Source organism: Callithrix jacchus, chromosome 20 (genome assembly GCF_049354715.1).
Source record: "Callithrix jacchus isolate 240 chromosome 20, calJac240_pri, whole genome shotgun sequence".
Classification (NCBI taxonomy): domain Eukaryota; kingdom Metazoa; phylum Chordata; class Mammalia; order Primates; family Cebidae; genus Callithrix; species Callithrix jacchus.
This window is the reverse complement of record NC_133521.1, coordinates 7,141,105-7,212,845: the sequence shown is the minus strand read 5'-3', so window position 1 is coordinate 7,212,845 and position 71,741 is coordinate 7,141,105. Positions and strand designations below refer to the sequence as shown.

Below are 71,741 nucleotides of genomic sequence, written 5' to 3'. Positions count from 1 at the left end.
ATTATAACTACTTTGGAATAGGAGCTGCCTGTTACTTCTGTTTCTTCAGCACCTGACCTGGAGTGTGGCCTGTAGTAGGTGCTCAGTCAGTGTCTTCTGTTGAAAGAATGAGTGTTTCAATTCCATTTACAAAACACCACCAGACTATGGGCTTTGGGGGATGATGTGTCAGTGCAGGTCAATCCATTGTAAGAAAGGTACCACTGTGGTGCAGGTGTCAACAGTGGGAGGCTGTGTGCAGGCAGGGCAGGAGGCACATGGGCACTCTTGTTGTATTTCTGGTCAGTTCTGCTGTGAATCTACAATTACTCTGACAGATAAAGTTTATTAATAAAAAAAGAAGACAATAAAACCACCAGCAGAGTTTTCAGCTGAGTTTTGGGAGCTGGGTGGGGGAAGTGATTGTCAGAGGCTCTGCCATGCTTATGGGGAACAATAGGCCCAGACCTCATCTTCTGTCCCAGTGTAGAGCCCTTGTCACCCTCCAAAGTCTCCACCCCACACTTAACTTCCACCCAAGGGCACAAAGGTGGCCTGCAGTCACATTAAAGAGATGATAGATATGAATATTTAATCTTCTCTCCCTTCTTGTCAAAACCTACAATATTGCTTTCCATAAATCAATTTCACTTGCAGACTCTGTTCGGGATGCAGCATGCCTTTATGTATTTAGTCTTTGATTCGGTCTCTGGCCTGCCTTTATGAATAGCCTGACTCTCAGAGACTCTTCAGAGCAGGGACATTCTGATGGTGAGCAGGCGGCCCCCTAACTTGAGCGACTTCTCATCAACTTCATTGCTTTTACATTAAAATAATCATTTCAGCTGGGTAAGCGGGGACTGAACGTTAGCTGCCTAATTGCACCCATCTTTTAGCTCTCCTCTCAGAGGCTGATTCCAGGGCTCTCTTTGCATAATACACGTTGGGGTCTGTAAATGCAGAAAGTGGCGGCCTCTTAACCAGCGTAGCAAAGCCAATTGATGCATTTCTCCTGTTAAATTTACTAGCTTTATTGAAAGGTCTTTTGGGAGTTGCTTGCTCATTAAATACACCAAATACAAGATCTCTCTTAATACAGTATTGTCTTGGTAATATAGAAGACTTTCCCAAAGTGAGCTCAGAGAAATGGAACTGTCAAAGCTTTTAGGAGGCTACACTCTCAAAGATTGTGCTTCCTCTTGTAAGCGGCTACTCTTCAGCTTTGTAACTTGGGTGCCCTTCTGTCTAATCTAGTCCAAAGCATCACCCTTCTGTTGCCTCACTCTGTCCCCACCCACCTTCCAGGTCAATGTGTGGCCAAAGATACACCAGCTCCCAGAATCACAGAAAATTTAACATCAGGTTTCTCCACTGACTTTTATTTTTATTTATTTACTCATTTATTTATTTATTAGTGGCAAGGTGTGTCACTCTGTCACCCAGGCTGGAGTGCAGTGGCAGAATCATCGCTCACTGCAGTCTCAAACTCCTGGCTCAAGTGATCTTCCTACCTCAACCTCCCGAGTAGCTGGCACATGTCATTATGCCCACCTAATGTTTTAAATTTCTATTGTAAAGATGGGAGTCTTGCTAAGCAACCCAGGCTTGTCTTGAACTCCTGGCCTGAAGTGATCCATCCACCTCAGCCTCTCAAAGTGTTCGAATTACAGTTGTGAGCCACCATGCCTGTCCTCCACTGACTGTTACAATTGAGGAGTGGAAGGTAATTTAGAAACATGCAATCCTTCAGCCAGGTATCAGTTCTGCTTTTGTGTGGTGGCAGGAGGATTAATCTGTTGGTGGAAGTGGGGAAGGGGACAGTGGCTGGTTCTTCCCACTCCCAGATACTTTGGGACCCCAAAGTAGTGGTGAGAACTTGGGACATGTGACCCTGAGTCAGACCCTGGCCATACCCGCTGAATTCTGCTTCCAGTGAGACATGCAGGGGTGAAGCTAGGGTGTGTCCCCCTGACCAGGGCAGAGCTGCTGAAGGAGCACTGAGCTCTGAGCACTCCTGCTTGATGTGACAGGTTGACCAAGTCACTTCGGTAGCTCTGTCACTTTCTCTCTAAGTAAAATCAGGTTAGAAATTCCATTCCCTCTGTTATAAGTTTGGTTGAAAAAAAAAAGATTCCATTACATTCCTAAAAGGATATGGGTCAGCCAACAACGCAGGAAGTCTTGGATAATTTTAACAGAACAGAAATAGAAGGGAAAGCCCAGAGTGAAGGGGAGGAAAGGGAGCTTGCACACATTTAGTCAAACAAGAGATAACGAGCATTATGGGATGCTCTGAGCAAAAACCTTGGGGCGTGCTGGTGCAATAGTGCCTACCCCGTCTCCTCACTGCCAAGGGAGAAATCTTTGCCTGCCCAGTCCCAACACCCTTTTCTTTGCCCTCTTCCTTCCAGAATCCCAGTTCTCTTCAGGTCTATATGGCAGCTGGCAGGAGATCATCAATGAGTGTAGCTGTCCCCGTGTGATTTCTTTTCTCACTCCTGACGACCTGAGCTGGGCCCGTGTCCTCAGTGGATACAAGACTTGGGATCCATCCTCCACGATTCTCTTTCCTTTGCCTGCCACCCATTCGCACATCCTGTAGGATTCAGTGATGAGGAAACCCAGCCTCGATCTTGCCCTAAGGAGAGCAGTTGTTGAGCGAGATGTGCCAGGCTGTCCTCTGTCCCCGATTATTGGCTGCCTCCTGGAAGATCAGAAGACCTTTGCCCACTGGGACTTTGCTTGGAATTTGCAGTGCCCCACACTGCAGGAGGTGGGGCTTCCATACCACCCTCTGGCTAGCCCAGGGATCTTGCTTTACCAATGGAAGTTGTGGCCACCGTGAACAGAAGGACCGTTGCATGGTCCTGCCATTGCTATATTCTCTCTGCCGTGGGAAAGGCATGTCCCAAACGGGGATGCTCCTTCAGCCTTGATCCTGGAAGGAAGGTGACATGCAGAACAAAGTCAGCGATGATGCATGGCCGGAGCAGGAAGTAAATTCTTATTGTAGGTTGGTGAGGTTTGGGGTTGGTTTGTTTTCTTAGCATTTCTCAACTAAAACTGACTAATACACATTGACACCAGAATTACATATTATAAATATTTCTAAATAAAATGTGTGAAATGCAGCTGCAGCAAGTTCTCTGATAGAAGTCCCTGAACCCATGACAGCACGTGTCAGAAGGAGCTGGCCCAGTGAGGCATCAGCAGGGCTTAGAGGTGAGGAGAAGGAGGAACAGCATTCTAGACAGAGGGAACAGCACCTGCGAGGTCCTGAGTTCAGAGGGCCTGGGGGTACATTTGAGGAACAGGAAGTGGAGGGAGTGGGAGTGAGAGGGGAATGGGTGTGGGATGAGGCAGGGGCTTATGGAGCAGGCTGAGGATTTTATCCCAAGAGCAAGGACAGCGATGGAGCATTGGAAGTGGAGTGGGGACATATGAGATGGGACTTTTTCTTTCTTTCTTTCTTTCTTTTTTTTTTGAGATGGAGTCTCCTTTCGCCCAGGCTGGAGTACAGTGGCGTGATCTTGGCTTACTGTAATCTCCTCCTCCTAAGTTCAAGCAATTCTCCTGACTCAGCCTCCCAAGTAGCTGGGATCATAGGCACCTGCCACCACACCCGGCTAATTTTGTATTCTTAGTAGAGATGAGGTTTTGCCATGTGGGCCAGGCTGGTCTTGAACTTCTGACCTTAAGTGACCTGCCCACCTCGGCCTCCCAGAGTGCTGAGATGTTTTTAAAAGCTCACTAGGCTGTAAAATGGTAGGTGGTTTTGGAGGTGGGCTGGGGCTAGGAGAGGCAGAACAGAAGCAGGGAGACCAGGTCAGGGGTGAAGGGAGGTCTGGGGGGCTGCTTCAGGGCTTGGACTCTGCTGAAAGTTCAGCACGAAGTGGTGGTCTGCACTGAGCTGGGAGGTGGGGCTGTGGTGTGCGCAGACCCCAGGCAGAGCCCTGAGTGGCAAGGGAGTGCTAGTGGAGGGAGCAGAGGCCCAGGCTGATATGCAAGGCTAGGTGTGTCCTCCGGGGCTCTCCAGGGGCCTCCAGAAAAGGAGCAGGCAGGTTATTCTTGCACTGAGCCACCATCTGTCTCTCACCTTGTGAAGGAAGATGGGTGAACCATTCCTGGGTCCCTACTTTGCACTGGGCGCTGCATTCACCCATCATGGGGGATGGAGGTCTTGACCTTTATCGTGCCATAGAACACTTAGCAGTCTCAGAACAATGCTTTTAAACGCATAAAATGGAAGATATGGCACTGTAAAGGAAGCCAATTATATGGAAGCACAACTATTAAAATATTTTTTAAATCAGGAAGTAGGAACATGCTTCCTTTTTAGCACCTTACCTTGTGTCAAGTCTAACAATGACTGTCATTTTGCATCGGTGATAAGCGTAAGTGCTGTCTAAAGGTATCTGCAACACCATAATGTGATGAGGAAAATATCTGTGCTTTCTCGTGGTGATGATGTGGAAGGCACTGATCAGACTATTGTAATTTGTTACTAAATTTGTAATTGAAGGGAATCGCACATTTTATTTTTGTTAGAGGTAGGTGAAAATGAAGATGTCACTTTTTTCTGTCATAGTTCACAGACTCCATGAAGCTGGGCCTCAGTTTCCTCATATAGAAGTGTGGGTCATAGTATTGTGTTAAGGGCTATTAGGAGATTGGGGAACACCTTCATCTTGAAGGTCTGATATCAACTGTCCAAGACCCAGCGAGGGCCCAAGGTGAGTTGCTCTGACTCGGAGTAAAACCCAGATTTGAATTCCACTTCTCATGGCAAACCTCAAGTCCCTCCTGAAGAACGTTGCCTCTCCAGCTGGCCCTCCCTGTCAGGGCCTCCCAGGCTGCCCCTCCCATCCTTAGCATGTGACCTAGGCCACTGCCATGGACATCCTCCTGAACAGCAGCCACCGCTCCTAAGAGTCCAGGCCTTCTGAAGCACTCTCCTTGCCTTTGGCAAATCCATCTGGAATGAGAAGCAGCTTCCTGAAATCTAAGGATCTATAGGAACAAACCCAGGTGAACACCCACTGTTGTCGCCATGTTGGCTTTCCAGAAAATGGAATTGATGCCTGTACCGTGGGTGCCTCTCAGTGTAAATGCACTCAATGGGCAACCTCAGCCACTCCAAATGGTGATGATGGGGGCGTCAGGCATGGCATCCAGTCTGGTCTCTGTTGCTGCTGGCCCATGTGGCTTTTATCCAAACCCTCTGAGCCTCCATTTTTCCATCTATGGGCTGCGCTTCTCGTCTGTTCTGCCACCTTCCCCTCAGACCATCAGCAGCCTGCAGAGCACCACGAGGAGGATGAGGGCTTGTACCCACCAAGCGCTTGCTGAGCGACCATAGCCTTCACCACTGGAGCCCATGTTTTCTCATCTGTGGAATGGGTTCATGATCCATATTTGTCAAGGGCTGTTGTGTGAATTAGAATTGCGCTTGCTAGCTCATCCTGAATGCTAATATGCATCAAAAATGTCATCCGTCCCACACAGGACTCTTGACAGACTCCCCTGCCTCTGTCCATTCACACCGCGTCTCTGTTGTGAATCTTGTCGAGATTCCTGTCTTGTTTGGCTCCTCGAAGCAGCTTATAGAGTCCTCAATGATCTGGCCTCTTCTCCCCTCTTATCCCTTCCCCACCTGCATTCACAGTCCCTCACACTATGTTTTCCAAGTGCTCACGAAGCCTGTGTCTGAGCAGGGCCGTGGTGCTCATTCTGCCTGGGGCACCTTCCCTGCCTGTGCCTCATGCCTCGCTCCTTCTCATCAATTAGTTCTGGGCCAACATTGTCTCCCAGAGAGGCCTCCTGGATGGATCTGCTTGGAACGGCCCCTCGCATCTCTCTCCACCCTCCACCTTGCTTTAGTTTTCTTCCTGGTCCTAATTGCTCTCTGAAATGACAGTGTTTATTTATGTTCTTGTGTGTGATTTTCCTCCCTGACTGCCAGGGTTACCCCACAAGTGCAGGGACCCTGTCTTTTGTTTGCTGCTCCTATAGGTGCCTGCCAGTGAGCCTTGCACATAGTTGGTACCCCAAAATATTTGCTAACTGTAAGAAGACGTTTTGGAGAGAATTGAGAAGAATCAAATAAGCACTGGGTGTTAGAGAATATTAAGACATTAATATTTTGGTTCAGTGTGAGAATGACATTAGGGTTAGGATGAAAAAAGAAGCGTTCCCTGTTAGTTACACGCTGCAGTATTTACAGATAAAATGGATGTCTGGGATTTTCTTTCCTTTTTGAATTTTGTTACTGTTGTTCTTGTTGAGATAGTCTCTCTATGTTGCCCAAGCTGGTCTCAAACTCCTGGGCTCAAGTGATCCTCCTGCCTCAGCCTCCCAAAATGCTGGGATTACAGGCATGAGCTACTGTGTCCAGCCAATGGAATTTTCCTTAAACAATTCAGTTTAAGAAAAAAGTAGGATGGGGGTGAGAGGAGACAACAGAGCAATGGCCAAATGTTGATAACGATGGAAGTTATGAGTATACTTGGGTTAATTTTATTATTCTCTTTCTTTCAGTAGGTGTAAATATTTCCATATTAAAGAGTTGAAATGCGTATTTGTGAAACTCATTGAAGAGTGAGTGACTAGTGTATAAAATGCACTTAGCACAGAATCGGGTGCACACAACAGACACGCTGGCGCTGGGCTGAGCACTGTACATGCATAACGTCACTGAATTCTCCTGACCATGCTATCAATTGGGTATTCTTATTATCCCCATTTTGAGCATGGAGAAACTAAGCTCGCTGGAGGTGAAATAACTTTTCTTGGTAGAATGAAGACTTGACTCTAGAGCCTGAGCTATCAGTCGCTGGCTGTCTATCATCTGGGCTAAGTTACAGAGGAGACAGCCCGTGGAGGCCAACCCTATAGGGGCTTAGAAGGCTGACAGCATAAAAGCAGCCAGTTTCATGCCTTGGACACGAAGCAGCCAGTCCATGCGTTTCCCATGGGGGCTGGAAAGAGGCTGTTGAGGACAAATAAAAGAACTGCCTGACCCGGTGGAAAATAATGTTTTCCTAAGCATACACTGGTTTATGATTGCACATCAGGCTGAGCTGCTCACTGGTGTCCTAGTGAGAGCAGTTTGGCATGGCTAGGGCTGGGTGGCGTCCCAGGAGGAGGGCCAAATTAGCAGTTCCCAGATCATCTCCCTGTTCTGATTCTTAGATGCCTTCTACGACTCTGGCCAGAGTGATCAATGTGGAGGAGGCCTTGTTATCCAAGCCTAGCCAGTCAGCCCGTCAGCCAGTCAGGGGGCACTTGTGTGACCAGGAAGCAGCATCTGGCTCCCTCCTGCTGGGTTTGAAGCCAGAAAGGGGTAAATTCAGGGCGGCACAGCCTTCTATTTGAGGGGAGAACTTGTCTGAGAAGAAAGCCTGCAAAGGAAGGAGAGCTGAGCTGATCCATCCAGCTCCTGGATCAAGCTGTATATGATGTCAGGTTGGCCACAGACTTGTCAGTTAACAGGAGCTAACATAGTTCCCTCTTTGCTTAGCCACTTGGGGTTGTGGTTTTTGTCACTTGCAAACAAAGCAGTTCTAACGGCTATACTATATTGGCTGCTTGGGAATTTGAAAACCTATTGGTGGATGGGGAGCTGCTGCAAGTTTTTGAGCTGAGTGGCCAGCCCTGAGCCTCACTCCAGACAACGTCTATGGTGCCTCTTGGAGGAAGAGGGAGCAGGCTGCCCACAGTCTGGCCCAGTGCTGCCGCCTTGTCTCTGCCTGTTGCCTCTGGCTACCATGGAAGGCGAGGATCTGAGCTTCTACCCACCCTGGTGCTGGCTTCATTCACCAGTATCTTATCTGTGAGAGAATGAAACTCACATCAAAGTGGCGTGGCAGCTTTCCTTAAACAAAACAGTTCTTTCCCTCCCCGCTGCCTTGCAAAGGCAAGAAACCCCATTTAACCACCTGCAAGTTTCCTTTCATGGTCTCTTGTCATTATGGGAATGCTTTGATGGTGCTCCGGGATGTGGGAGAGGAGAGGGGGAGGTGCACTCCACCATCACAATTAACTTGTTAGAGACAATGACTCCCAGCCAAGACTCCTGCCTGTGTAGGGTGTTGGGCGGTGGGAGGGCATGATGAGAGCTGGGCTGTGGTGGGGGCCCTGGGCCTCTGGGGCGGAGGCCATGTGAGAGGGGCCCCAGCTCCTCACTGGCTCTGTGAAGGTGCCAGTTGGTGGTCTTAGTGCACAGGGCGGCCACAGGGGCTCTGTGTATTCCCTGACACCAAATGCCATCTTGGCACTGTGCCATGCCAAGGAGGCCAAGATCCCAGCCCCTGGCACCAGACAGCTTCACTCTCTGAGGGTACCGTCAGCTCCCATCAATGCTCTAAGCCTGTCTCTTTTCCGTAAAATGGGGTGAGGAAGAGGATGCCCATAAGGGGTAGCGGCGTGTCTGGTCTCTCTGTATTGATCATTTCTGTTCTTATCAACAATGAGTAGGCCTCCCCCCCAGGAGTCCTAGAAGAACGGATGGCAAATACTCCCACCATGGTGATCTTGGGAGTGAGAAAAGCTCTGCCAGGAGGGTTTGGGGTTGTGTCAGCCACTGGCTTGGGCTCCTTCCCTTCTCAGGGCTGACCCTGGCATCTGGAATTGGGGAGAGCATGGAGCCCCTCCCCAGCAGTGAGAGTGGCTGTCCTAATCCATTCTCCCAGACCCTTTCATTCCCAGACTTAAAGGAATCCTGGGACTTTAGGACTGGAAGGTCCCTTGGCGTCTCCAAATTCCCCCCACCTCACTGCCAGCCACGGCTGACTCCCTTGCTTCAAAACTCACAAGATTGAGAACACAGAAAGCCCAGCCCCTGGGATTCCTGGGACTTGGGATGGTGGTTGTGGTCTTCTGGGAGTGTTGCCTGTCTCCCCTTCACTGCCATTTCCTCCAGGCAGGCATCTGAGAGGATCAGTGAGGCCTCATTGGCCCCACCGGTTCTGCTCTCTGCCTCTCTCCCCATGCTCAAGAGGGGGTGGGTTTTGAGGCACCCTGGTCTTCGCCCATGTATGCAGTTCTCCTGGCAGAGTGGAGAGTTGGTGGTAGTTGGTAAGGAAGCGATTGTGTATTCTTGTCTCTGGCCTTAGTAACACCAGCATAGCCCTCAGTGCCTACTTCTCTCCCTCCCCTGCCACTCCGATGGAGGGTCTCTCCTGATAGAGGCTCTGGTGAGCCCACATTTCTCTCCTGCAAGTCTTTCTGGTCCCTGCCTTGTTTCTCTCCACGTGGTAGCCCTGATGAGCAGTAAGAAATGTCAAGCTGAACCTGCCACTCTTCTGTTTTGTTTTATTTTCTTTTTAGAGACAGGGTATTGCTCTGTTGCCCAGGCTGGAGTGCAGTGGTGAAATCATAGCTCCCTGCAGCCTCAATCTCCTGGGCTCAAACCATCCTACTACCTTAGCCTCCCAAGCAGCTGAGACTACAGGTGTATGCCACCGCACCCAGCTAATTTTTAAATTTTTTTTTAGAAATGTGGTCTCTCTGTGTTGCCTTGCCTGGTCTCAAACTCCTGGGTCCCAGTGATCCTCCTGCCTCAGCCTTCCAAAGAGCTGAGATTACGGGCATGTGCTACTGTACTTGGTCACTTGTCTGTTTTAAACCACAAAAGTCCTGACTAGTCTGGTTTCCGCCTGGGTCTCCACTCACACTCATACCCCAAACCCATTCTTCATACCTCTCAATGGGGCCTTTGCACCTGCTGCTCCCTCTGCCGGGAGCCTCTCCTCCCCTGCTTCAACTCCCCAAGGTGTAAATGCCTCTTTCTGGCCTGGCTCTCCCTGTGGGGGTCATCCACAGGCCACCCTGCACTCTCCCCCACCAGCACCTTTTCTCTTCTTATCTGTGTGGCCATATCTCCCCCACATTCCTCCCTGATGTAGGCAGAGAGGGTGTGTGCTGCTCCCCACTGTACCCCTGGCTTCCAGGGTAAGACTTGGTCTAGAGAGGCCCTTCCCCACCTGACATGGGTCCTGCCCTGCCAGGTAACCTGGGAGACCCCCGAGCGGAGGCCTGGTATCTGGGTGAACCATCCTGGCTTCTTTGCAGCACACAATGGCAGCCGAATAATTAACTCTCCAATTATAGGCCCATAATAGAGGCTTAATCTGGGGCTCATTGTTAATGAGTCTGTTCACAGAAGGCCTTTCATCCAGGACCCAGCTCTGCACTGCTCAGAGAGCCCCACCTTGGCTGTGTATCAGAGCCCATCCTCTGTCCACCCAGGCCTCAGCCCTGCATCCCTAGCCCGGCTGCAGCCCACCCTCTGGCCTGTAAGATGCCCTGGGCTATCTGCTGTCCCAGATAAACCTGGGGAGAAACAAGCCCCCTCTGACCTCTCCGCCCAGAGCTAGGTGGCCAGCAGAGCTCAGAGCCTGCAGCGGACGCCTCTCTGCTGGGCCAGGATGAGCCTGGAAGCTACCGGGAAAATGTGCCCCCGAGCAGAAGGCCCCCTCATTACGGAGACACACCAATTGGCTCGGCCCATGAAAGCCTTCAGGTTTGAGAACGTGAAGACTTAATTGCCTTATGGACATGGAAAGAATGGAGGGGCTTCTCCAGGGAGCAGTTCCTCGCCTCATGCTTTCTTTCTCCCCCACTGGATAATGCCAGGACTTGTGACTGATTAAAGGGGGAAGACAACTCCCCTCTGGGGGGCCAGTGACAGGTTCCACCTACATTTAAAGCATGCCCCTCCCCAACTCCTCTCCTCCTCTCACCGACTTTTCAGAGGTGATTTTTAATTGCTTTTTCCCAGGTGGAGAGAGGGAGTGGAGATGAGGGGTGCGTGGGGAATTTCGCGTTCGGCAGCGGCCCCTGCGTCTTGGTTCTTACTGGGGCATGCGGTTCCTGTGGAGCTTGGATTTGCAGTAAATTTGTGGTCCAGGGCAGTGTGGAGAGCAAACAGGCACACAGAAACTGCCCTCTCTAGTCCCTGGGCTCAAGGCTCTCGGTTCTGCCCCCGTGCCCTTTGCCTGCCCTCCCTCTGCACCCAACCCGCTCTCTCTGCTCCGGCCACACAGGTCTCTCATGCTCCTTTGGGCTACGCAGCTCCTCTGGCCTCTGGGCCTCTGCCCTGAGCGGTGCCCTCTAGTTGGAAAACACAACTTCCTCCATCTTTGCAGGGCATGGTCCTTTTTGTTATTTGGGTGTGGCTGCAAAAGGCCCTGCCCATTCACCCTGCAGAATGTCAAGTGCATCCCTTGGAGGCCTCTCATGTCATTTTGCCCTTGCGCTCTCAGTATGTTTATTTGCATTTTTATCAAGGGTTGGTCTCCCCTAACTGAAATGAAAGCTCTGTGAGAGCGGCCTTGTCTGCTCGGTGGTTACTCATGGTCTAGGGCAGAGCCTGGTAGGCAAATATTTGTAGAAAAATAGAATGGAGCTTCCTCATATGGACCCGCAAGTGCTCTTTGGGCCCCGCGGGCCTGGCAGAAAGCCTTGCCTTGCTGGGAATGGGCCCCTCCTAGGACCTTGCCATTGACAGTGGTGCCTTCTGGAAGTCACCTCCATTTCCAAGCTGGCCCTGTGGGGCCCGGATAACGAAGCTGCTTTAACATAAATAATTTGCTTCTGAGGTGTAAGAAGTGGGGAATATTTTTAGAAGGCCTGCCCTCCTAGGGGAAGTAAATGACTTATGAAAACGGGATTTTTCAAAGTGGCCTTCAAGAGAAAAGGGAGCCGTGTGTGATGGCCAAAATGGAATTCTATGAATTAGTGTGACTCATTATTCTGGCCGTACGCACACAGACACACGCACACACACACGCACGCACTCACTTTTCCTCCTGCCTTCCATTTCATGGTCTTAGCTCGAATCTGAAATAAAACCCCGGCAGCCCTCCTCCCCTGGCCCTCAGCGGCCGCCTGTCTGATTGGATGCCTCCCACAGCCCTGAAGACCAGAGCTTCAAGGAGGAAGCCGCCGGGGACACGCTGAGTCCTCGCTTCTTAAAGTGCGCCCGTAAGTTACCTTGAAATGTTATTTTTTTTTAAAAAAAAAAAAAGTATTTTAGGTTCAACAGACACTTGGGTTCCTGTTAACAACTCATTTAAGGAGAAAGTGGGGGGAAGGCATTCAGATCAAGGCTTCTTTGACAACGTGAACCTCCTTACTTTGAATCCTTACATTGTCGATGGGATGAAAGATTTCGTGGAGACGCAGATGGGTAAATGCGCAGGTGAGAAAGGACAGATGTTCACTACAACGGAGTCGCAGGAATCTTGGGATGAGCTTTGTCTGGCCAATAATGGAGAATAGATATTGGAGGGAGGGGGGAGTGGGAGACCCAGAAAACCAAGACACAAAAACCACTTTTGTGGCCATTGTGTTTCCACTGGAGTCTTGATCTAGGGAAGATGTGCTGTTTGAGAACTAATAAGACGATCCACTGCTTTGACGGGCACGTTCTAAAAACCAAGGTCTACAGAAGTCATCCATGGCTGGCTCCCTGGGCCTTTCTCTCCTTTTCTTCAAAATCTGGCTGCCAAGGAGGCACAGATATGCTTTCTGCCCATCACCCCCAAAACCCCAGACAACCAGATCAGACCGTCTTTCCTTGAAGGTTTATGGTTGCCTTTTGGTGACCACAGGCTCAACTTTGAACTCCTCAGCCAGCAGCCAAGGGCTGCCATGAGCTGGTGCCACCTTGCCTTCTCTTCCCAGTCCCCACACCTCCAAAGACCTTACTCCAGCCAGACCAATCTTCTCCCTGATTTCAGATTATTCTTTCCTCCTCCCTGAAGGTCCCCTTCTCCAAAGATTCTCCTCTCTACTTGTCTGAGGAGGACGACCTGACTCCAAGGAGCCTTCTGTGCCCATCTTCAATGAGCTCTTGAGAGTTCTGATTCTTTGTGCCTTTGATCCATCTCAGTGACTGTCTGTCTAGTCTGCTCTCCCAAGAGGACTTTTAACTTGGTCGAAACAAGGGTTCTGCCTGGGAGGTGCCAGCACATGGCACAAGACCAACAGAGTGAGCACAATAAGAAAGGAATGGCTTCTTCTAAACAGTGTGAAGTGGCCAGGCAGTGGAGCAGAGGGCACACATGATATGGGTTCACCACCTTCTCCTGGAGATCTTCCATCCCTGACGCTGGGGGGCAGAACTCAAGAGAAACTGCCACCACAGTGCTGTCACACTCTGCCAACCACCCTAAAACCTGGAGGGCCCCTTATCTCCTGGGGCAAGGCCCAAACTATCAGCCTGTTGATATTGTCCTCACTCTTTTTTTTTTTTTTAGAATAGTTCATTCATTCAATAAGTAGTTGTTGAGTGCCAGGCACTGGGCATCTGGGGTTGTGTGACTCTAGCCTTGACCATTTAGGATGCAGCATGGCACCAGTGCCCTCATGGGTGAGGAGGGAGGGGGCACTGTGTGCTGTACCCCATTGTTGTTTCTACAGCTGGGGCTAAACAGCCCCATCCCTTTGGAGATTTGAACCCCTGGAGCTTGTTTCCCTACAGGCTGGCCCTATTCTGGCCAGTGAAGCCTGCCTAATGCACCCTGGGGAGGCTGATGCCTTAAGCAAAGCGGCTCCAGCCAGCCCTGCTGAAGCTGATCCCAGCTGGCCTGGAGCAGGTGGGAATTTGTGTGTGTGTTGTAGCATGGGGTGGGGGAAGCTTGGGAATGGCCAAGTGCAATGGTAGAACTCTGACTGGCTGTTACCAGTCCCAGAAAGGGGCATGGAACTGTAGGGCTGGCCAGGCCCAGTGGCTCTGGGAAACACAGAGCTTCACTCCAGTCCCCTGACTCTCAGCTGGGGTGGGTGGCAGGGCCAAGCAGAAATCAGGCCTTTCTCCCAGAAGGGCAAGGCTTCCTATAGGGCCAGTTTACTGGGGAAAGTGGGTCCTGGCTGCAGAGAAACCAGGCCCATCCTCCCTTGGCAGCCAGAGATCTTGAGTTCTGGAGGCAGGAAGCAGAGAAGGGTCTGGGAGCAGGTCCCCCACAGGTAGGTGGGGCCTGCTACACTTGGAAGTCTTTCTCTGCCCACTCTCCTGTGCCAATCCCATTCAACCACTCAGCAAAACCAGACTTCACCCACTTTCCATCTCCTGCCTTTGCCTGGAGTGTCCTCATCCCATCTTCTATTTCCCTACAAGGTCCAGTGCAAACGTCACCACCTCTGTGAGGACCCGTGTGACTCCTCCCAACAAGGTCAGTTGCTGCCCCTTCTTCGATCCTAACCCCTCTGTCCTTTTCTCCATTACTAGGTGTTCTCAACTGAGTAATTATGAGTTAACGATGGCATTCTTATCTTCTGTCTTCCTCTAGACTGTGAGCTCCAAGGACATCAGCATTGTGGTCAGTAGCTGTCATTCCTGCCTACCTCACCTCCAGGTCTGTTTCCTCCTGTAATGACACCTGTGGTCTCCAGTCCCCACCATGGCCCCCAGTGATGCTTGGCTCTGGTCTCCACACCCTTGTGTTGTTCTCTTCCACACTGACTGGGGCTTAGTTGTGTGACCAACAGGACATTACAGAAGAGATGAAATGCAGCAGGGTGTATGACTTCCCAGGGGACAGCATCAAGGGCCCTCTAGCTTCTGCCCTGTTCCCTTTTGGGCTGGTTGCTCGGAAAAATCCGGCTGCCATGCTGTCAGGACACTCGAGCAGCCCCATGAAGAGGCCCATGTGGACAGATGCTGAAACCTCCAGCCAAGAGCCAGCAGCAGCTGGCCGGCTGTGAGACTGAGCCACCTTGGAAACGGAGCCTGCAGCCCAGCCAGGCCTTCATGTGACTGCAGCTCTGCTGACAGCTTGACACCAACCTCATCACAGACCCAGCTATACAACTGTGTTCCTGACCCACAGGAACCACGTGGGATGATAAGTGTTTGTTATTGTTTGGGGAGAAATTATTACCCAGCAAGAGAACCAGTAAGTCTCTCAGTTCCCTTAGGAACTATCCTTCTTCCACTGTGTGTGGCCTTGGTGGAACTAGCACTTTAGGTGCTCCACCTTCCCTGGGCCAAGGGATGGGGGCCTTGACCCTAGAGAGGACAATGAGACCCTCTCCCTGGAACTTGTATCTGGAGAAGAGACACTAGACCAGGAAACAACTTGACATCACATACACACACACACGTAGAAACATATATGGTATACACACATACACATATATGCATATAAACACATACGAATATGTATGTACATGCACCCATACAGATAGAAATATACATACATATACACATGTAGATATATTTTCCTTTTTTTGCCAAAGTTAGGTGCTGCCATCGCTACCATCATCTCCACAGTGCCATCAACAACCACACCACTCGTAGAAGGCCCCAGAACACACGTCATTCAGTAAGTGCTCAACTAGTGCATGTTGGATAAATTAAAATCCTAGAAACACGAATGACGTCAGCGCTGTTTATTGTGATTTTAACCTGTGTTTTGTTCACTGTCCTGGGAAAGATTTTGAAAGCCTGAGAATTCATGATCTTGGTTCTCTGTCTCCCTCCTTTGCCTACCTTCTCAGAGGAGAGTAGCGTTGTGCTCAGTTACTTGCCACAGAAAGGTTCTGCTGCCAGACAGGGAGCTGAAGGGGTCTGCAGACAGCCTGCTGGAGCTGGTCTGGAAACCCACGCTCTTTGAGGGAAGAACTAGGGTGAGAGGAAGGCGTACGCCTCAGAAGAAAGCGTGGCAGTGGCGGAGGTAGGGGATAGAGGAGTGGTGGTTGTAAGCGGTGCCCTGGAGAAGCCGAGTCTCCCTGTGGGAGAGCTGTCTGCGTGACCCCTCTTAGGAGGCAGGATCACAGCCATGGGGACTCCCAGGAAAGGTCCTTGAGCCTTCTGGGTGCAAATGCAATTGAGCTGCCCATCAGGAGACTTTCTGAGCTTTTGTGGGATGTGACCTCTTGCAATTCAGTGGTGACCAGTGCAGGTTGGTGCCAGATGCCAGGAATCCTACACACCCCAAGATATTGCTCTGTCTGGGACCTTGGGAGTGTAAGAGAGGAAACCCCACTAAGCAACAGAAAAATTTCCACCAGTCGCAAGGGCACAAAACCAGATTTATAATGGTTTGATTTAGGGGTGTGTGCCATTTCTCCTGTACTCAAGTTTGTGGAGTAAGTCTCAAAGCTACTATCACGGCAGGAATTTTCAGTTTTTGGTCTTTGTTCATTATTGTGTTACAAAACTTGGTACATTGCCTAAAACGCAGTAGGCACTCAATAAATATTAGTGCTTAAAGGCACAAGTAGAGAATGAAAATTTCCTGGGTGCCTGCAAAATGCTAGAGACTCTTGAAACTTCACTTGGAGTCTTCTTTTCATATCAACACTTGAAACTTGGTATTTTCTTTCTCCTCCTTTATTAAGGGAAGAAGGAAGGAAAGGAGGAGAAATAAATAAGATATATAAATAAGATATTATTTATTTCTCCTCCTTTCCTTCCTTCATTTCTTCCTTCTTTTCTTCCCAATCCTTTTCTAGCTTTCCAAATGTATTTGCATGTGTTTTGTAAGCAGTGTATTGTTGTATGTGTGTATTTTTCATTTGTGTGAGGACTAGAGTGTCACTTCTCATCCTGTTTCCCATCTTTTTCACCCACCTCGTTTTGCCATCCACCAGCACCCAGACACTCCTGCCAATGCTGAGGGCCTTAAATAGATCTCCTGGGATAGAGCTTTGGAATATGCCTCCAGGAGTGGGGCTGCTTGCAAGGTCCCTGCAGTGTCCACTTAACCCAGAGCGGCTGCAATGGCCCACACTGCCTACCAGCAAGGCATGAAGCTTCCTTCGTTTCCACATCTGTGCCAACAGTGGCCTTCCCCAGCTTTCTAACGTTCTTCAGTCTCACCGAGTGATACCTCATGGTTATTTTAACTTGCATTTCTTGCCCTCATTTGGAGGAAAAGAATTGAAGTCTCAGAAAAGTGATGTTAGTGAGTAGCTGGGTTTGTGTCCACCTACCTGAGGCTTAGGCTTGAGGGCCTGGCTGCCCTTAGATGGGCTGATGGCTCTGCCCGCAGTCATGCCAGACTGTGTGGGCACGGTCATAAGAGCAGCCTTTTGCTGTGATTGAGCCCCACCTGGTGGCGCAGGAAGGGAAGGGGAAGGGGAAGAGGAGGGAAAGGAACGCCAGGGGAGACATTTACCCCTGCAGCTGCACAAGGCCATCCCCTGCCACAGACACTACACACGTGGAGGACATGCGCCAGGCCTTAAGAGACTAAGGTTTAGCCTATGCTTCTGGGACGTGGAAGGAACTCGAATAGCTCCACCATCGAGGAGCCTATTGTTTTTAGCAAATAAAACCAGAACTTTTTTTTTTTTATTGCATTTTAGGTTTTGGGGTACATGTGAATAACATGCAGGATAGTTGCATAGGTACACACGTGGCAGTGTGATTTGCTGCCTTCCTCCCCTTCACCTATATTTGGCATTTCTCCCCATGCTATCTCTCCCCAACTCCCCACCACCCGCTGTCCCTCCCCTATTCCCCCCAACAGACCCCAGTGTGTAGTGCTCCCCTCCCTGTGTCCAAACCAGAACTTTTTTTTAAAACAAAAACACTAGTATATTTCTTTTTAACTAAAGTACAATATACTTTTAACTAAGGTACAATATACTTTTAAAGGGCATAAATCCTAAGTGCACAGCTCAGTGAATTTTCTAAGCTAATTGCCCTCCAGTCAGTCACATACCCCCTCCTCCAAGGGTAGCTGCCATCCTGATTCCAACACTATAGATTAAGTTTAGGGTTTTTTTTTTTTTTTTTTTTGCCTGATTGAAGGTTGTAAAAATGGAACTCTAACAGGTGTTCTTTTTTGTATTTTGCCACTTTCGCACAATATGGTGTGTATAATTCATCCATATTGTATGCTCTTTCTTGTTTTTATGAAGTATTCCATCGTATGATTATACTGCAAGATATGCTTTCTACGGCTGACTGATGGATATTTGGGTTGATTCCAGTTCTTGGCTATATTGAATAAAGTTGCTGCAAAAGTTAGCACATGCCTATTGGTGCACACGTCCGTTGGTGCACATGTCCATTGGTGCACACATCCATTGGCGCATATGTCTATTGGTGTGCACATCCATTGGTGCATATGTCTATTGGTGCACACATCCATTGGCACTTATGTCTATTGGTGCACACATTCAATGGTGCATATATCTATTGGTGCACACGTCCATTGGTGCACACGTCCATTGGTGCACACGTCTATTGGTGCCCATGCCCACCGGCGCATATGTCTATTGGTGCACACATCCATTGGCACACACGTTCAATGTTGCAGATTTCTATTGGTGCACAATCCATTGGTGCACACGCCCACTGGTGCACACGTGCATGCAGCTCTGTTCAGTGTGTATGCATAAGAAATACCAGACCATCGAGGAGTGTATATTCGACTTAAGTGGATGGGCCCAGTGTTCCTAAGTGGTGCCAACCTGCAGCTGCAATGGCAGAGTATGAGTTCTAAGTCTCACTAAAGGTAAAGTGGATTACTACTGCCAGTCTTTAGCCATTCTGGCGTGTGCATAGCGGTTCTGCATCGTCTTTTATAACTTGCATATCCTGATGATTAATGACTTTTTTATTCTTAGGTCACTTGGTTATCCTCTTTTGTGAATTTTCTATACTATACAAGACTTTTGCCTATTTTTTCCACTGAGCAACCTGCTTTTTTTTCTTACCGATATATAGGAGTTAAAAATATATCACCTGGATAGGAGTCCTTTGTCAGATATGTTGTCAGAAGAAATATCTCCTCTTGCTTGGGTCGCTGGCCTTTTTACTCTCCTGGTGATGTCTTGGAAAAGCAGGAATTATTTTCTTTGCTTGAGACAGGGTCTTGGTCTATTGCTTGGCTGAAGTGCAGAGCCATGACCATGGCTCACTGCAGCCTTAACCTCCTGGGCTCAAGAAATCCTCCCACCTCAACCTCCTGAGTAGCTGGGACTACAGGTATCCACCACCATGCCTGGCTAATTAAAAAAAAGTTTTCTTTTGTATAGGTAGGGCCTCACTATGTTGCCTAGGCTCTTGAACTCCTGGCCTCAAGCGATCCTTACACTTCAACCTCCTAAAGTGCAGGGATTCCAAGTGTGAGTCACTGCACCTGGCCAGAAATTCTGAATTCTAATATAGTACAATTTATTAAATTTTTCTTTTATTATTGGAGCTTGTTGAGTTGTGTTAAAAATCCCTTTGCCTACCTCAAGGTCATGGAGATTGTCATGTACCATTCTTCTAAAAAGTTTCACAGTCTGCATCCATCTGGAATTGATTTTTGCATATGATGAGAAGCAGAGGGTCAATATTTTTTTCTATATGGATATTTAATTGACCTGCCTCATTTATTGGAAAGACCATCATTTCCCCACTGCACTGCAGTGTCACCTTTGCCACAAACCAGGGGATGGTATGCGTGTGAATCTCTTCCTGGTATATGTGTTTATCTGTTTCTTTACCTGGGAGTAAGTGTTTTAGGGAGTGCAGTAGAATAGTACTGCTCATGAGGTAATTTCAGAGTCTGTAAAACACCCGTTTAGAGTGTGCTGTAGGTGGTGCTGTCTGCTGATGGACGCTGGCTTGGGGTTGTCTGATAAAAATTCCTTTCTTAATGAGACTTGTGAATCTTGGGGCTTGCTGTGGACTTGCCTGGCCAGGATTTCAGGAACATGAATCTGAGGCTCCTTATGCTTGTGAGGTCCAAGCCTCAGCTGTTTTGAGTGCGGCAAGGTCTCTTCTCTGCTTTTATTTCTTTTCCCTTTTCCGGTTCACGCTGAACCCCAGAAAAGCCTGTAGCCTGGCGCTACAGGTGCATCTGGGGTCTGAGAGGTGGGCTTCTCACAGCAGTTCCTCCCTGGAGGTTCTGGAGGCATCAGGCAGTCTCTTGGAGACGTGGCATTCAACTCAGCAGGGGCTGGGCAAGACCTCCTACTAACATTAATTCTTGAACAGGGTTTTTGTGTTGATGTACAGGTCCCCGAACAGGGGCCCTGGGGTTGCAGGAGAAGATCCCCAGGCCCTGGTTCTGAATGTACCACTGGAGGGGCAGTGGGATGGACCTGCCTCCCACAGCCATCAGCCTAGGGCTCAAGCTCTGGCACTTTCACTAGGCAGAGACGGGCAGCCGAGTGTGACTGTGGGGGCAGGTTGAGGAGATCATTAAGCACGTGGGTTCCAGCTGCAGCTCTACCGTGAACTCAGGGAATCATGGGGGGATGCTCCACCCATTTCTGGGACTCTGACTCTGCCTTTCATCTCCATATTATGTGTTGAGTTGTGACCTTCCAAATGATATGTGGAAGTTCTATCCCCTGATACCTGGGAATGACCTTATCTGAAAATAGTGTCTTTACAGATCTAATAATGTTAATAGAGTGGACTCTAATGTAATAGGACCGGTGCCCTTAAAAAGAGACAGAGACACGTGGAGAAGACAGCCCGTGAAGATGGGGGCACAGACTGGAGTTGTGCTCCACAAGCCATAGAATGCAAGAAGCTAAAGAAATCAGGAAGAGTCCTCCCCCTCAGGCTTTTGAGGGAGCATAGTCCTGCTAACATCTGGACTTTGTGAGAAAAGTGTCTGGTCTGGGCATGGTGGCTCACACCTATAATCCCAGCACTTTGGGAGGCCAGAGCTGGAGGATCGCTTGCATCCAGGAGTTCAAGACCAACTTGGGCAACATGGTGAAACCATGTCTCTACAAAAAACACAAAAATTAGCTGGGTGTGGTGGTACACACCTGTAGTACCAGCTACTTGGGAGGCTGAGGTTGGAGGATTGCATAATCCCAGGAAGTCAAGGCTGCAGTGAGCTGTGATCATGCCACTGCACTCCAGCCTGGACAACAGAGTGAGTCCTTACCTAAAAAACAAAAACACACACACAAAGAAAAAACAAAGAAGAAGAAGAATGAGGAAATATTGGCTGTGTTAAGCCACCTAGTTGTCGTACTTCATTCTAGCAGCTCTGAGAAGCGAATGTACCCTATCTCTGGGCTTCCTTCTCCAATCTGTCCTTCACCACGTCATTTTCTGCTCCAAACCCATTAATGGTTCCTCACTGACCCCTGGAACATCATGAATGCTGGCGGCATCTCCCATCTAATCAGTTCCAACCCAAATCCTGGCTCTTGCCATTCTCTCTTTTGCTCTTTCCCCCTGCATTTTATGGCACACCTGATAGTCACTCAGGTCAAAGGTTGGCCCAAGGGCTATTCCTGAGTCCTCTCCCTCATGTCCATATCCAATCCAGGGACAAATTCTTTCATCTCTACCTCCACAATACATTCTTGATAATTGCTTCTACCGTGGTCACCTTACTTTAAGCCTCCAACCTTCTCTTCCTTTAACTGCACACTAGTCTCCTGTGGCAGGCCCATTGCAGAACTGTCCAGTCTTGCACTACTCCCTGCATCCGAGCTCTTGGAAACTCTTCCCTTCTATAGGTACAGGTTATTTCTCCATCCTTGAATTTGAGCTGACCTTGGGACTTGTGTTGGCCACTGAAGACTAGAGTGAGGTGAGAGTGATTGTGTGCCATTTCTGAGCCTAGTACTCAAGAGACCTTGTGCAGTTCTTAAAATGCAGCCACCATGAATACAAGCCCAGGCTAGCCTGTTAGAAGAAGACCTGCATGGAGCAGAGGCTAGCCAGCCCAGGCAAGGCCACATTAGACCAGCCAGACCCAGTTAACGCACTAGCTGACTACAGACATGTAAGTCCAGGCTAGCTCAGCTGAACCTGGCCAAGATCGGCAGAGATGCTCGATTGACCAGTGGAATCATGAGACTTTCTGTTGTTTTAAAGTATATTTTAGGGATTATTTGTTACACAGCTATAGCTGACTGATATACCTTCATACTCATCTCCAGGCTTTCTCTTTCTTTCTCACAGAGCATTTTTTCCTCTCAGAAGCCAGTGGGGCCTCTCCTGTACTTATTGCCCTCCAACATGATTTTCCACTGCAACTAGAATTATCTCCAAACTATAGCCTTCAAGGACCATAGCCTTCAAAGCCTGACCTGATCAATTCTCCCAACTCTCTCCTTTCCTCCCTCTGCCTCCACCATACTGACCTTCCTGCAAGTCCCATGAGCATGCGATGGCTTTTGCCATCCCCCTGCTGCAGCTGTGCCTCCAGGTCTGCTTATGGTGGCTTCTTCCCATCTTTCAGGTACCAACACAATCACTTATTCCAGGAGGCCTGCCCTGACCACCTTGCCTGAAGCCATCCTCTCTTACCCTCCTCCCAGTCACTTTCCTTGCATTCCACTGTTTTTATTTTCTCATTACTTGCAAAAAAAAAAAAAAATCCTTTTGCTAAAGTATGTATTATTTGTGTCCCCAACTAGACTGTAAGCTCATCAAAGCAAGAATGTGTATTTTTATTCACTGCTGTGTCCTTAGTAGTTTATAACAGTTTCCGGCACATAGTAGGTATTCAGTAAATATTTGCTAAATGAATGAATAACATCCCCAAGTGGGGGTGAGGGGAGCCTTTGCCACGAAACCACAAGCCCTTGGAGCATGGGATCTCCTGCCACTGTGCTCCTTGCTAATCGTCCACTCCATGCAGATTGACCTACCTACTGGTTTCCCATCATGCCACGCTGTCTCTGGCATCTGAACCTTTGTACATTTTTTTCCCTCTGTCTGCTCTTCCCTCCTATATAAAGATCCTGGATACTCCTGTTTATCCTTAAAAGTGTTACATTAGACATCTCCTTCTTCAAGAAGTTTTTACATCATCTGCTGCTCCCAGCCCACAGTGAAGGGCCTCCTCCCCCTGTTCTCTCAGGAAATTTGATTCCCTCACCTTACTCATCACATGGTGCTTTTAAATAGCTGGTTATTCCTCTGTCTTCAGGACTATACACCCAATGTGGGCAGGACCAGGTCTTCTTAATGACTGCATCCCTGGACTCCCATAGGGGATGACACACCCATAGGTGGTGCTTAGTAACTATGGAATGGCTGACTGTCAGGACTGAGGAATATGACTGGAGGCCAATGGACTGCAGGAGCTCAAGATGTGCCCTTTCTTCGACTGCACATCAACAGAAACCTGTGAAAAGTCAGGGCCAATGTGGGCCCTGGGTGGATGTGGAGAAGCCAAGAGCCGATGCAGTGTTGGGATCACACAGATCTGCCTGCTCCTACCAACTTCAACTCTCCACTAAGTAAGGAGAGCTCCTGATTAAGGCCAGGATGTTGGCATCTCCCTCAGCTTCTCTGTGACATCAGAAGGGCTGGGCTTTCCTTTTTTCTGAATACCTGTCTACACATGGGGCTCCTAGTGAGTTGTGGAGGAATAGAGCTTGGTGTAGGACTCCAGTTCTTCAGGGAAGGATCCCGGGGTCTTAGTGGACCACAAGGGAACTATAGCACATCACCCGTATAATACAGTTGGTGAAGGAGAAAAACGAATACATGAAATATACATGCCACCTTGACGTCGGTCCTTATTACAAGAAAGGAATCCAGCCACTGGCTTTATGCCTTATTCTGGGTCCATTTTTCGCTATCGCATTTTAAAGAGGGACATGCTAAGGATACTGCAGAGTTAATCAAACTGAATTGTATCACAGAAAACTGTGAAAAAAGTCTGAAAATGAAATGGCTAAATAATCACTGTCATATGACATCGCTATGGTTAATATATCTGACATTTAACTTTTCAGGGCCATTTTATCTGTGGTTTAATGTGTTCCTCATCACTAGTCCTGCCTGAATATGAATATTTACCAGCCAATTAAGGTTGCTGACTTCTCCCCTTCCACACTGCCTGGAATGAGAGGAAACAGGCTCAAATGGCAACAATGGAGAGGCAGAGCAGACAGGTGGAGGACTTCCTGAAGGCAAGGGCTCTCAGTGCAGAATAGAGGTTGGCTGTGCTCTCCTTGGCTAACCAGTCTGTGATACTGAAGTGAAGGCCTCTGAGGATGCTTTCAGGTTTGATTTTGGTTGAGATAATATTGACCAAGTGCCTAACACTTGTGATGCTCAAAAAATTCATTTCCTTTCCCCTTTGTGAAGCGCCATTTCTCCCCAAGGGACAGGTATTTGCTGGAGAGATGAAGTGTTACTTAACCCTTTGTAGCTGTTTCCTTGGATTCTGGCTTTGGTCTCACTGTAGTTCTGTCTAAACACAGCTTGCTGGCCTGTGGGCTCATGCTTCTCCAGCCTGCTTGCTCCTCGGAGGGGTGTTGTATTCCTTAGTGGTGACTGCACCCCTAAGGTGGGCTGGCATGGGGCGGGGGAGGGTGGGTCTGGCAGCCTCCAGGGCCTCTCTTTGAGCCCAGGGGTAATGACTTTCAATGGAGAAAGCTACTTACCTTCAAGGAATCATTTTAGAATCTCAGGGTGGGATATGAAAATCTAAAAGCGGCCGGGCGCGGTGGCTCACGCCTGTAATCCCAGCACTTTGGGAGGCCGAGGCGGGTGAATCACGAGGTCAAGAGATCGAGACCATCCTGGTCAACATGGTGAAACCCCTCTCGACTAAAAATAAAAAAAATTAGCTGGGCACGGTGGTGCGTGCCTGTAATCCCAGCTACTCAGGAGGCTGAGGCAGGAGAATTGCCTGAACCCAGGAGGTGGAGGTTGCGGTGAGCCGAGATCGCACCATTGCACTCCAGCCTGGGTAACAAGAGCGAAACTCTGTCTCAAAAAAAAAAAAAAAAAGAAAAGAAAAGAAAATCTAAAAGCACGTGGAAGGAAAATCCCTGCTATTTCAGTATACGGAGTCAGAGAGTAAAACCTGCTAACAAGACCAGCTGGAGCAGTGGCTGCCCAGCGGAGATTCTCAATGGGAGTCTCTCTGGGATGTGTCTTGGGGCTCAGGGATCATTAGATGTGTGGGTTTGCCATGAGGAGATGTAGGTTTGGTATTAGCAGCTTTTCCACAGGGATTGACATGCCTGGTTTTGAGGATCCCTCTCAGGAAAGCAGCGGCTGGAAAATCAGCTCCTCATCTATCCCAGCGAACTACGGAACAGCCCACGTTTGCATAGAGTTCTCGGCTGTCATTGACTGTGCTCCCTGCTTCATATGCAAGCTCTCATGTGCTCTTCACAGCACCCTGCTCAGCACATACTGCCATTAACCCCATTCTACAGGCGAGGAAACAGAAACACAGAAAGGTAAAGTAACTTGCCTAAAGTCACACAGCTACTAAGTAGGATACTCGGGATTCAGACTTGCTTGAAACGCTTGCAAGGACTGGAAGGGCCTGAGTTTGTGACGTTGGTTGGCCAATATGCCCAGATGGGAAGGCTGTGTCTCAGGAGAGTCCTGCAGGATTGACCGCAGTCATGCAAGAGAGCAGGGCAGGAGACTCAGGGAACCCTGCCGTTTCTCGCCTGTGTGACTCTGAGCGAGTTTCTTGCCCTCTGTGGCTTCTTTCCTTCAAATGAATAAGGTCCTGAACTTGCTGATATCGAGGCACCTACCAGCTCTGAGAGGTTTCAGGTCCCCTTTTGGGGTCTGTGGTTGTAAGCACCCAACGGTCTCCCTTCCTTCCTCCGTATGCTGATAGCATCTCCCTCTCTCACTGCCCCTCCCTTGGTCAGCTCCCCACTCTGCACACAAGGAGGCCAGGTCCCCACAAATCCAACTCCTACACCTGGGCATGGGGCACGTATGTGTGTCCCCACCAGCCCCTTTACACTTTGTCCTTTCTAATGTCCCTCTGGGGACCCTGGGACCCCATTTTTTTAACTCCTTCTAAGACATCCTTCCTAAGAAGCCCTTTCTAAGGAGTCTTCTTTTGGTCGGAAGAAAAACCACAGTTCCCCCTAAGCTGGTTCGGCCTTGGATGTCAAGGACCAGTCTGACAGCAGCAGAGTGATCAGGCGGCTGAGGCTTGTTTCCTGATTGCTTACGTTCTAAAGGGATGCACTAAGTTGGAAGGGCCACTTGTAGTGTGCCAGAGGATGGCATCTGGAGGCGAAGGTTCCGATGACAGAAGGAGCCTGAAGGTGGTGGAGAGAGGAGCTATTTAGAGGGCCACGCTGGGAATTCCGGTGAACACCTTTTTAGCGTCTATTTCGTCTTCTACCATGTGGGGGTGGATGTCCACGTTCATTCCTGCATCCTTGCACAGCTTGAGCAAGGTCCGAATGTTCTCCTTGGACAACCTCAGGTATCTGTTCAGGAGAAGACCAAAGAGGACAGTTGAAGGTGGAGTCACAAGAGCTTCTAACTTTATTGCAAAGAGTTTAGACTCAAGCAGCAGTAAGTGTGGGTGCTCTATAAGGGACTGGCTCTCGCAGTCATCTGTGGAGCTCACAGAGACCTTTGCAGGACGCTCTGCAAAGGCAGAGGGAGTTTCTGTTGATGTAACTCTTCCTGTAATCAGCCGCCTCCAAAGAAAAAACATTCATTATATTTGACTCAGTAGCCCCACTCAGGCTCTCAATGTATCCCAAGAAGAGAAGTCAATGGAAAGAAAAGTTATATAAACAAAAGATGTTCATTTTGGGGTTCTCAACAACAGGAAAATGAGTAATTCATCTAACAGAGAAATGGTCAATCTGATAACGGATGACCCCAAGTCAAGGATCTTAATTAAAAGGCTGTAGTTAGAATGGCATTAGGAAGAAGATGGTGTCACATGGCTGTGACAGCACCAAATGGGGAGAAAAGACAGAATGTGAGTTGTTACGTGATTTGTCACTGCCATGCACACATACCCTGGGAGAGGTCAAGGGCTGGGAAAGATATAGGACAGTGGAAATAATGGCTGAGCAAAGTTGCAGGCATAGCAGTATTTGCTTTTAGTAATATCCACACAATTTAAAAATCAGAGCATGGAGTTAGAATATTAGCTAGAGACCCATGATTCTGATTTATACTGAAGAATGAACTCAATCCCATTTGTACTGTGTGATCCAGAGAGCTCCTTATTCTATCAGCAACCCTGACCTTGGTCCCAGCTTTAGTATAGGGGGTAGGCCCCCTACTCAGGCTGCCTGCTGGTTGCTTACTTTGCCACAGATGATGGAAGAGGAATTGTGTGTTGATATAACCTGATTTTCTGTCTTTTGGGAATGGCCACTCTTCTTTAAGATCTTCCCAGAGTCTATCTGTTTTTATGGCCAGCTCAGACCCCTTCACCAATCCTCACACCTGGGCTACATTTTCCCTGACCAGTCTAACCTATGAGGGTGTCATGCATATGGGGTCACTCATTAAGATCTCATCCTGGCCAAGTGCTGTGGCTCACGCCTGTAATCCAGCACTTTGGGAGGCCAAGGCGGGCGAATCACTTGAAAACAGGAGTTCAAGACCAGCCTGGGCAACATGGCGAAACCCCATCTCTACTAAGACTACAAAAATTAGCTGGTTGTGGTGATACCTGCCTGTCATCCCAGCTACTAGGGAGGCTGAGGCATGCAAATTGCTTGAACCTGGGAGGTGGAGGTTGTCGTGAGCTGAGATCTCATCACTGCACTCCAGTGTAGGTGACAGAGCAAGACTGTCTCAAAAAAAAAAAAAATCCCATTCTGAACCACTTCATTCTTTTTCTTGATATTTCTTGAATGGCTTCATATGCTATCTCTTCACATATTCTTTCCCTCTCTTTGGAGGATAGGAGTCCTGTCCAAATCTCTTTTCCCCCCACCATGGAACCCAGGTAGGCCATCTGTTGGCCAGAGTTAATTACAACCACCTGGTCTATCTGAAAGCCATGGCTGAAGTCATCCAGTCATGGAAACAGCCAGCAAGGGCAGTCTGTTGAGATCTCTGCCTCTTCATCTTGAAGCCAGTTATCCATTCTACCCATCCATCCTTCTGTCAGTCAGTGAGCAGAGCAGGACTTTGTGATGGGGATATTAGATTGCCAGACATTTGAGACCATCTTAAACCTACAGATGAGTTTACTGATGTCAACATTACCAGGACGATGACAACTACATCCCTCCGTTGTTTTGTTTTCTTATTTGCTAAAGTTTCTGAACTTTGTTCGTTATACCTTTATAGTAAAGGAAAACACTGGTCTAGGGAGAGGGATACTTATTTTTTTGGGGGAAACTAGGCTGTATTGCTGAAAGCCAGACAGCCCTGATAAATAGGACAGAGAGCAAGTGAGAAGGGAGACTCTTTAGGAAGAGCAATAAATATCAAATGGTTTCACACTTTGTTCATGATCCCTTCGACAGTCAAGAAGTCCAGTCATGCAGCAGGTTGGTCACTGGGGATGGTGGCTACCATCAGCAGCAACTCAACACCACAGTGCAAAGGATCTTAGGGATATCTTCCTGTTAAGGCCACAGACGCCTCATTCTTTCCTTTTTGAGTAATATTGAAACAAATGAAAATATTGGGAGGGTTGTTGAAAGTATGGCATCAGAATGGCAGCATCTAAATGACATGTCCATTCAGGGGATGGTCTACTGGCAGGGCTACTGGAAACCCACTGGCTTGAGCCCTGGAGCAGTCCTTTGGGACCAAAGGGCAGAGCTCAGCCACACCAAGCCCCTACTCCTAGATCTTCAGGCTCAGCCAAGGTGTTTGAGCCGGAGATAATAGTGAGCAAAGCCTGCTCCAGGACCCCATCCCATTAGCCCAGGGGTCTCACCGGCACCTCAGCACCTCCTCTGGCTTCCACATCTTCATGGTTTCCATCTTGGGCTCAGTGCCTTTCTCCATGAGGGTCTTTAGCTTGCGTTCAAAAGCCGCATCAGGCATCTTAGTGGACCAGTCTCTCATGAAGATTGTCCTCCGGCTGCTAACGGTACTTTCCTGTAACATGGGATCTAAGACAATGCTTGGTCGACCGAATGGGTTTGGCCTCTGACTGGACTCTGGGGCAATTGCATCCTTGATGTTTAGGTCTGAAATTGGACAGATGTCATCAAAAAATTACATTGTGGGAGACACGAGATTTGGGGTAGGCAGGAAGGGGATGAGGGCTGGAGGAATGCATGGGCTTCATACAATACCTGTTCTGAGATATGAAGTCTTTGCATGGCTTCCACAGGTTCTATCCACCTGCCTCCCTCCACACGCCCCGTTTTTTAAGATGGAATTTCCTCACAGGCTGGAGCTCAGTAGCAGAATCACAGCTCAGTGCAGCCTCTATCTCGCAGGCACAAGTGATCCTTCTGCTTCTCTCTCTGAGTAGCTGGGCCATAGGCAGATACACCACTGCTGATTAATTTTTATAGTTTTGTAGAGATAGGGTTTTGCCATATTGCCCAGGCTGGTCTTGAACTTCTGGGCTCAAATGGTTCACCTGCCTCAGCCTTCCAAAGTGCTGGGATTATAGGCGTGAGCCACTGCAGCCAGCCCAGGTTCATCTTTATTTGTTCAATCCTTCACCCCACCCTCCTTTCTCCCTGCCCTGTTCCCGCTCCTTTCCTTTCCCTCCTTCCTCCTTTCCACTTCTTTCAATCTGTTCTCCCCTTCCTCCCCAAAGGGGGTTCCCCTAAATGGAATGAGCCTAGAGGAGGTAGCCTAGAGGATAGCTTCTGATATGTCAGCGAAGGTATCAGAAGAGAAAAGCTTTGAGCTGGGTTTGACAGGGTGAATAGCTGATCAGTTAGAAAAGGAAGGAAAGAATCACAGGCAGAGGAACAGAATGTGTGAAGGCACAAATACATGAGATGAAATGGTCAGTTTCTGATATGATCCAAATACGGGTTTTGTCCCAAATAAAATATTGTTGGACTCACAGGGGTACCCAACATTTTGGCTTCCCTGGGCCACACTGGAAGAATAATTTTCTTGGGCCATGCATAAAATACGCTAACACTAATGATAGCTGATGAGATAAAGAAGAAAAATCACAATAAAAATCTCACAATGTCTCAAGAAAGTTTACAAATTTGTGTTGGGCTGCATTCAAATCGGTCCTGGGTCCCATGTGGCCAGCCCGCAGGTTGGACTAGGGCTTGGCCACCTTAATGTTTTCTTCTTGCTAAATTTCCTCCTAAGTATTTTATGTATTTTTACTCAGGAGAATGGAATATTTTCTACCCATTTCCATTTCTAACTGGTAGGACAAGTATATAGAGAAAAGTCTATTGTTTTTTAAAAACTGTATTTGTCAGCTGGGCATGCTGGCTCACGTCTATAATCCCAGCACTTTGAGAGGCTGAGGCAAGAGGATTGCTTGAGGCCAGGAGTTCAAGACTAACCTGAGCAAGAAAGTGAGGCTCCATCTCTACAAAATAAAAAATAAAAAAAATGAGCTGGGTGTTGTGGCACATGCCTGTCATTCTAGCTACTTGGTAGGCTGATGTGGGAGGGTTGCTTGAGCCTGGGAGGTCAAGGCTACGGTGAACTGTGATCTCACCACTGCACTCCAGCCTGGGTGACAGATATGCAAGCATATCAGGAGTAAAACTGAAAGTACTGTTCCTCCAGTATGTATCAAAATTATATATTCTTCTTTGTATATATTACACTTGACAGACATTGCCAATAATGATGACAGGGATTATGCCTCATTTTGTTCCTGATTTTAATTTAAGTGAATTTGGCATTGCATCATTTAGAATGATATTTGCCCCTAGTTGAGGTGTATGTTTTATAATATTTTAGTGGTTTTATCCCTGGTTAATATAGAGTTTTTACTGGTGGATAATTGCTTGATTCTATTCATTGCTGTTTTTTGTTTTTTGCCACCTACCAATATAATCACCTTTTTTCCTTTAATAAGTTGATGTCATAAACTGTGTTCTTCGATATCCCAATAATGAACCACTTCTCACCTGCTGTAATAAAGCCCACTTGTGTTGGAATTCATTTCAGACATTGTCCATTTGATGTATTTTCATACGTTGAGTATGTTTGCTAAAAATTTTTAGGTTTTTGCATCTATTATTGTGGGATTGGCCAACATTTTTGGTCTAAGTTTTAATAATAAAGTTCTGCATTAATTTTATAGCTTGTTAAATTAATGCAGAAATGTCTATATTTTTTCACAGTCTGTAATAGTTGAAGTAACATTAGGATTATTTGCTCTTTAAATATTAGAACCTTGCATGCAACCATTTGTCTCAGTGTCATTTTTTTGTGGGAAAATGTTATTTTTCAACCTTCACTGCAGAAATTGCACTATTCAATTTTTCTGCTCTTTATTGTGCCAATTTTGATAATATATAGTATAATAGGAAATCATCCATTTCCTTTCAGTTTTAAAACGTATTGTCTAGAGGCATAGTATTCTATTATAATTCTTGTATTTTCTTTGTATCCTTTCTCATATAAAATCTTGTGTATGTTTACTCTTCTTTTTAACAAGCTTTATGATAACTTCATGGCAATTGCTTTCATGTCACTTGCTTTTTCAAAAAGCTAGCTTTTATTTAGCCTATTAACTACTTTTGATCTTGATATTATTCATTAATCCCAGCCAGTATTTAATATAATAATTTTTTCTTTTTCATAAAAATTCTTTCTTCTACTTACTAAATTAATACAAGTGTTGGCAATTTCTTTTATTTGTTTTATAAAGCATTACTACTTTTAGCTTTTACTGTAAATTTTCTTCTGAGTGTAAATTTTGCCTATGTCTCATAGATTTTGGTATGAAACAGACTGATTTCATTAGATTTTTTTTTTAAATACAAGGGCAATTTCAATGTGTGTTTTTTATTTCCAATTTTTAAAGTTGAGGGTTATTTCTAATTATTGATTTAGGATGGTGTAGGTGGCCCTAAAATCTTTACTTTTTTGAATGTTAATTTTTTTGTGATGAAGCACACAGGTGATTTTTGTAAATATTGTTTTGATATACAAAAATATGTGTTCTCTATTCAGATGTAAAGTTATGGTTTGTTAATTGCATTGTGACATTCTTCATGTATTTCCTGTTATTGTCTATATGATCTTCTATTGGGCTCTGAAAGAGGTGTATTAAAATTTACCCCTATGGGGGAGAGTGGGAGGGAGATGTGGGTTGGAGGGCTACCTATCAGTACTATGTTGTATTAGCCTGTTCTCATGCTGCTAATAAAGATGTACTAGAGACTCGGTAACTTACAAAGAATAGAGGTTTAATTGACCCACACTTCCACATGGCTGGGGAAGCCTCAGAATCGTGGTGGAAGAGCAAGGGACATCTTACATGACAGCAGGCAAAAAGAACTTGTTAAGGGGAACTCCCATTCATAAAACCATCAGATCTCATGAGACTTATTCACTATCACGAGAACGGCACAGGAAAGACTCGCCCCCATGATTCAATTACCTCCCAGCGGTTTCTCCCACAACACGTGGGAACTGTGGGAGCTACAATTCAAGATGAGATTTGGGTGGTGACACAGCCAAACCATATCATATGCTCACTACCGGGGTGACAGGATCATTTATACATCAGGTGTCAGCGACACAGAATTTACCCACGTAACAAACCTGCACATGTACCCATAGAACCTAAAAGTAAAAAGAAAAAAACCCAAAATAAAATAAAAATTACCACTATAACTGTATCTTTAACAGGTTCTCCTGCTTTTCTAAATGTTTTGTTTTATTTATTTAGCTACTACATTTTTAGTGCGTGTAGGTTTATGGTTATTACTTATTCTCTTTCACATTTAAAAGGATGCCCCTCTTTTACCCTATGTGTTTCTTTCAGCCTCAGTTCTAACTCTGCTACTTGCATTTCCTTGTTGTTTCTTTGCTTTGCCTTTTGTCGTCAACCTTTCTATCTCACTTGGTTTTAAACCTGTATCTAGATTTTGATTTTAAATTACCTCCTAATATGTAATTAATGTATATAAATTACTTCTTAATATGTTCTCTCCTAGAGAATTTTCTGCAGATGAAGAAGTGCATGACTGATAAAAATCTCTAAATATTTCTGAATCTACAAATATAATTCATTCATTTGATAGTAACTTATGTGAGTTGGGGCCAGTATTATGGGGGTCTTTACTCTTAGTAATGCATTTGTGCTATTCCACTTCAGGTTAATGTCAGCCTGATTGTTTTCTCCTTGTAAGCAAATTATTCTGTCTGTAATCTTGTAAGATTTCATCAACAAAGTTCAGGAATTTTATCAGGATAGTCCTAGTGGGAACGAGTCTAGCCCTGCTACAATTACATAAATGCAGAGACAGCAGCCTGAGGAGTGGGTGTGACCTGACCAAGGTCTCACAATGAGTTAGTGACTGAATTAGGACTCTTTATGGCACATGGTGCTCTGGCATGATAGCTGGTTCCTGACAGGGTGATAGGATCAGGTGGCCTCAGCAATCCCTGTTTGTGTGTGGAGAAAATTGGCGCTATGCTCTGGGAGGATAGTGAGCTGCACAGTTTCTCTGACACAAATAAGGAAATTCCTTGGAGAAAGGGCAATCGCTTTTCCTGGAGCATCTGATCCTTTTCTGTGCAAGCTGGGTCTCATGCAGGAAAGAGCAGTAGCAATATGAAAGGTAATGACAATTACATAATTAGCTAACGTGTGTTGAGTGACTTACATACCAGGCAGTGTTCAAGGGCTTTCTGGCAGTGGGGACCCTTTAGTCCCACAACCACATCATATCCATTTGACAAAGGAGAACATTGAGGATCAGTGAGATTAGGTAATGTGCTTAAAATGGCACAGATAATTAGCGGTGAACCCAGGACATGAGCCTACGTCGTCAGAGCCTTTTTCTGGAAGCCTGTCTGTCCTGGCCACTCTTTTGGACAAAAATGACTCACATTCCTGGGTTTGTGGCTGAAGAGACAGGTTATATTTCTAGTGAGCCATGTCTGGGATATCAGAAGCTCACTCTGTGTTTGTGGAGACAAAAGGGGCTATGGCCTTCTAGCCCTGTGCACAAGTGAATGTACCCTTGGCCTGGCATTTACAGAACATTCTGGACATAAGAGCCCAGGGAGGGAATTTCCTTTCCCAGTCTAGCCACTCAGAGACTTTGCCAACATTTACTTTGGCAAAGTGTTACAGTTGTTTTCCCAGGATCTTTTCCTGGCTCGTAGCCAGAGCAACCTTTCTAAAATTTAAATCCAATGTGGTAATTTCCTTCTTAAAACTTTTCAGTGACTTGTTATTGCATTCAATAAGGTTTATGTTTTGGAAAGGCCAATCTGAGTCTTCTGCCTTTAGCCAAGATGGGGTAGCAGGGATTGAATTTATTCTTCTACCTTAAGCAATTAAAAAGCTGGGCATGTCCTATGAAATAGCAGTTTGTAGACACTGGACAGCATGCAATGCGGGACAGTGATCCCTGAGTGAGGGGAAAGAAATTAGGAGATCCCATGATTGCTGCAGCCTTCAGCTGGAAGATGCCTCCTGGTTGCAACATGGGGTTGCGAGGAAGCCTAGACAGAGCCTGGTAATCCCTTTGAGTTGGGGAGAGACAGCAGATAATTTAGGTAAACCATAACAGCTGGAATAACAGGAAAAAGCTGCACCAACAGCTGCAGAGTTATGCAAAGACTCCTCTCAACTGAGGACTAATCAGCACAAGCTGGAAAGGGAACTACGCTGATGAAAGATCTGGTAGACAAGAACACTGCAACAGCTAGTGTAACATACTCTGTCATGTTCGCCAAGGCAGGGGCATATGAAGGAGAGACACCGAGGTTTTGAAATGACTCAAATTGAAATTCAAGAGATGAAAGTGACAATATTTGTAATAAAAATTCTATTGGATGGGATTAACAGCAGATTAGGTATTGGAGAAGAAAAGATTAGTGGACTTGAAGGTATAGCACCAGAAACTATACAATATGAAACGCAAAGAGAAAATGAGAAAACACTGAAAGATGAAGAAAAACACAAGATGAATTGTGAGACGTTACATATGTGTAATTGGGGTGCCTAAAAGAGAGGGGAGAGAAGAGAGGAATGAAAAAAATTTTTTGAAGAAACAATGAATAAAAAATTTCCAAATTTGATGAAAATTATAAACCAAGAATTTCAACAAATCCCAAACACAAATACAAGAAACATGAAGCAAATGACGCTAATGCACATCATAAGCTGCTTTCTTAAAAGAAAATCTTAGAAACCAGAGGAAAAAGCTATATTACAGAACAAAAGTTAGGAAGAGAGCCAGTTTCCCATTGCAAACAAGCTAGAGGACAGTAGAGCAACCTTTAAAGTATTGGAAGAAGAAAGGCTGACAATCTCAAATTCTACACTCAGCTAAAGTGTTTCTCAGAAACAAAAGTGAAATAAATACCTTTCTGGATATACAAAAGCTATACGAATTGATTACCAACAAATACATACCACAAGATATGTTAAAGGAGGATCTTCAGGTAGAAGGAAAATTACTCCAGACAGAAATCTGGATCTATGCACCAGAAATGTTAAATGTGTGAGTAAATGCAAAAATCTCTTGAAAACATAATTGCTTAGGGCAAAAATAATAACGCTTGTGGGGTTTACAATATGGAAAAATATAAGGTGTGGCAACAACAGCGTTTAGATGGGGAGAGGAGAAATGGAAGTATACTCTCGTAAGGTTCCTGTGCTTTACATAAAGTGAATATAGACCGTACTAGTTTACAGATGTATGCTATACACCATAACAGAATAAATAAAATACTTTTTTTTTTTTTTTTTGAGATGGAGGCTTGCTCTGTCACCCAGGCTGGAGCGCAGTGGCACAATCTCTGCTCACTGCAACTTCTACCTCCCGCGTTCCAGCAATTGTCTTGCCTCAGCCTCCTGAGTAACTGGAATTACAGGTGTGCACCACCATGCCTGGCTAATTTTTGTATTTATTTATTTATTTAGACAGAGTCTTTCTCTTTTGCTCAGGCTGGAATGCAATGGCACAATCTCAGCTCACTGCAACCCTCTGCCTCCTGGGTTTAAGTGATTCTCCTGCGTCAGTCTCCTGTAGCTGGGACTACAGGCATGCACCACCATGCCTAGCTAATTTTTGTATTTTTAGTAGCGTTTTGCCGTGTTGGCCAGGCTGGTCTCACTCGTAACCTCAGGTGATCGGCCCACTTCAGTCTCCCAAAGTGCTAGGATTACAGGTGTGAGCCACTGCACTGGGCCACAAGAAAGAGTTATAACTAGGAAGCTAATGAAGGAGATGAAATGGAATCATAAACAATATTTGGTTTACAAGAGGGCAGAAAAGGAAGAATGAGAAAGTGAGGAATGGATGGAACAAGTTAGAAACACATGTGAAGATGGTAGATTTAAACCCAACCATTTCATACTCACATTCAGTATAAATGATCTAAACATCTTAATTAGAAAGACGCAATTATCAGACTGAATGGGGGATAAAAAAGCAAGACCCAATCATATGTTACCTAGAAGAAGTTCACTTTTTAATTTTTATTTCTTCAGTTTTATTTAGCATAATTGAAAAACAAAGTTGTATTTATTTAAGATGTACAATGTGATGATTTGATATGCATATATATTGTGGAATGATGTACATAACATGTTAGTTAACCCATTAATCACCTCGCATAGTTACCTCTGCGTGTGCGTAGTGAAAACGCTTCAGATCTACTCACTGAGCAAATTGCAAGTGTACTCTAGTCACCATGCTGTACATTAGGTTTCCAGATCTTATAACTGAAAGTTTGTATCTTGTAACCAATATGTCCCAATTTCCTCCACCCTAGCCCCTGACAACTACCACTCTACTCTATGTCTATGAGTTTAACTTTTTAGATTCTGTGTATGTGAGCACTTATGGCATTTGTCTTTCTCTGTCTGGCTTATTTCACTCAGTATAATAACTTCTGGTTTCACCCATGTTATTGCAAATGGCAGGATTTCCTTCTTTTTTTATCTAATATAAATGTTTAATAGTATTTCATCATTTGTGTTTACATATATATGTATATACACACACATAGCACACACATATATGTGTATGTATGTTTACACACGCAACATTTTCTTTATCCACTCCTTCATCTAACGGACACTTAAGTTGTTCTCATGTATTGGCAACTGTGAATAATACCACAGGGAACACGAGTGTGCAGCTCTCTTTGAGGCATCTTTGTTTCCTTCAGATATATACTCAGAAGTGTGATTTCTGCCTATAATAGTCCTATTTTTAAGTTTTTGAGGAACCTTCATTCTCTTCCCATAATGGCTGTGCCAAATTGCATTCCCACCAACAGTGCACAACAGCTCCCTTTTCTCCACATCATAGCCAATGCTTGTTATTGCTTGTCTTTTTGATAGTAGCTATTCTAACAGAAGTGGGGTGGTATCTTATTTGGGTCTTTATTTGCATTTCCTTAGTGATTGCTGATGTTGAGCATCTTTTAATGTACCTGTTGGCCATTTCCATGTTTTCTTTAGAGAAATGTCCTTTTATGTTCTTTGCCCATGACTACAACAGATTATTTGTTCTTTTGCTATTAAGTCTTATGAATTCCTTGTATATTTTGAATATACATATCAGATAGATGGTTTGCAACTATCTACTCTTATTCCATAAGTTGCCCTTTTGTTTATTTCCTTTGCTGCACAAAAGCTTTTTAATTTGATAGAATACATTTGTTAATTTTTTCTCTTATTGCTTGTGCTTTAGGCGTCATATCCTAAAGTCATTGCCAGTACCAGTGTCAAAGAGTTTTTCCCCATGTTTTCTTCCAGAAGTTTCAGTATTTCAGGTCTTTCATTTAAGTTTTTAATCTACTGAGAGCTAGTTTTTGTAAGTGGTGTAAGATAGAGGTTCAATTCCATTCTTCTGCATGTAGCTATTCAGTTTTCTAAGCACCATTTATTGAAGAGACTATCCTTTCCCCATTGTGAATTCTTGGCACCCTTGTCAAATATGCAGAGGTTTATTGCTGTGCTGTCTTTTCTGTCTCCATTGGCTTATGTGTCTATTTTTATTCCAGTACCAAACTATTTTGATTAATATAGTTTTGTATTATGACTTGAAATCAGGAAATGTTATGCCTCTAGCTTTAGTGTCATAAAATTGTTTTTGCTATTGGGAACCTTTTGTGGTTCTATATAAATGTTACAATAGTTTTAGAAAGACTTCTGTGAAAAAGTAAATTGGAATGTTGATAGGCATTGCATTGAATCTGTAGACTGCTTTGTGTATGATGACATTTGACAATATTAATTCTTCCACCCCATGCACAAGAGTTATCTTTACTTTTATCTTTAATGTCTTTCACCAATGTCTTATCATCTTCAGTGTATGGATCTTTTGCTTCCTTGGTTAAACGTATTTCTAAATACTGTTTTTGATGCTGTTGTAAATGAGATTATTTTCTTTGTCCTTTTTTCAGGTTGTTTGTAGTTAGTGTAAAGAAACAGAACTGATCTTTGTATGCTGATTTTGTATCCCATCACTTTACTGATTTTGTTTGTTCTAACAGTTATTTGGTGGTGTCTTTAAGGTATTCTATATATTAAAAATATCATCTACAAAGACAAGTTTGCTTTTTTCATTCTCATTTGGATGCCTTTTCTTTCTTTCTCTTGCCTGATTGCCCTGACTGGGACTTCCTCTACTAGTCTGAATAGAAGTGATAAGAATAGGCAACCTTGTCTTGTGCCTGATATTAAGAAAAAGACTTTCAGCTTTTCATCAGTGAGTATGATCTTACCTCTGGGCTTGTTATATGTTGGCTTTATCACTCCTTCTATACCCATTCTGTTCAGAGTACTGAACAGTGATGGATTTTGTCAGATGCTTTTCCTGCATCTATTTGAATGATTGCATGATTTTCATCCTCCACTTTGTTAATGTGGGGTATTACATATATTAATTTGCTTGTGTCGAACCATCTTTGCATACCAGGGTTAAATCCCACTTTATCATGTTGTATAATCTTTTTAATATGGTGTAGTATTCAGTTTGCTACTATTTGTTTTGAGAAATGTTTCATCTATGTTTATCAGGAATACTGGCCTGTAACTTTCTTTTTTGTAGTATCCTTATCTGGCTTTGTATCCGGATAATGATAAAATGAAGGAAAGGGAACAATTCCAAACCTCTTTTGGTGTGTGGTGTTTTTATAAGATGTTTGAAATTGTCTCCTTCTCTTCATTTTTTTTTCAGAAGAGTTTGAGTCTTCTTTAAGTGCTTGTAGAATTCACCAGTGAAGTTAACAGGTACTGGGGTTTTCTTTTTCTTTTTAGATGGAATCTCACTCTGTCACTCAGGCTGGAGTGCAGTGGTGCAAGCTCAGCTCACAGCAACCTCCGCCTCCTGGGTTCAAACAATTCTCCTGCCTCATCCTCTTGAGTAGCTGGGGTTACAGGTGCATGTAACCACCCCTGACTACTTTTTGTATTTTTGGTAGAGACAGGATTTCACCATCTTAGCCAGTCTGGTCTTGAACTCCTGACCTCAAGTGATCCACCCCGCTCAGCTCCCAAAGTGCTGAGACTACAGGCATGCACCACAACACTAATTTTGTATTTTTAGTAGAGACCAGGCTTCTCCATGTTGGTCAGGCTGGTATTGAACTCCCCACCTCAGGTGATCTGCCTGCCTCAGCCTCCCAAAATGTTGGTATTACAGGTGTGAGCCACTGTGCCCAGCAAAGTTAGGCTGTCTGTTTGAGATCTTTTGTTTTTCTTAATGCAGGCATTTTTGCTGCATATATCCCTCCTATAACTGTGCTTGTTGCAGCCATGAGTTTTGGTATGTTGTGTTTTAATTTTTGTCTGTCTCAAGATATTTTTTAATTTCCTTTTGCTATTTTCTTTGAGCCATTTGTTTGTCAGAAATGTGTTGTTTAATTTCTACATATTTTTGAATTTTCTAATTTTTCTCATGTTATTGATTTTTGGTTTTATACCTTTGTGGTAAGAAAAGATAGCTAATATAATTACAGACTTCTTGAAGCTGTTAAGATATGTTTTGTGCAGCACAATAAAATTGGAAATCATGACCAAGAAAAATCACTCAAAACCACACAATTTTGCTGGACACGAGGGTTCACGCCTGTAATTTCAGCACTTTGTGAGGCCAAATTGAGCAGATTGCTTGAGTTCAGGAGTTTAAGACCAGTCTGGGTAACATGTCAAAACCTTGTCTCTACAAAAAATACAATTAGCTGGGCGTGGTGGCATGCACGTGTAATCCCAGTCACTTGTGGGGTGGAGGTGGGAGGATTGCTTGAGCATGGGAGGTTGAGGCTGTAGTGAGCCATCATCCTGCCACTGTACTCCAGCCTAGGTAACAAAGTGAGACCTTGTCTTAGGAAGAAAAACACCATACAATTTCATGGAAATTAAATAGCCTGCTCCTGAATGACTTTTGGGTAAATAATAAAATTGGCCAGGCGCGGTGGCTCAAGCCTGTAATCCCAGCACTTTGGGAGGCCGAGGCGGGTGGATCACGAGGTCGAGAGATCGAGACTAACCTGGTCAACATGGTGAAACCCCGTCTCTACTAAAAATACAGAAAAAATTAGCTTGGCATGGTGGCGCATGCCTGTAATCCTAGCTACTCAGGAGGCTGAGGCAGGAGAATTGCCTGAACCCAGGAGGCAGAGGTTGCAGTGAGCTGAGATCATGCCACTGCACTCCAGCCTGGGTAACAAGAGCAAAACTCCGTCTCAAAAAAAATAAATAAATAAATAAAAAAGAAAATAAATAAATAAAATAAAATTAAGGTAGAAATCAAGAAGTTATTCAAAACAAATGAAAACAAAGATACAATATACCAGAATCTCTGGGACACAGCTAAGGCAGTGTTAAGAGGGAAATTTATAGCACTGATCACTCACATCAAAGAGTTAGAGAAATCTTGATTTACCAACCTAACATCACCACTAAAATAACTAGAGAACTAAGAGCAAACCATCTCCAAAGCTAGCAGAAGACAAGAAATAACCAAAATCAGAGCTGAACTGAAGAAGACTGAGACACAGAAAACATTTAAAGATCAAGGAATCTGGGAGTTGTGTTTTTTAAATTTTTAATTTTTAAAAATAGAGACAGGATCTCACTATGTTGCCCAGGCTGGTCTTGAACTCCTGGGCTCAAGGCATCCGCCCATCTTGGCCTCCCAAATTGCTGGGATTACAGATATTAGCCACCACACTTGGCCTGGTTTTTTGAAATAATTAATACCACAGATAGACTCCTAGCTAGACTAATAATGAAGAAAAGAGACAGGATCCAAATAAACATAATTAAAAACTACAAAGAAGATATTACCACTGACCCCAGAGAAATACAAATAATCATCAAAGAATATTATGAAAACCACTGTGCACACAAACTAGAAAACCTATAAGAAATGGATAAATTACTGGACAAATACACCTTCTCAAGACTGAGCCAGTAAGAAACTGAATCCCTGAACAGACTAATAATGAGCTCCAAAATTGAATTAGTAATTAACCTACCAACAACAAAAAAAGCTTAGGACTGAACGAATTCACAGCCAAATTCTACCAGACATACAAAGAAGAGCTGGTACCATTCCTACTGAAATTATACAAAAAAATTGAGGAGGTGGGACTGTTTCCTATCTCATTCTATGAGGCCAGCATCATGGACACAACAACAAAAAGATAACTTCAGGCCAATTCCTTGAACACGAATGCAAAAAGCCTTGACAAAATACTGGCAAACTGAATCCAGCAGCACATTAAAAAGCTTATCCACTGTAATCAGATAGGCTTTATCCCTACAATGCAAGGTTGGTTCAACATATGCAAATCAATAAATGTGACTCATTACATAAGCAGAACTAAAGACAAAAACCATGATTGTCTCAATAGATGCAGAAAAGGATTTTGATAAAATTCAATAACTCCTCATGTCAAAAACTCTCAATAAACTAAGTATTGAGGGAACATACCTCAAAATAATAAGAGCCATCTATGACAAACCAACAGTCAATATCATACTGAATGGGCAAAAGCTGGAAGCATTCCCACTGAAAACCAGCACAAGAAAAGGATGCCCTCCTTCACCACTCCTGTTCAACATGGTATTGGACTTCCAAGTCCTGGCCAGAGCAATCAGGCAAGAGAAAGAAATAAAGGCATCCAAACAGGAGGAAAATAAGTCACACGATTCTTGTTTGCAGATGATCTGATTCTATGAAAAACTCCATAGTCTCATTGCAAAATCTCCTTAAGCTGACAAACAACTTAAGCAAAGTGTCAGAATACAAAATCAAAGTACAAAAATCACTAGCATTCCTATACACCAAAAATATCAGGCCGAGAGCTAAATCAGGAACACCATCCCATTCACAATTGCCACAAAAAGAATAAAATACCTAGGAATACTGCTAACCAGGGAGGTGAAAGATCTCTACAAGGAGAATTACAAAACACTGCTCAAGGAGATCAGAGATGACACAAACAAATGGAAAAACATTCCATGCTCATGGATAGGAAGAATCAATACCGCTAGAATGGCCACAGTGCCCAAAGCAATTTATAGATTCAATATGATTTCTATCAAACTACCAATGATATTCTTCAAAAAACTAGAAAAAAACTACTCTAAAATTCAAAAAGAGCCCAATATCCAAGGCAATCCTAAGCAAAAAGAACAAATCTAGAGACCTCACACTACCCAACTTCAAAGTATACTGCATGGCTACATTAACCAAAACATCATGATGCTGGCACAAAAAATAGGCACAAAGACCAACGGAAGAGAATAGAGAGCCCAGAAATAAGACCACACACCTGTGACCATCTGATCTACAAAGTCGACGAAAATAAGCAATGAGGAAAGGACTTCCTATTCAATAAGTGGTGCTGGAATAACTGGCTAGCCATATGCAGAAGATTGAAACTGGACCTCTTCCTTAGACCATATACAAAAATTAACTTAAGATGAATTAAAGACTTAAATGTGAAATCCAAAACTATAAAATCCCTGGGAGACAACCTATGTGATACCATTCTGGGAATAGGAACAGGCAAAGATTTCATGACAAAGATACCAAAAGCAATCACATAAAAGCAAAATTTAACAAATGATATCTAATTAAATGAAAGAGCTTCTGCACAAGAAAAGAAACTATCAACAGAGTAAATGGACAATCTACAGAATAGGAGAAAGAAATTTCAAACTATAATCTGACAAAGGTCTAATATCCAGCACCTATAAAGAACTTAAACAAATTTACAAGAAAAAAAAAAAAACATTAAAAAGTGGGTGAAGGTCACGAACTGACCCTTTTCAAAAGAAGACATACATGCGGCCAACAAGCATATGAAAAAAAGCCCCTCAACATCACTGATCATTAGAGAAATGCAAATGAAAACCACAATGAGATGCCGTCTCACACCGGTCGGAATGGCTACTACTAAAAAGTCAAAAAATAACAGATGCTGGTGAGGCTGTAGAGAAATGGAAACACTTATGCACTTCTGATAAGAGTGTAAATTGGTTCAACCCTTGTGGAAAGCAGTGTGGTGATTCCTCAAATAACTGAAAACAGAATTACCATTTGACCCAGCAACTCCATTACTAGGTATATACCCAAAGGAATATAAATCATTTTACCATGAAGACACATGCACACATGTGTTCATTGCTGCATTATTCACAATAGCAAAGCATGGAATCAACTTTAATGCCCATCAATGGTAGGCTGAATAAAGAAATATGGTACATATACACCATGGAATACGATGCAGCTATAAAAAGAACAAGACCATGTTCTTGGCAAGAACATGGATGGAGCAAAAGGCCGTTATCCTTTACAAACTAATGCAGAAACAGAAAACCAAAGGCATATTCTCACCAATAAGTGGGAGCCAAATGATGAGAACACATGGCCACATAGAGGGGAGCAACAGACACTGGGGCCTACCTGAGGGTGGAGGATGGGAGGAGGGAGAGGATCGGGAAAATAACTAATGGGTACTAGGTTTAATCCCTGGGTGATGAAATAATCTGTACAACAAACCCCCATGGTACGAGTTGACCTATGTAACAAAACTGCATGCGTACCACTGAACTTAAAAAAAAGTGATTTGTGGTTCAACATATGATCACTTCTGGAGAATATTTTATGTACATTTGAGAAGAATTTGTATTCTGACAAAATGTGTAAACATATATTAGGTCCATTTGGTCTACAGTGTTGTTCAAATCTGCTGTTTTTCTTATTAATTCTCTGTCTACATGACCTATCCATTGTTGAGAGTGAGGTGTTAAGGTCCCTATTATTGTATTGCTGTATCTTTCACCTTTCAGTTCTGTTAATATTTTCTTTATATATTTAGGTACTCTGATGCTAAGTGAATATTCTAATTGCTATATCTTCTTGATCAATCAATCCCTTGTTATATGACAACCTTCTTTTTTTTCTTGTGACGTTTCTGACTTAAAGTCTGATGTAAGTATAGCCACTGATGCTCTCCTTAGGTTACCATTTGCATGGAATATCTTTTCCCATTCCTTCTTGTTCAGACTATGTGTGTCCTTAAAGCTAAAGTGTGCCTCTCGTGGGCAGCATGTAGTCGGATCTTGTTTTTATTAAATTCATCCAGGCAGTCTATGTCTTTTAATTGGAGCATTTAATTCATTTATATTTAAAGTAATTATCAATTGGTAAAAACTTATTGTCATTTTGTTCATTGTTTTTTGACAGCTTTGTAGTTTCTTTGTTTCTTTTCTCTCTTGATGTCTTCTTTCATGATTTAATGAATTTCTGGAGTGGTATGGTTTTTATTTCTTTCTCTTTCATTTATTTACTACAGGTTTGTTTTTGTGGTTACCATAAGGCTTATATAAAACTTTTTTTTTTTTCTTTGAGACGGAGTCTCACCCTGTCACCCAGGCTGGAGTGCAGTGGTATGATCTTGGTGTGATTACCGCAACCTCTGTCTCCCAGGTTCAAGCAATTCTCCTGCCTCAGCCTCTCAAGTAGGTGGGATTACAGGCACATGCCACCATGCCTGGCTAATTTTTGTATTATTAGTAGAGACAGGGTTTCACCATATTGATCATGTTGGTCTCAAACTCCAACTCCTAACCTCGTGATCTGCCCGGCTCAGCCTCCCAAAGTTCTGGGATTACAGATGTGAGCCAACGTGCCCAGCCATAAAATATTTTATGGTTATAACATCCTATTTTAAACTGGTAACAACTTAACTTAGATCATATACAAAAACTATACTTTACATTCCACCTACCATTTCAGATTATTGGTATAACAATTTATATGTATTTTGTATTGTGTGTCTACTAACAAATTATTATAGTTATAGTTAATTTTAACACATTTGTTTTTTAGCTTTTATACTGGAGTTTAAAGTCATTTACACATCACCATTACAATATTAGAGAATTTGAAATTTGACTACAGATGTATCTTTTTTTGTTTCACTTGCTGATGTACCATAAGTCTTGTTTGTTTTCTTTCTTCTTTTTCATTCTTTTTTTCACTCTTGTGACTGAATAATTTCAAATGATGTGTCTTTAAATTCACTGATTCTTCTGCTTGATTGAGTCTGCTGTTGAAGTGCTCTATTGAGTTTTTCAATTCAGACATCTTGTTCTTCGGCTCCAGGAATTGTTTTTTGGCGTTTTAAAAATGGTTTCTATCCCTTTGTTGAATTTATTTTGTCCCAGTATTGCTTTCCTATTTCATTTAGTTGTTTGCTTTCTTGTGGCTCAGTGAACGTCATTAAGAAAATTATTCTGAATTCTTTGTCAGTCAGTTCATAGAGCTGCATTGCTGTAGAATCAGCAAATTAATTTCTTTTAGTAATGTAATGAAGAAACTCTTATTTGTTTATTTGTAGAGATGGGGTCTCACTATGTTGCCTAGGCTGTTTTCAAACTTCTAGCTTCAAGTGATACTCTTGCCTTGGCCTCCCAAAGTTCTGAGATTATAAGCGCCAGCCATGTTGCCTGGCCCCAAACTCACTTTAAAAATAAGGACATAAATAGTTAAGGAAGGCCCATGTGGCAGTTACAGAGGTTGAAAGCAATTGGTGATTCTTATAGTGGATGAGGATCACAGTTAAGCCAAGATACTGGTTGTGGAAATGGAGGAGAAGAGAAAGAGATTAAAGGTACTAAGGAGGCAGAAGCTACAGGAGCCAGTAACTGGTCATGAAGGGCGAGTGAGGCAGAAGTGGTAGGATAGACTCTGACATCCAACTTCCACGTTGAGATAGTACCATTTCCTGGGATGGTGCATGTAATGAGAGGCACTCAGGATGTGCATTGCCTATGGCAATCCAACCTAACGTTGGACATGGTGTATGTGACTGTTTCTAGGCCCTTCCTAGGGGCTGCTTTGTTTTGAACTTGCCTGCCAATTCAGATTAAACCCATTCATTTTAGTCCTCTTGCCAGTCTACGCAAGAGGCTCTCCTTACTGTGCCTAGGCTCAGCCCTGACTAGGTCCTGGGTGCCACATCTTGTTCCTAGATGCCTCTGAGCACCTTTTGCACTTGGGCTAGCCCATTTGCAACCACATCATCCACTGGCCATTGGTCTCATGACATCAGTAGAGACAAAGCTTCTCCATTCTCCAACAGAGTGGATTTGACTTGAATGGTGGAAAGACGGGAACTGCAGGGAACCAAATGTGTGTCAAGTCCACCTGGCCTGCTGGCATCCTTGTGCATGAGATGGAAATAATTCTTTAATCAGCTGATATGGATTTCTTTTAGGGAGGGAACTAACTGTTTGAGAAAATGTCTTGATAGACTACTTTGAGCGTGGAACAAGGCAAATGAAACACAGTTCTCTTCAAGTAAAAAGTCAATGGGAAAGTGTTAGGTGGGGAAGGCAGAGGAAGGAGGAAAGAGAAGAGGGAAGAGAGAGGAAGAGGGAGAACTGAGCAGTACCAGGACTTGGGTGAGGCAAACAAGGTGTCCAGGGTGCAAAATTTAAGAAGGGGTTCACTCTCAGACTCACACAAGTGCATGATTATCATCTGAGAGTGAGTGCTGCCTTAAATTTGGTGCCCTGAACTCCTGGCTCACCTCACCTTACTCAGTCTTAGAGTTGAGAAAAACATCAGGGGGCTACTTCCTGCAAAGACATGTAGCTAGGGAAAAATCTCCTCGTGGCAGGGGATAAAGGACTTTGAAAAACAAGGGGGTCCAATAACCAACGTCTAATTTGTTTGCTGTATAATTCTGTGATGTAATTCTTTCCCTCTGTTGCCCCCAAACCTTCAGTGAAATCTATTTACTCATGATGGTTTCATTTGAGAGGTTTTGGGAGAAATCAAGGAGACAAAGCTGTCTGTACCTAGGTTGGCATGGAGCAGGAGAAGACAGCAGCCACTGGAAGCAAGATTTACAGAAACTCCAGGGCCTGGCAGGACCAGGACTTTGGAGCCAGACATGATGCTGGAAGTCATAGAAAATTTGGAGAAGGTATGGGGCCTATTGGCGTATGCAAATCTAGTTTATTTTTAAAATAAACTTTAAATATTTTGGAATAATTTGGTGTATTAGTCGGTTCCCTCAAGGGTCAGAACTAATAGGATAGATGGATATATGAAAGGGAGTTTATTAAGGAATATTGACTCACACGATCACAAGGTGAAGTCCCACAATAGGCTGTCTGCAAGCTGAGGAGCAAGGGAGCCAATCCGAGTCCCCAAACCCCCAAAGTAGGGAAGCTGACAGTGCAGCCTTCAATCTGTGGCCAAAGGCCCGAGAGCCCCTGGCAAACACTGGTATCGATTCAAGCTGAATCTCTATCAAAAGCTGAAGAACTTGGAGTCTGATGTTCAAGAGCAGGAAGCATCCAAAAGATGAGAAAGATGAAGGCCAGATGACTCAGCAAGTCTGATCCTTCCAATTTCTGCCTGCTTTATTCCAGCTGCTCTGGCAGCTGATTAGATGGTGCATGCTCAGATTGAGGATGGGTTGGCGTCTCCTAGCCCACTGACTCAAATGTTACTTTCCTTTGGCAACACCCTCACAGAGACTCCCAGAAACAATACTTTGCATCCTTCCATCCAATCAAGTTGACAATATTAACCATCACATATGGATTTACAGAAAACTTGTAAAGAAAATAAAAAGGATTCCTGTTCATCCTTCATCCATTTTCCCTGAATGTTAACATCTATGTCCATGGCATGTTTGTCAAGACTAAGAAATTAACATTTCTTGGTACATTATAGAACCTTTTTGGATTTCACCAGTGATGCCCCTAAAGTGCTGTTCTAAGAGTCAGTCTAGGATCCTAAACTGCACTGAAAGCCGGATGCGCTAAAATCTTACAGGAAGTGACAGCAGTTTGGTCACAGTGGCTTTGGTATATTAAGTGAAAGGGGGAAAAAAGATTCTTTGTTGTTGTTGGGCATGATGGGGGCAATTTTACATATGAGAATTCACAGCCTCTGCTCAAAGGCTCTTGTGCACTTTTCTCCTGGGCTAATGGAATCCCTTCCAGATTTCTCTTTTGCTCTACATCTGTGTCCGAAGGGGACAGACACAGCAAATGCATCTGTTTTGCCAACACCACAGTAGAGACCACCTGAAATTTTAGCAACATTTTTACTTAGAAAAAGCCACTAACGTTTATTCAGCACCTGCTCTTCGTCAGGCTAGGTACTTTTCATGCATCATCTCGCTTAAACCCCACAGCCAGACTATGAGGCAGGTATTGTTATTGTCCCATTTTATAGATGAAAAACCAGACCCCAGCGATGGAATAAGTTGCCCAGGATTATACCACTCTAAGTTCCTTATAAAGTGGTACAGCGAGAGTCAGGTCCCAGGCAGTCTTTGAAACTGGGGATCTGGTACAGCCTAAGCTTGTCCTTCCTAGATGTGAATAACACCTGGCAGGTTTCAGGCCAGCAGGAGTGGTACCTTCTGTAGTTGATAGTGTCAGTATTTAATTAGATGATTTGTAACTCATGAAGTTGATGTCACCAAAAGGGCTTCAGGAATATGGACACATGAGGGTGGTTTCCTGTGAAGGGAACACTCGGGAGGGGGCAGAGCCTTGACAGTCACTTGCTTCCTGTCCACATCACACCCGGGTTGCCAAGAGCAACCCTGGGAGTGGTCCCTACCGAGCCTCCACATCGGTTTCTGACTCCTATGTGCACAGCGGTTGGATTGACGTGGATGCTACTGTTCTAAGAATGGCATAAGCTTTGGGTCCCTCTTAGAGGAGGAGTTTATGAAGGAATATTCTGGAGGCCTTGGCCAAGGTTCTTCCCTTACCAGATTTCCCGGGGCCATCCTTGAGGTAGCTGCCAGGGACCATGCTGAGACGTTTTCCCTTTTGCTCCACTCCATAGAGCCTTCGGTAGGAGACGGTGTCCCCGTCCTTCCTGAACCTCTTTCCTAATGCCTTGCAGGAAGCAAGTGAGAGGGTCACACCCCAGTTACAGGACCTGGCCCCCCCTCCCCACCCATCGCAAGAAAACAAGCAGCAATTTCAAGGGTTTGCTGAAAGGCAGGCAAAGGCGACCATGGAGAGAGCTGCCCAGGCCCTGGGAGAGGTCAGAGGGGCAGGGTCTGCCCATGGGCACTTGCTCACCAACGCCTCCCTTTTCTTCCAGCCATATCTCATAGGGGTCCCCAGGGCCCTAGAAACACAGGCCCTCAGAGGCCATTAGGTCTGGGTAGGGCTGCCCTGTTAGCCAGGAGGCTCCTGTCCCTCACTGAGCCACAGTGCTCTCATCTTCCAGGAGGCCTTCCTGAATAGTTTTGGGAGGGGGGATAAATGTGAGCAAGGGAGGATGTGTCACCTGTGAGGAATGAAACTACGGAGAGGCAGCGATTGGGTCACCCAGCTAGAAAGGGTGGGGGAAGGGTGGGAGATTTCATTTGAGTGTTAACGTGGGGTCAGAGTAAATTTCAAGGCCTTAAAATATAAAAAGTAGGCAGACATCATGCAGGAGAAAAGTGGGAACCGTCCTCCATTTGGAGACCCATGGGGATGGGGGTGTGTGGTGGGGGGTTGGGGGGTGGGGCTGCATTACCTGCTGAGAAGACTCCTCGGCCTTGCAGTTCCCTCCTGGTGCCTTCATGATGCCTTTGCCTTTCTGCTCTTCCTTCTTTTCCTTCTTTTCATTTCCTTTCAGGCCTGTTACCACTTTGGGCTTTTGCTTCTGAAAAGACAAGGGAAGAGAGCCCTGAAGCCACCCCTGTGGGGACAGTGTCACCTCCATTCTCCTGAGGAGAAGGCTCCCTGGTGAGGGGCTGCCCCTCCCCTTGGTGGGCTTCAGCACACACACTCTAGGGCCCATCCTCACTGTCCCTCTGCTTCGGAATGCGCCTGTATCGGTGTCTCCGCCGGCAGAGCGATGTTCTAAGCCTCAGGCCTGGTCCTGTCTCTCTCCACCTCAGAATCCATCGGGGCTCCCCACCGCCACCCACATAAGGGCCTCACTCCCTAGCCTGGTAGGAAGCCCCTCCAGCCTGATGTCCCTGCCCCTGCCTCCAGCCTGGAGCTGCAGGAAGGCTGCCCTGATTTTGAGTAGGTGGTGCCAATCCAGACCTCACGGCTTTTGCTCAGCCCGACTCTCCAGGTCCACCCATCCTGTCTTCCTTAAGTGGTGGTCACCACTGACCTTACCTTTCTCTTTCCCTACCACCCGCCCAGGAGCTGAGCACACCCGGCCCTGAATGGAGTTCCTTGTGCATGGCACGTTCCTGGCCCTCCTGATCACACAGTGGAGGCAGGGAGGGAAGGCATTAGGGATCTTCAGGGTCTCACAGTGCAGAAACCCAGCAGGGGCGCATAAAGGGGGGGCCACCCAGGAAACATCCTGCCTAGTCAGTAAGTGTTAGGGGTGGGTGCCAGAGCATCATGAGAGAAACTAAATAGACTGGATCCCCTCTGGGAATGTGCTACTTGTGGTTCTGCGGAGACTGCAGCCGGGGCTGCAGTTTCCAGGTCCCACCTCCTGGATTCCTGTTCTATCCATGGCTGAGGGCTGAGTGACCTTGGCAAGTTTCTGCTCTCTCCGAGGCTTAGTTTCCTTGTCTGAAAGGTGGGGCTAATATTAGGACCTACTTCATAAGGTGACTGAGAGCCATAACTGAATCACTGTATGCACTTGCAGTGCTCTCCATGAATTATGGGGGGCAGATTATTATGCAGAGTGGGAGGAAGGGAAGTTTCGATAAGCCATCTGGGAGTGTGGAAGGAAGCTGTGCAAGGGCCTGCTCCATGTTGCAAGTTGCCTTCTAAGGAAGGTGATGCTGGTTAGCTTTGGGGTTTTGTTTATGTTAGTGGAGAAACAGCACAGTCAGAGCCAAGGCAGCCTTTTCAGGCTGTTAGGAGCTAGGATGAGACATCTCCTCCAGGGTGGACCCTTCCACAAGCCCCCACTCAATCCTCAGCCTCCCCTGAGGTGTCACCTGAGTAGCTCCCCACACAGGCCCAATTTTAGGGAAAACGAGCGGAATTGACATGGTAACACCTTAGACTCAAGGAAACTGCAACATTCACAGATTTAGCATCCTCCATGGCTGAGACTTCAAACCTCAGGGGTCTTTGCTGATGCCAAATGGCTCACAAGGGGAAATACATAAGGGGAAATACTATGAGTAGCCTGTTGGGGGAAAAGCTTGGATGGCCAGGCCAGACACCAGGAGAGAACAGAGGAGGCCACAGAGGAGCCTGAGTGGTGCAGATACACCCCAACCATTTCACTAGAGGGTCCCCCACCACCTGCTGCCATGTGAGACCTGTCAGGACACATCATCCTTCTTTTAGAAGCTTCTTTAAAAACCCAGATGCTCTGACAGTGATAATGATGCTTGATGACTTAATTATATTTCCCATGGAAACTTGCTCCCTCTCTAGGTCCAAAGTTATTTACAATAAAGCCACGTTTAAGATAAAGCTGTTAAAATGTGATTATTAGAATCTTATCCTAGTAAAAGGAGATAGACCTGAACATATTAACCATGGAAGTGAATGTCATTTCTGTGATTGATATTAAATTGGGTTTAGAGAGACCCAGAAGTCAAGCTTCCTGTTTGACCTCAAATCAGGGCAATGAGTAGGCTACCCGTAAATCATTAGCATCTTAGAGTAAAATATGTTTGTCAGATGTGTCTGATGGAATTGGCACTCAAGATCTTTCTGACTATAAATGGTAAGTGATATGGTTTGGAGCTACGTCTCTCCCCAGATCTCATGTCAAATTGTAATATCCAGTGCTGGAGGTAGGGTCTGGTGGGAGGTGATTAGCTCATGGAGGCAGTTTCTCATGGTTTAACACTACCCCCCTTGGTGCTGTTAGGAAAGTGAGAGTTCTCATGAGATCTGGTCATTTAAAACTGTGTGTGGCACCTTGTCCTCTCACTTGCTCTGGCTGTGGGAAGTGCCTGCTCTACTTTTGCCTTCTGCCTTGATTGTAAGCTTCCTGAGGCCTCCCCAGAAGTGATAGCCCCTATGCTTCTCGTAGAGCCAGTGGAACTGTGAGCCAATGAAACATTTTTTTAAAGAATAAATTACCCTGTCTCAGATATTTCTATGTAGCAGCGTGAGAATGGACTAATGCAGTAAGTAAGCACATCAACAGAATGGAAGCTTTCCTCAAGGGCAGGTGCTGACGTGGGTAAAGCAGAGGAAGTGGAGGCAGTTATGGGGAGTTGGCCTAAAAGACCCCATCCATTTGGAAATTAGATAAATCTCAGTTTGAGCCCTGGCTCTGCCCTTTATTACTTCTGTGACCTCAAGAGAATGACTTATTTTTACTTTCCTCATTCTTCAACTGGGGGTAAAAATGATGCCTCCCTGGTAGCCTGCCTGGGAGCAATTGACTGAATAACACAGGTAGATGCTAAGCACAGGGCTTTGACCACAGTAAACATTAAAAGTCCGTGATGGGATGAGCATTGCCAATAGTAATGGCGTTTTTCATTCATTTTGCTCTAGGGTCAGGAGATTCAAGATCAGGTGGTATCTTCTGCAGAGGACATCACTTTCCAAAGGCATGGCTTGGTTTTTCATAGATGATGGGCCTTTGGGGAGCTCTAGGGAAACTGAGGCAAACTTGGTTGCTATGGTTCTTGGAGAAAGAGACAAGGGCAGGTTAGAATTCGCTTGATGTAGGGTAGAAAAGAGGAGGTATGTTAGCTGGAGTCACAGTTGCAGTAACGGCGGTGAGGAATCAATGTTCTTTGACTCTGAAGGTGTCACAACATTGGGAACAAACACTTTCTCTTCAGAGTTTCATCCCCTTTGTCCTTTTATAAGTAATCTTTCCTGCCTTTAACACTGCCAGGCATACCTCCATCCACGAAGCTTGCAGCTGACCCACACCACTTTACTTTAAGTTGTTAAGCACAAACAATTAACTTGCTCGTTATTCGTCTTATTCTAAATGCTAATTCTAGCCTAACGAGATCAGTTTAGATTGTGAGGTCTGACTTCAATTGACAGGGGGTGGATACAGATTGAGGGGTGGCATTATAAATAAAAACCCCTGCTTTCCTTTATTCATTGTGCTCTTGTGATTGTGACTGACACAGGCAGCACCCGTCTGCAGAAGTAAAATTGCCTTGCTGAGAAATTTTTGGTTGAAGTGCTAGTTCTTCTTGGTTGCAGTGAGCACCTGTTTCCAACAACAAGCAAGGAAGTAGCTGAGGGCAGTAGGAGGATCCCATCCCGCAACACGGAGACCCTGGCAGCCACTGCCCCTTGGTCCTTTTAGAATCCTGACCAATAGCAACATTTTCCCAGCTTGACTAAACTTTAGACAGATTTCTTCCTGACGATAGGCCACTGGCCTACTTTTTCTTAGAGCATTTCCTTTAGAAAATTTGCACATGTAAATTTTTTCTCTGCCCCTTTGAGATATAAATCTCTTAGCCTCTTGTTAGTTTTATAATCCAGGAATGTTTTTCTCAAGGACCCAGAAGGACCCTTTGAAATGGAATCATCAAGAAAGATTGCACCCCGTCTCTCAGTCTCTGTGAGAGGATGGGAGCCTAACTTTGATAAGCACAAATTAGCAACACACAGACAGCCTAATCATATTAACTAACCTCCCGTTAACGTCCTTGGGTACTTCTCCACTAGCTTATCCCAGCACCTTAAAAGCATCCTGCCTTTTGTTTCAGGAGAGTCAAATTGAATCTCTCTCCCCTACTGCAACTGTCTTGAATAAAGTCTCCTGCAGTTTCTCTTGGATGGTACCCACCTCGGGAGTTTGTTTCTTCTTCCCCTGCCTCCGCTCGAGCCACTCCAGCACACGAGTGAGGTCAGACAGTTGCCTCTCCTCAGCAGTCTTCCACATAGATTTCATCTCTGTGGGCATTAAATTCTTCAGGTCCACGGGTTGCTCTGACATTGTGGAGTCTTGCCAGTGCCTTGGGTGGGAGGCAGTTGGCACTCTTGCACTCTCTTGATCCCTCTGTCTGGAATGGACCGCCTGGTGACTCAGAAGGTAGGGTGTGGCCTCCAGATGTGAACATAAAGGGCAGAGTGAGCCAAGACACTGGGAGTTTGGCCTTAAAGGATGGAAGGGCTGGGGAGTGATTGTGAGGTCATTTCCTGGCTTGGTAGCTGGCTCTGGGGTCAGAGTAGAGGTGGGACATTGGCCACTGCTCCTCTTCAGGTACTATATCTCCTCTGGACTCTGCCACAGCCTCCTTACAGCCTCTCCACCTCCACTCCATAGAGATCTTACTAAAATAAAGGGCAACCCATGTATCTTACTTTCTCAAAAACCTTCAGTGGTTCCCTGTTGCCTATCCAAAAAAAAAAAAAAAATCTAAATTCCTTGGTTTGGCATCCTATCCTTTCTGTAGTGTATTCTAATTACAAGAAAGCTTTTTATAAGCCCAATTCATCTCTGTTCATTTATTCATCCAACATGCAGTTATCAGATACCTACTAAGTACTGAGAATGGTGCTGGGGATACAATGCAGGAGAAAAACAAAGGCAGACCTCCTAAAACATGCGGGCTATTGGAAAAGACAGGGCAGATAATTACCGAATGACTCCATAATGACAGGTGAAGATGAGTTCTCAAAGAAAGGAATGTAATTCTCTGAAAGGCCATGGCAATGGAACTAGACTTGGAGGGGTTGGTAGGTGGGCCATCTTTGAGCTCTGGGCTAAAGGGTAAATAGACTTCCATAGGGCTGCTGTGGTCTGGACATTTGTGTCCCTCTAAAATTCATGTGTTGAAATCCTTACCCCCAAGGTGATGGTATTAAAAGGTGGGGCCTTGGGAAGTAATTAGGTCATAAGGGCAGCTCTCTCATGATTGGCATTGGTGCCCTTGCAGAAGAGACTGGAGAGAGTTCCACCATGTGGAGATGTGGGAGAAGGTGTCACCTATGAACCAGAAAATGAGTTCAGCACACACAGAATCTGTCAGAGCCTTGCTTTTGGACTTTCTAGCTTCAAAACTGTGAGAAATAAATGTTGTTTATAAGCTACCTACTTTGTGGTATTTTGTCATAGGCCTAAGTGGATTAAAATAAGGGGTTTGGACCAGAGACATATGCTTATGCAAAGGCCCTGTGGCAGGTGGGAAACATGACTCTAACAGCAGAAGGTGAAGGTGGCTAGAGTACCAGGAGGTAAGAGGCGATCTACAGAGGTGGGCAGAGGCCAGGCCACACAGGAACTTGGTGGCCACAGTTTCATCTTAGACTGAGAAGGGAAAGGGAGCAAAAGAAAAACAACAAAGGAATTCAAAGAAAGGGGAGGGAGTGGCATGGTCAGGCTTCCCTTTTTTGCTCAAGTAAACTTCCATTGAAGGAAATTGCGTATACAGAAATGTGCTAGAGTCACAAATGAAGATATCTAAGTAAACAGTACCCTAAAATCTCCCCCACAGCCACTGGTTTCATCATCTTATTATCCAGTTTCAAACTTTTTCTGCCTGTTTTTGAGTTTTATATAAATGAAATAACATACATGTGGTGTTTTACATCTGGATTTATTACTTTTACAATATATTTGTAAGATTTTAGAAATAACAAATTATTTTGTCTTTGTTTATGTGGTAATGTCTTTATTTTACCTTCATTCTTGAAGAAAGATTTTCTGGATAATGGAACTCTTGGTTAACAGTTTTTTAACACTTTGTATATGTCGTGTGACTGCTTTTAGCCCTCCATTGTTTTACATGGGAAGTCAGCTGTTAATTGTATTGCTACCTCTTGTAGTAATGGAATTTTTCTCTTGCTTGTTTTTCACTTTGTTTCTGCTTGCTATGATGTGTTTAGGTGTGGATCTCTATGTATTTGTCCTACTTGAGGTTGACTGAACATTTATGTTCCTTATTTGTTTTTTTCTTGAGTCAAATTCTGAAATTTTTGGCCATTTTTTTCCGCATATGCTTTCTGTTCCTCTCTTTTTGTTTTCTACTTCTGGCTTTCCCATTATACATCTGTTGGCTTGATGTTGTCCCACTGGCTCCTAAGGTTCTGTTCATTTTTCCTCAATCATTTTTTTCTCTCTGTTCCTCAGATACTTTCTTTCTTTTTTTTTTTAATTTTTTATTGCATTTTAGGTTTTGGGGTACATGTGCAGAACATGCAAGACAGTTGCATAGGTACACACATGGCAGTATGTTTTGCTTCCTTTCTCCCCTTCACCCACATTTGGCATTTCTCCCCAGGCTATCCCTCCCCAGCTCCCCCCTCCCACTGGCCCTCCCCTTTTCCCCCCAATAGACACCAGTGTTTAGTACTCTCCTCCCTGTGTCCATGTGTTCTCATTTTTCATCACCCACCTATGAGTGAGAATATGCGGTATTTCATTTTCTGTTCTTGTGTCAGTTTGCTGAGGATGATGTTCTCCAGATTCAACCATGTCCCTACAAATGACACGAACTCATCATTTCTGATTGCTGCATAATATTCCATGGTGCATATGTGCCACATTTTCCCAATCCAGTCTATCATCGATGGGCATTTGGGTTGGTTCCAGGTCTTTGCTATTGTAAACAGTGCTGCAATGAACATTCGTGTGCATGTGTCCTTATAGTAGAACGATTTATAGTCCGTTGGATATATACCCAGTAATGGGATTTCTGGGTCAAATGGAATTTCTGTTTCTAAAGCCTTGAGGAATCTCCACACTGTCTTCCACAATGGTTGAACTGATTTACACTCCCACCAACAGTGTAAAAGTGTTCCTTTTTCTCCACATCCTCTCCAGCATCTGTTGTCTCCAGATTTTTTAATGATCACCATTCTAACTGGCGTGAGATGGTATCTCAATGTGGTTTTGATTAGCATCTCTCTGATGACCAGTGATGATGAGCATTTTTTCATATGATTGTTGGCCTCATATATGTCTTCTTTTATAAAGTGTCTGTTCATATCCTTTGCCCATTTTTGAATGGGCTTCTTTGTTTTTTCCTGTAAATCTGTTTGAGTTCTTTGTAAATTCTGGATATCAGCCCTTTGTGAGATGGGTAAACTGCAAAAATTTTTTCCCATTCTGTTGGTTGCCGATTCACTCTAGTGACTGTTTCTTTTGCCGTGCAGAAGCTGTGGAGTTTGATTAGGTCCCATTTGTCTATTTTGGCTTTTGTTGCCAATGCTTTTGGTGTTTTGTTTATGAAGTTCTTGCCTACTCCTATATCCTGGATGGTTTTGCCTAGATTTCCTTCTAGGGTTTTTATGGTGCCACGTCTTAGGTTTAAGTCTTTAATCCATCTGGAGTTAATTTTAGTGTAAGGTGTCAGGAAGGGTTCCAGTTTCTGCTTTCTGCACATGGCTAGCCAGTTTTCCCAACACCATTTGTTAAGCAGGGAATCCTTTCCCCATTGCTTGTTTTTGTCAGGTTTATCAAAGATTGTATGGTTGTAGATATGTTGTGTTGCCTCCGGTGCCTCTGTTTTGTTGCATTGGTCTATATCTCTGTTTTGGTACCAGTACCATGCTGTTGTGATTACTGTAGCCTTGTAGTATAGTTTGAAATCCAGTAGTGTGATGCCCCCCGCTGTGTTCTTTTTGCTTAGAATTGACTTGGCTATGTGGGCTCTCATTTGGTTCCATATGAAGTTCATGGTGGTTTTTTCCAGTTCTGTGAAGAAAGTCAATGGTAGCTTGATGGGGATAGCGTTGATTCTGTAAATTACTTTGGGCAGTATAGCCATTTTCACGATATTAATTCTTCCTAACCATGAACATGGAATGTTTCTCCATCTGTTTGTGTCCTCTCTGATTTCATTAAGCAGTGGTTTGTAGTTCTCCTTGAAGAGGTCCCTTACGTTCCTTGTGAGTTGTATTCCAAGGTATTTTATTCTTTTTGTAGCAATTGTGAATGGCAGTTCATTCTTCATTTGGCTTTCTTTAAGTCTGTTATTGGTGTAGAGGAATGCTTGTGATTTTTGCACGTTGATTTTATATCCTGAGACTTTGCTGAAGTTGCTTATCAGTTTCAGGAGTTTTTGGGCTGAGGTGATGGGGTCTTCTAGGTATACTATCATGTCGTCTGCAAATAGAGACAATTTGGCTTCCACCTTTCCTATTTGAATACCCTTTATTTCTTTTTCTTGCCTGATTGCTCTGGCTAGAACTTCCAGTACTATATTGAATAGGAGTGGTGAAAGAGGGCATCCTTGTCTAGTGCCGGATTTCAAAGGAAATGCTTCCAGTTTTTGCCCATTCAGTATGATATTGGCTGTTGGTTTGTCATAAATAGCTTTTATTACTTTGAGATACATTCCATCGATACCGAGTTTATTGAGGGTTTTTAGCATAAAGGGCTGTTGAATTTTGTCAAATGCCTTCTCTGCATCAATTGAGATAATCATGTGGTTTTTGTTTTTGGTTCTGTTTATGTGGTGAATTACGTTGATAGACTTGCGTATGTTGAACCAGCCTTGCATCCCTGGGATGAATCCTACTTGATCATGATGAATAAGTTTTTTTGATTTGCTGTTGCAATCAGCTTGCCAATATTTTATTGAAGATTTTTGCATCTATGTTCATCATGGATATTGGCCTGAAGTTTTCTTTTCTTGTTGGGTCTCTGCCGGGTTTTGGTATCAGGATGATGTTGGTCTCATAAAATGATTTGGGAAGGATTCCCTCTTTTATGATTATTTGAAATAGTTTTAGAAGGAATGGTACCAGCTCCTCTTTGTGTGTCTGGTAGAATTCGGCTGTGAACCCATCTGGACCTGGGCTTTTTTTGTGTGGTAGGCTCTTAATTGCTGCCTCGACTTCTGACCTTGTTATTGGTCTATTCATAGTTTCAGCTTCCTCCTGGTTTAGGCTTGGGAGGACATAGGAGTCCAGGAATTTGTCCATTTCCTCCAGGTTTACTAGTTTATGTGCATAGAGTTGTTTGTAATATTCTCTGATGATGGTTTGAATTTCTGTGGAATCTGTGGTGATTTCCCCTTTATCATTTTTTATTGCATCTATTTGGTTGTTCTGTCTTTTCTTTTTTATCAATCTGGCTAGTGGTCTGTCTATTTTGTTGATCTTTTCAAAAAACCAGCTCTTGGATTTATTGATTTTTTGGAGGGTTTTTCGTGTCTCTATCTCCTTCGGTTCAGCTCTGATCTTAGTTATTTCTTGTCTTCTGCTAGGTTTTGAGTTTTTTTTGATCTTGCTCCTCTAGCTCTTTCAATTTTGATGATAGGGTGTCAATTTTGGATCTCTCCATTCTCCTCATGTGGGCACTTATTGCTATATATTTTCCTCTAGAGACTGCTGTAAATGTGTCCCAGAGATACTGGCATGTTGTGTCTTCATTCTCATTGGTTTCGAAGAACTTCTTTATTTCTGCCTTCATGTCATTGTTTATCCAGTCAACATTCAAGAGCCAGTTGTTCAGTTTCCATGAAGCTGTGCAGTTCTGGGTCGGTTTCTGAATTCTGAGTTCTAACTTGATTGCACTATGGTCTGAGAGACTGTTTGTTATGATTTCAGTTGTTCTGCATTTGCTGAGGAGTGCTTTACTTCCAATTATGTTGTCAATTTTAGAGTAGGTGTGATGTGGTGCTGAGAAGAATGTATATTCTGTGGATTTGGGATGGAGAGTTCTGTAAATGTCTATCAGGTTTGCTTGTTCCAGGACTGAGTTCAAGCCCTGGATATCCTTGTTGATTTTCTGTCTGGTTGATCTGTCTACTATTGACAGTGAAGTGTTAAAGTCTCCCACTATTATTGTGTGGGAGTCTAAGTCTCTTTGAAGTCATTAAGAACTTGCCTTATGTATCTGGGTGCTCCTGTATTGGGTCCATATATGTTTAGAATCGTTAGCTCTTCTTGTTGTATCGATCCTTTTACCATTATGTAATGGCCTTCTTTGTCTCTTTTGATCTTTGTTGCTTTAAAGTCTATTTTATCAGAGATGAGGATTGCAACTCCTGCTTTCTTTTGCTCTCCATTTGCTTGGTAAATCTTCCTCCATCCCTTTATTTTGAGCCTTTGTGTATCCTTGCATGTGAGATGGGTTTCCTGGATACAGCACACTGCTGGGTTTTGGCTTTTTATCCAATTTGCCAGTTTGTGTCTTTTGATTGGTGCATTTAGTCCATTTACATTTAGGGTTAATATTGTTATGTGTGAATGTGATACTGCCATTTTGATGCTACCTGGCTGTTTTGCCCGTTAGTTGAGGTAGATTCTTCATTATGTTGATGGTCTTTAGCATTTAGTGTGATTTTGGAATGGCTGGTACTGGTTGTTCCTTTCTATGTGTAGTGTCTCTTTTAGGAGCTCTTGTAAAGCAGGCCTGGTGGTGACAAAATCTCTGAGTACTTGCTTGTTCACAAAGGATTTTATTTTTCCTTCACTTCTGAAGCTCAGTTTGGCTGGATATGAAATTCTGGGTTGAAAGTTCTTTTCTTTAAGGATGTTGAATATTGGCCCCCACTCTCTTCTGGCTTGTAGTGTTTCTGCAGAGAGATCTGTTGTGAGTCTGATGGGCTTTCCTTTGTGGGTGACCCGACCTTTCTCTCTGGCTGCCCTTAGTATTTTCTCCTTTATTTCAACCCTGGTGAATCTGACGATTATGTGCCTTGGGGTTGCTCTTCTTGCAGAATATCTTTGTGGTGTTCTCTGTATTTCCTGCATTTGAGAGTTGGCCTGTCTTTCTAGGTGGGGGAAATTTTCCTGGATGATGTCCTGAAGAGTATTTTCCAGCTTGGATCATTCTCTTCGTCCCCTTCTGGTACACCTATCAAACGTAGGTTAGGTCTTTTCACATAGTCCCACATTTCTTGGAGACTTTGTTCATTCCTTTTTGTGCTTTTTTCTCTAATCTTGGTTTCTTGTTTAATTTCATTGAGTTGGTCTTCGACTTCTGATATTCTTTCTTCTGCTTGGTCAATTCAGCTATTGAAACTTGTGCATGCTTTGTGAAGTTCTCGTGTTTTTCAGCTCCTTCAATTCATTCATATTCCTCTTTAAGTTATCCATTCTTATTATCATTTCCTCAAATCTTTTTTCAAGGTTCTTAGTTTCTTTGCATTGATTTAAAACATGTTCATTTAGCTCACAAAGGTTTCTCATTATCCACATTCTGAAGTCTAATTCCATCATTTCATCACAGTCATTCTCCATCCAGCTTTGTTCCCTTGCTGGTGAGGAGTTTTGGTCCTTTGTAGGAGTTGCGGTGTTCTGGTTTCGGGTGTTTTCCTCTTTTTTGCGCTGGTTTCTTCCCATCTTTGTGGATTTATCCACCTGTCGTCTGAGTAGTTGCTGACTTTTCGATTGGGTCTCTGAGTGGATGCCCAGATTGTTGATGATGAATTATTTCTGTTACTTGGTTTTCCTTCTACCAGTCTAGCCCCTCCACTGTATGACTGCTGAGGTCCACTCCAGGCCCTGCTTGTCTGGGGTGCACCTATAGCAGCTGTGGAACAGTGAGGGATGCTACCAGTTTCTTTTTCTGCTATCTTTGTCCCAGAATGATGCCTGCCAAATGTCAGTCTTCTGGATATAGAGGGGTCAGGGAGCTGCTTGAGGAGACAGTCTGTACTTTATAGGAGCTCAAGTGCTGATCTGTGAGCTCTGTTGTTCATTCAGGGCTGTTAGGCTGCTACATTTAATTCTGCTGCAGCAGAACTCATAAAAAAATCCCTTTTTTTCTCAGATGCTCTGTCTCGGGGGGTTGGGGTTTTCTTTATGTGTCTGTTGTGCTGTCCTGCCCAGCTAGAAGGCAGTCTAGTCACTGTTTGCCTGCCGAGGCTCCGCCCTGCTGGTGTGAGGTCTGCCCTGTTGCTGCAGTCTCAGCCCTGCTGCCACAGGCTACGCCCTGAGGCAGAGTCTCTCTGTTGTGGCGGGTTGCCTCGGCAACTGCAGGCTGCGTCAGCAATGGGAGTGTACCTCAGTAGGGGTGGGTTGCCTCGGTAATGGCAAACGCCCCTCCCCCACAGAGCTGCACCATCCTGGGTTCAGCTGTGCCTGCAGTGAAACTCTCCACCTGGAGCGTTTGGAATTGTTGTTTTGTTTGTCCCACTGCCCTGGCCCAAACGCCATTTCCCTGGAATCTCCTGGGCTGGCTCACTGTCCAAGTCCTGTTCAATCAGATGGATATGCCAATCTGCCCTCTCAAGTCTCAGATTGCTGGTTCAACAGGGCACCCGGACCAGTAAGCTTTGTGTGGAGAGCTGTGGAGTGCCACTGCACTGCAGCACCGGCCGCCAGCTGCACCAGCCAAAACCACTTCACTGGCGTCCCACGTCTCTTTTATACCTGGGAATTTCCCTGTTCTGTGGGCAACAAAGATCCGTCTGGAAATGCGGCCCTGACTCACCCTCCGTGTGTTCACCGAGAGCTTCAATCCTGGGTTGTTCTCACCACGCCATCTTGAGTCGGTCCTCTCCTCAGATACTTTCTATCATTTTATCTTCAAGTTCACAGATCCCTTCCTCTGCCATATATAATCTGCTGTTATAGGTCTTTACATAAAATTTTAATCTATGTTATGCTTTTCAACACATTTCCATTGCTTTTTTAATCATTCCTCTTTATTTAGAATCTTTCTGTGCTGACTCTTTATTATCATAATTTTATTTAAAAATTTAAACAGTTATTTGAACATATTTCAAATAGCTATTTGAAACCTTTGTTTGCTATATACAGAATCTAGGGAAACAGAGACAGGTCCTAATTTCTGCTATTTTCCTCAGTATGTGTCACACTTTCCTGTTTCTTTGCGTATCTTGTAATTTTCTATTGAAAACTTGGCATCGAAAATATTGCAATGGATATGTTAATTGATATGTAATGGATATGTTAATTTTCTTGATTTAGCTATTCCATAATGTATCATTATGTTGTACAACATTAATATACACAATTTTATTTGCCAAATAAAAAAATCATAGCAACTTCGGATTCTGATTTCCCTCACTCCATGGTTTATTGTGAATTAATGAATTGCTATCTTGGAATCTGGGAATCTCATCTTCTCTATTGTGTGAAGCTGCTGAGATTTCTGATGAAATTTCTAACATTCTTGCTTTTTAAAAATATTTAAGGCTAGTTTCCTAAGCATTATCTCTGTGTTTGCATATCTAATTGGACAGAGATTGTTCTCAAACACCTTAAATGTGTAAAGCCATCTGTGATCTGCTGATGAATCTATGTGTGGGTAGGGGAGCTGAATCAGTTATCTTATTGCTGTTTAATGTTATCTCAAAGTTTAGTGGCTTAAAACAAAAGTACATTATCACAGTTTTTGTGGGTCAGAAATCTGGGTGTGCCTTAGCTGGGTTCTCTGATTCAGGCAACAATCAATGTGGTGACTAGGTTGCAGTCATCTGAAGGTTTGACTGGGGAAGGATCCTCTTCCACACACCTCATGTGATTGGTGGCAGGATTGAGTTCCTTGCAGGCCATTAAACAGAGAGCATTACTTCTTTGCTGGCTGTTGGCAGAAAGCCACCTTTTATTCCCTGTGACATGTGCCTCTTCATAGAATAGCTTGTGACATGCAGCTTGCTTCATCAGCATAGCAAGGGGGAAGACCCAGAGAGAGAGTGAGAGCAAGGCAAAAGTCAGTCTAACCTTGGAAATTACATCTGCCATTTTTGCCGCATTAGAATATGATTTACTAGAAGCAAGTCACTATGTCAGCTGCACCCAAAAGGAGGGGATTACACAGGGCACTAATACTGAGGGGAGCATTAATGAGATCCATTTTAGAAGCAGCCTACCATAGGAGCACATTCAAACTTCAGGACATTTTCATGCTTTCTCTATCTTTTGCTTTCTGCTGGTCTCTTTGACATCTCCTCTGTGTATCTGTGCAGCCTCAGAGCTGGCCAGCAGAGTCTGGCTAGATTGGGCCCTTGACTGTTTCTGCTGTGCCAGCATGTGGCTTTAGCCAGAAACATTTGCCCAATCATGGCCACAACCTCAGTCTAAAGGACCTTTTGGTCCTCCTGCTTTTCTGCCTTGGTAACTTTTACTTAAACCAACATGGCTGCCAAGAGGGTATGTTGCCCAGTGCTCTAAGTCAAGTAAGCTCCCTTTAACCATAGCAGAGAAATTTCCCCTCCTCCCAGTCTGCCCCACCCTGGAGGAGCCTCCCTACTGACTTAGCTAGAAGCAGGAGATGGAAGCAGCTTTAGGCTAGAATGCCACCGCTTCTCACTGTTACTCAGATTTCTGTAGCTCTCAAGCATAAATGTTGCTCTAACTGTTGTAAGCCTTTGGTTGATTTCCAAAGTGCTGCGTGATGGTTTAAATCAATGTTGTTGAGCTTTATAGTTGCTTTTTGGGAAGAGGATTTATTATCTCTTTACTCAGCCATAGAAAATGTCCCTCGCTAATGCCCTTTTAATACCCTCTTTGCTATTTGGAAATGAAATTCATGTAAAACTTATTTGCATACATACATTTTTAAAAGATTGCTAGAATCCCCTAAACTAATATAAAAAAGAAAAATTTTTAAATACAGTCTCCCTTTGGGTGTATTTCAATATTATAATGTCTGGCCACAACTAAAATAATAATTTAGTCATTGCACAATATATCATCATGCTATTTATTATTAACATATACAACTTTATCTGCCAATTAAAAATATTGTAGCAAATCTGGATTATAATTTTCCCCTAAATAGAATCTTAGGATCTCTATTTTTATGTTCACACTGGTCAGTTCTATTGACCAAAAACAGAAAACTCTATAATATATTTAAAGAGGTTTATTCTGAGCCAATATGAGTCACCATGGCCCAGGGAACAATCTCAAAATATCCTCAGAACATGTGCCTGAGGTGGTCAGGTTAGTTTGGTTTTATAGGAAGACAGAAGGTATAGGTAAAGGTATAAATCAATACATGTAAGATATATATTGGTTTGACCCAGAAAGGGGTACATCTTGAAGTAGTGTGGAGTGGTGCTTACAGGTCATAGGTGGATTGAAAGATTTTCTGATTAGCAATAGGTTGAAAGAGTTAAGCTAAAGACTTGAAGTCAGTAGAAAGAAATGCTTGAGTTAAGATAAAGGGGGTTGTGGAAGCCAAGGTCCTTGTTATGTAGATGAAGTCTCCAGGTAGCAGGCTTCAGAGAGAATAGATGGTAAATGTCTCTTTGTAGACCTTAAAAGATATCTGACTCTTAGCTAATTTCTTCTAGATCAGGGAAAGACCTGGCTGCATTAATTGAGGTTCTTTATAAATGCAAACTTTCCCCTACAAAAGATGGCTTTGTAGGGCCATTTCAAAATATGTCAAATAAAAACCTCTTGGGATAAAATAGTTTAATTTCCTTTAGGGTCTGCTATCTGTCATGTGATGCTATATCCATGTCGGGTTGGAATTTGATATCTTATTGCTAAAGAGTCTGTTTTGTGAAACTTAGAACCTCTATTTTAATGTTAATGCTGGTCAGTTGTGCCTAAACTCCATAAGGGAGAGACTATACTGAGGCGTATTCAGTCTTCCTGTATGTCAAGGCCAGGAATTCAATATTCAGGTTTTTTATTGTTTTGTTCCAGAGAGGTCTGTACAGTGAATTAGGTGGACTTAGGATTTTATTTTTGGCTTACAAAGGTAATCCGTCCAAATTTCCTAAGTGCCCCTTAGGGAATGGTACAACCCCACTGAAAACTAACAGCATAATCAAAACTGTCTAGACTCTATTTCTGCAGTTCTGGTGGGGGGCAAATTCTGTTTTGAAAATTTTCCATGGCTGAAAGTTTATCTTCCAAGGTTTATTTTTTTCCCCCGAACATTCATACAAACAAATCAACTTTGAAAGAGAAATATACTTTCCTCAAAAGATATTAACCTTGGGCTGAAAAGCTTTATTACATTTTTTTCTGACTGGAACATCTCAGAGACTGGTCATGGAAGGGAAACAGAAGCCCAGGTGAGTTTCCCAATGGGAAGGAGAGGCAGAATGGGTCTGGAGTGGCTTGTCCCAGGGACTGGAAGGCACTTTTGTTGGGCTCCTGGCATCCTGGGATAAGGGTGTATTTAGAAAGCATCAAAGTCAAACCATGATGGTAGTTATATCTGCAAGAGTAGAAATTTTCTTCCAATGATTTGGGCTGTTTAATCTCTCGGATAACCTCCCATTTCACAAATGGCTGCTAGTATTAAAACTTGAGAAATATCCCTGGCTTTTCTTATTTTCCTTTCTTTCTCATTTCCAGATTCAAACTCAAGTAGAAGCTCTTTTATGGGCCAGTCTCTCCAAGAAACCTTCTCTAATTTTTATCCTGAAATCCTTTCCTTCTACTGAAGGCACAATGCATATTGACTAAAAAAAAAAAAAACAACTTCAGCTGAATTAAATGTAAAAGCATTTAATTGAGCAATGAATGAGTTGTGAATCAGGAAGCTTCCTGAGAGAGAGTAGGCTCTGAGACTCCAGCACAGCCACATGGCAGAAGATTTATGGACAGAAAAAGGAAAGCAACATACGGAAAGCAGAGTGAAATACAGAAGCAGCTGGATTGGTTACAGGTTGGTGTTTGCCTTATTTGAATATGGTTTGAACGGTGGGCTACATTTGATTGGCCGAAACTCAGTAATTGGCACAAGTGTAGGCTATGGTCTGTTTATACCTCCATTTGTTATAGTTCATGATGTACAGAAAAATCTTTAAGCCAAAACTTAAAATGTGTAAGGAAGCAACTTTAGGCTAAACTTGACTTGATGATATTGGTATTTATTAATGTCTACCTTGTACTTAATTGCATTGCATCTGTGTTATTATTTGTGAGCCCTTTAAGAATAAATACCACATCTGGTTCATTTCCACATCACTTAAGAGGTCAAGCACAGGGTCTGCCACATAGCAGGTGCTTGACAACTATTCTTTTGTGATAATAAACAAATAGCAAGTCAATGCACAAGTGAATGACTGAATTATTCAAATGAAACATTGAGTAGATAAAACCAGTGAGGGCATCAATCAATGAGTTAAGGTTAGAATGAATCACTCCATCAATATCTGTACTAGTTAAAGCACTTTTACATGCAGAGAACAGAAACCTACTCAAACTAGCCCAAGTAAAAATAGCACTAGGAGAGGACAGGCTATTGCTTAACAGCTCAACACAGTGTTTCTCTGTTGAGAAGGAAAGAAGTTTCCACAAAGACATGGAAGTAATAATGCTGTGTGAAATGGGTTGGAAAGCCCACACCTAAAATTTCCACCAGAAAATTTTGCTGATAATCTTAGAACACAAGGCCTCAGGGTACATAGCTGGGCCTCAGGGTACTAGAACCAGAAACAGAACAGACGGGAGACAAGGCTGGGGACTCCACATCTCTCTCATTCCTGTTGGTCTGTCTGTCTAGCTGTTGTGCCTTCTCTCCTTTTATTCTGACCTTCTGCTTCTGTCTCTGTCACAATCAGTGTCTTCTGGATGATGTACCTACATTCTTTTCTTCACAACGCATAAGCGCCTACCACTGTAACAGTGAAAAGGAGGTCTAGCATGACTAACTCTGTTTTGCTCCTAATATCCCTCCTCATGTGGTGATTATCTTTTGGGTTAACTGCTTTTGCTTAGCTCTGTATGTAGGCCAGGCCAAGTATGGGAAGAATTTTAGCTTTTAGTTTACCTTTAAAGCTAGGATGACAATAGCCCCTTCCCAAAACTGACCCCTGAGAAGATAAGGAGGGTGTACACATGAGTAATACTGTTTTGTTGAAGATTTATGGGAGTATTGTGACCTAACCAAGGACAAAGAAAGTTACCCTTGCTGCTGCACAGATGTCTGTAGTCATTAGTCACCTTTTGACCTCCACCCCCTCTTCCTCTCCCCTTTCCCTAACACTAAAGGAGCCCCATATTCATATGAGCTTCAGATGTCTTTAGGACACTAGTCTGTCATCTTCTTGGTCTGCTGGCTTTCTGAAATAAAGTTATTTTCCTTGCCCCAAGACCTTGTCTCTTGACTTACTGGCTATTGTGCTGTGAGTGGTATGAGCTTTGGCCCTGATGGCACCAAAAGTTGCATTTTTTTATTGGTTCAAATCCTCCCCCAACACCTCCTGAAAAGAAGGAAATCTAAAGGACTCAGTCCACTCTCTTTGGCTCAGACCTAGTTTTCCTTGGGGCAGATGTTATACCAATCTTATCAAAGGTAGTGGGGGGTAGGCAGAGGCTGGCAGGGCACAGTCACATGGTCTGCTCCCATTCAGCAGGTCTGTGGGTGAGGGAGGGGGTAATAAACAGGCACAAATACATCCAACAAGTGAATGAATGAGTGAATGAACAAGATGTGGGAGCAAATCTCAGGCTCCATCACCCAAGGTTTCTTTCTCAAATCTGCAGAAAAGACCAGCAGCTACATGTTCTAGAAGGCTTTCCCCTGTCTTCACAGCCAGCTGGAGGCCTTGCGGAGGGTTGGGGTGGGTTATCAAAATTCCACTCTTGCAAATACAAAGTATTAGCTCTCTCTTTCACCTTTTAGAGACAGGGTCTTGCTCTGTCACCCAGGATGGAGTTCAATGGTGCAATGATAACTCACTGCATTCTTGGAGTCCTAGGCTCAGGAGATCCTCCCACCTCATCCTCCTAAGTAGCTGGGTCTACAAGCATGTGCCACCATGCTCAGCTAATTTGTTTACTCCTGGCCTCAAGTGATCCACCCACCTCATCCTTCCAAAGTGCTGGGATTGCAGGCGTGAGCCACTGTACTTGGCCTTTCTCTGTTATATTAAAAGACACCAAAGGCCAGGCCCACCAGGCCCCAGATGGTCATCTGGTACTATTAGGCATGAGTGGGGCAGGAGCAGGCTCTCCCCCATGCACTTGGGATATTGAGTGATGGTTTGGCAATGATCACATTGCCTCTCTGTAAGTGATACATTGGCAGCTGGCAGTAGGGAAAGGATTTCTTGATGGTCCACACCTGTTGCATTAAAAAGTGTTAACTGAATGCAGGCAACAGGGAATAGCAACTTCCTGGGCATGTGCATTAAGATGAAATGGTGGAGTATAACCTCCCAGGGGCACACCACCAGAAAAAGGAAGAAAGCCTCAGATGGGCATGTGTACAACTTCCTAAACACACTGTGTGTGCTCACCTCCCAAGAGTAAGGGGGGGACAGTGCACATGGGCAGCCCACCCTAAGGGGAAAATCATGGGAAAAGGGTATAAGACACCAGAGGTGAGCTATATGAAGACTTTTCGTATCTATTTTGCTAGGTCCTTGTTCTCAAATTCAAGTGTGAGGCAGGTGACATAGAGGAGTGAAGCTGGCTGAGTATAAGGCAGTAGGGAGTGTGTGGGGTGGAGTAAACTGTCAACCACATGCCCTTCCTAAAAGGGTGGCTGTCGCTTGGTCAGGCGGTTGTGAGCCTCTGGGAAGGGGAGCCCAGTGTGACCAGGTCTTCTGATTTTTTTTGGGAAGCTAGAAATTTTGATTTGTATGTGACATTATTGGAAACTGTCTTAGTTCCTCCTGTGTTGTTATGAAGGATACCTGAAGCAGAGTAACTTATGAAGAGGTTTATTTGGCTCACAGTTCTGCAGGCTGTACAAGAAGCATGTCAGTGGCATCTGCTTGGCTCCTGGTAAGTCCTCAGGAAGCTTGTATTCATGGTGGAAAAAGGGAAAACCAGTATGTCACATGGATGGTGAGAGAAGGAGCAAGACAGAGAGGAGGAGGTGTCAGGCTCTTTTAAACACCCAGCTCTCCTGTGAATCAATAGGGAGAGAACTCACTCATTAACTCAGGGGTGGCACCAAATCATTCATAAGGGATCCACCCCATGACCCAAACACATTTCACCAGGTGAAACGTTGGAAATCACAGTTCAACATGAGATCTGGAGGGGACAGATATCCAAACTGTAATAAAAACAAATTTGAAAACAAATGTTGGCGGAGAACAATGGCACATGCCTACAGCACCAGCACTTTGGGAGGATGAGGTGGGAGAACTGCCTGAGACCAGAAGTTCTGAAGCCAGCCTGGGCAACATAATGAAACCCTTATATCTCCAAAAACAAAAAAAGATTAAAAAAATTAAAATTAGCTGACTGTGATGATGGTGTGCACCCATAGTCCCAGCTACTCAGGAGGCTGAAGCGGGAGGCTGAACACAGGAGTTCAAGCGTATAGTGAGCTATGATTGTGACACTGCACTCTAGCTGGGCAATGGTGAGATCTTTGTTTTCTCTTTTAAAAAATATATGCTTATTTAGTGTTTTATTTGGACAAAACTCATGATCCTGCTCAGGCCCACAGGTAGTCTTTGCCTTGTTCAACCCTCACCACAGCTAGGAGGCACATCAGGCCAAGTGACTGCAGATGAAATTAAGGCACAGAGATGAGGAGGCTACTTGTTCAAGTCTTTGGCTGGGAATAAGAATAGTCAGGACTCGAACCCTGTCCTCCTGGCCCCCAGTCCAGTGGGGTTCCACAGGAGAAGAGTTTGAGAAACAGGGCTTAGGCAACAGTCATCCCTCAAGGATGAGGGGGCCTTGAGAGCAGAGAAAGGTCTGAACATATCTTCAGCCCTGGGGTGTGCACAGGGGTGAAATCCACCGGATTTGTCACCTTGATGCTGCAGAGCTCCTGAAGATGGGACAGATGCTTGTTTTTATTTTATACTACTTTTTGCTGTTTTAATATCCAGTATCATTGCAATACACAAAAGCCATCTAAAGAATGTATAATCTTATTAGAGAGAACTGGTTTCCCAGTGGCTGGTCTAAGTTCCAGAAAAAAGCCATTGGTGCCCTGTCTCAGCAGGGCACCTCGGGGGTGGCTCTGACTCTTAGAATGCCACATCTGCCCTATTTTCTAGGACATTCCAAGCAAATGTCTCAATTAGGCCGCAGGATGGATGTGCTGTGGAGTGTGCTGTGATTTACATATTCAGAGCCCTGCGTCTCTTTTGCCCTGGAAATTTGTCCTTCCTTTGCTCAGCAGGGCCCCTGAGGAAGCTATTGGTTTCTCAGGAGGCACAGGCCTTGGGGCTGGATGCCTGCGAGGGTGATGCTAAAGACCAGGCAAGTAGCAATGTGCAACTGTGGAGATCAGGCTAATCCAGGAGCCAGGGATATGATATGAAGCCCTGTGTCCATTCGCTGGATGATGTTGGGTTTGCTATGCAGCCTCTTTAGTCTTGCCCTTCCACTATGAAGCGAAAAGGACTCAATTAGGGGTTAAAACCTGCTGCAAGTTGTATTAGTCTGTTCTAATGCTACTAATAAAGACATGCCCAAGACCAGGTAATTTACAAAAGAAAGATTTAATTGACTCACAGTTCTGCATGGCTAAGGAGGCCTCACAGTCATGGTAGAATGTGAATGAGGAGCAAAGCCACGTCTTACATGGATGGTGGCAGGCAAGAGAGCTGGTGCAGGGGAAGTCCCACGTGCAAAACCATCAGATCTTGTGAGACTTAGTCACTACTATGGCATCAGGGGATTCACTGACTCTGTTCCTTTCCCTGGGGCCTCCTGATCACATGACTATAGGGAGGCCAGTTTTTCATAGACCTCGGCTTCCTCGTCTGTAAAATGGCACTAACATCAGCCTTGCTTCTCTTGTGG

The 71,741-nt window shown here is 44.4% G+C and overlaps 1 protein-coding gene across 2 annotated transcripts; it reads right to left on the bottom strand.

Moving 5' to 3' along the window:
- Window positions 1–25,817: 25,817 nt before the first annotated feature.
- C20H16orf78 (chromosome 20 C16orf78 homolog) lies at window positions 25,818–54,259 on the bottom strand. Of its 2 annotated transcripts, none has more exons than XM_002760928.5 (5): window positions 53,974–54,259; window positions 49,795–49,923; window positions 49,031–49,160; window positions 28,554–28,809; window positions 25,818–26,118 (listed from the first exon to the last, which is right to left on the bottom strand). In XM_002760928.5, the coding sequence occupies exons 1-5, from the start codon at window positions 54,121–54,123 to the stop codon at window positions 25,971–25,973; spliced, it is 813 nt and encodes a 270-aa protein (XP_002760974.2). In that variant the 5' UTR covers window positions 54,124–54,259; the 3' UTR covers window positions 25,818–25,970. The 2 variants fall into 2 exon arrangements, with proteins under 2 accessions (XP_002760974.2, XP_035137912.2); XM_035282021.2 differs by having other exon boundaries at window positions 28,560–28,809.
- Between the last annotated feature and the right edge of the window lie 17,482 nt (window positions 54,260–71,741).

What these genes read in the sequence shown, in the direction of transcription:
- C20H16orf78 (XM_002760928.5), bottom strand. Translation starts at nt 54,123, where the DNA reads ATGTCAGAGCAACCCGTGGACCTGAAGAATTTAATGCCCACAGAGATG. An exon ending in GGATGGCCCCGGGAAATCTG is followed by an intron (nt 28,810 to 49,030) that starts GTAAGGGAAGAA and finishes GTCCAATTTCAG; the next exon opens with ACCTAAACATCAAGGATGCA. An exon ending in GAGGAGGTGCTGAGGTGCCG is followed by an intron (nt 26,119 to 28,553) that starts GTGAGACCCCTG and finishes TCTCCTGAACAG; the next exon opens with ATACCTGAGGTTGTCCAAGG.